A 72089-nucleotide genomic window follows, 5' to 3' on the forward strand; every position below is an offset into this window, starting at 1 on the left:
GACATACTTTTTTTTTTTTTTTTTTTGAGATGCTCCAGACATACTTAGCTGCAGGGCAAGAGAAGAAAAGGTGCAAAATGGTTTAATTTGTAGAACAAAATTGATAAAGAGGATCTTCGGTCCGATTCCTTTTCAACAAGTTATCACCAAAGCCAAATTTTGATTTTCAGAGGAATTTTACTTTTTCACATGTGCTTGAAGGATCTATCCAAACCATTTCTGCAAAGCTGTTTATATAGACTTTTGACAGTAAATTGTCCAGTCTTAGTCCACTTCCATCTTGGTTTATCCATTTCATCAGAAAGTGTCCTTTGATTCAAAATATTCACCAGTCCACACCACTGTATATGTAAGTCATTAGATAGCCACCTCTTGAAAGAAAGTCTCTAACCTATCTGAGCAGCAGCAGCCACCGAAATATTTACAGATATCAAAAGTTTCAGGAAATTTGTCCTTGAGGGGTGAATGCCCACACCAAGCATCACCCCAGAAACTAGTTCTAGAACAATTCCCCACAGCCATCCTCCTGCCACATAGGTATATATCTCTAACATGGAGCATGTCAGACCATAAGGGAGAATCCTCGCTCCTGTGTCTGGCCCACTGGATTCCTGCCTCTCCTAAATATTTTCTCCTCATAAACTACTGCCATGGTCCATCATCATTTTTTAGTTTCCACCACCACTTGCACATCAGGCTTATGTTGAATTTGTACAAGTCTTTGACCCCCAATCCCCCCTTGCACTTAGTGTCATCGTGGTGTAACAACATATGCCATGGGTAGGCTTAAGATAGGGGCCGGATGTATGCTTGAGGATCCTGGAGAGGGGTTAGGATACAGATGGGAAACACACAGCTTTGTATTGAACTCAAGAACTTGGCCAAAGGCTAGAGGTTGAAGACGTACGGCTTATAGGCCAAGTCCTATTCGCTACTCAGAAACTAGTCAAGGATCGATCGTCCCGCACAGGGGTGCCCCTCCTCTCCTTATATAGGGGAGAGGAGGCTTACAAGAGAAGGAACCCTAGGGGTATCTTTGCTGACCTAAGTGATACGTCCAAAACGTATCTACTTTCCCGAACACTTTTGCTATTGTTTTGCCTCTAATTTGTGTATTTTGAATACAACTAACACGGACTAACGCTGTTTTCAGCAGAATTGCTCTGGTGTCTCGTTTTTGTGCGTAAATCCAACTTTCGGAGAAAATCCTCGGAATTTATGCGAAAGGCCCTATTTTCCCGGAATACCGACGGAGCCGAAGGGCAAGCCGGTGGGGGCCCGAGGCCCCACACACTAGGCCGTCGCGGCCTAGGAGGGGGGCGCGCCGCCTTGTTGTGTGGGCGCCTCGGCGGCCCCCCGACGCTCTCCTCTCGGACTACATATGCCTTTCGACCTAAAAACGCCAGGGGGTTCGACCATATTTCCGGAGACCATCCGACACGCCGCCGCCATCGCGAAACTCCGCCTCGGGACCGGAAACTCCGTTTCGGCACTCCGCCGGGACGGGGAATTGGAGGGGATCTTCACCGCCATCACCACCGACGCTCTCCATCGACCAGCCATGTTTCCCCATCCATGTGTGAGTAATTCCCCGCTGTAGGCTGAAGGTGATGGTAGGGATTGGATGAGATTGATCATGTAATAGTCACAAGATTGTTAGGGCATGGTGCCTAGTATCCGTAGATGTTACTTTTATGATATTGTTGCAACTTGTTATGCTTAATGCTTGTCACTAGGGCCCGAGTGCCATGATCTCAGATCTGAACATGTTATTGTTTCATCATGATATGCATTGTTTTATGATCTTACCTGCAAGTTGTATACACACGTTGCTGTCCGGAACCCGAGGCCCCAAAGTGACGAAATTGGGACAACCGGAGGGGAAGGCGGTGATGTGAGGATCACATGTGTTCACGGAGTGTTAATGCTTTGCTCCGGTACTCTATTAAAAGGAGTACCTTAATTTCCAGGAGTTTCCCTAGAGGCCCGGCTGCCACCGGCTGGTAGGACAAAAGATGTTGTGCAAGTTTCTCATTGCGAGCACGTACGACTATATATGGAACACATGCCTATTGATTGATTAGTACTTGGATACCGCTTTATTATTACCCGCAAATGCCCTACCATGATTGTTATATGAATTCTCTCATCCATGCAACGCCCGTTCATCCGTCCCTCGTGCCTACGGTATTTTAATCCTGCTTGTTTACTATAATCACTACCGCTGTCTTTATTTCACCGCTGTCGTTATTTCACTATTCCTACCGCCATAAAACTGTTGCTATCGATAAACTCTTGCGAGCAAGTCCTGTTTCCAGGTGCAGCTGAATTGACAACTCCGCTGTTAAGGCTTACAAGTATTCTTTGGCTCCCCTTGTGTCGAATCAATAAATTGGGTAATACTTCCCTCGAAGACTGTTGCGATCCCCTATACTTGTGGGTCATCAAGACTATTTTCTGGCGCCGTTGTCGGGGAGCATAGCTTTATTTGCAAGTTCACTTGGATTGATATTGTTCGCTGCAAATTCTCCATCATGGGTAAACCTCGCGATACTAAAGTCGCCATATTACCATCCACTACAAGAAAAGGTACAACTCCGAGTACCTCCGCTGCTCTTGATTCACCATCTCGTGATAAGTCAACTTGTTTCACCACCACAAACTTCACGTGTTGGTATTTCCGCCGAATCTGAAAATTCCTCCGATAATTTTGATGATGCTTCTACCGTGCTTGATAATACCGGTTCATTAGGTCCTTTTCTAGATGCTACAATTGCTAGGTCTAGACAAATTGAAAATACTCGAAACTCCTAATGAAAATACTCGTTACACCCGTTAATTCACTCGAGACTGATGATCTTGATGAAGATTATGTGGAACTTGATGATGATTTTATTGATAAATGCAATGCTACTAATAGTACAAGTAACCTTAAAAAGCTTATTGCACAACATGCTGTTAGATATAAACTGTCTCCTGATCCTAAATTTTCCACATCTCCTATAAACATTAAGGATAAAGATTATGACTTTTCTCTTGATTTATCTCATATATCTATTGTTGAGAAAACACCTTTCCGTGGTACTGAAAAAGAGAGTGCTGTAGAACATATGAATGAGCTTTCTACTTTAAGTAGCTTGTTTTCTGATGATGTTAAGATGCGTACTTATTTTGTTGCTAAGATTTTCCCATTCTCATTAAAGGCTGATGCTAAGGTTTGGTATAATAATTTGCCTCCTGATTCTATTGATAGTCCAAGTTGTTTGCTTGATGTTTTCTTTCGGAAATACTTTCCCGCTAGTGCTCAACATATGGCTCTGCAGAGAATTTATAGTTTTGATCAAGAAGATGGAGAGAAATTGCCTGAAGCTTGGGCGAGATTTTGCTCTCTTATTAGAGCTCGGCCTGGACATGATTTGGAAAAGCATGATTTACTTGATATATTTTATAGTGGACTAACCATTGAGTCTAGGGCATACCTGGATAGTTGTGCTGATTGTGTTTTCGTGAAGAGAACTCCGGACGAAGTCAAGAATTATTGGCTAAAATAAGCAAAAATCATGATGATTGGTCTACACCAGAACCAACTCCGACACCAATATTGAAGAAGAGGGGTATGATTGAATTAAATGATGAAGATATGAGGGAAGCCAAGAAATCTCTTATGGAGAAAGGCATTAAATCTGAAGATGTGAAGAATTTGCCTCCAATAGAAGACCTATGTAAGATAATTCCCCCTTCATCCACAATCGAGGTACATTCTCTTCAACGCTTTGATAGAGGAGATATTCCATATTCAAAACCTCCTGATCAATGTTTAGATGAATTTGATAATTATATTGTTAAGCAAAGTAATTTTAATATGAGAGTAGAGAATCATCTAATGGAAAATTCTTAAGCTATTGGTAAATTGCATGATATTGTGGAGAGAACCTCCAATGATGTTAAGATGCTTGTTAAACATTTTAATATGATTCAAACTCAAATTGATCAACTTACTAAAGTGCAAAATGACTTGTTAAAAAATAATCATGAAGAGAAACATGTTTATGAAGTAACAACTAGAGGCGGTGTTTCTACCCGGGATCCTCTATATACCGAAGGGCACCCCAAAAGAATTGAACAAGATTCTCAACGAACTAAAGAAATTAGTAGTCCTTCTAAGAAAAAGAAGAAGAAACATAAAACTCGTTGTAGAATCCTCTCGAACCTCGTTAATGATCCTAATAGTATTTCTATTTCGATGCTGAAACTGAAAGTGGCAATGAACATGATGAAGATAATGATAAGAATGATACTCCTGATAAAGAAGAAATTGAAAAAGAACCTGAAAAGCATGATAAAAATAAAAGTACACTAAAGAAGATTTTATTACAAAGAAACATGGTAATGAAAGAGAACCTTGGGTTCAAAAGCAAATGCCTTTTCCCCGCTAAGAAACCGAAATCAAAGGAGGAGGAACATTATAATAAATTTTGTGATTGGATGAAACCTTTATTTTTGCAAATCCCTTTGATCGATGCTATTAAATTGCCTCCTTATTCAAAGTATATGAAAGATATTGTCTCTAACAAAAGGAAAACTCCCAATGAGGAGATTTCCACTATGCTCGCTAATTACTCCTTCAATGGTAAGGTTCCAAAGAAGCCGGGAGACCCGTGTATACCGACTATTCCTTGTTCCATCAAGAATAATTATGTTAGAATTGCTCTATGTGATTTGGGAGCAGGAGTTAGTGTAATGCCTTTTTCTCTTTACAAGAGACTTGATTTAGATAAGTTGATACTGATACGTCGCAAACGTATCTATAATTTCTTATGTTCCATGCTACTTTTATTACAATACTTGAGTGTTTTACACATACTTTACAGCGTTATTTTACATTTTCCGGCACTAACCTATTAACAAGATGCCGAAGTGCCGCTTGTCGTTTTTCTGCTGTTTTTGGTTTCGAAATCCTAGTAAGGAAATATTCTTGGAATTGGACGAAATCAACGCCCGGGGGCCTATTTTTGCACGAAGCTTCCGTAAGTCCGAAGAGGAGACGAAGTGGGGCCACGAGGTGGCCAGACACCAGGGCGGCGCGGCCCAGGCCCTGGCCGCGCGGCCCTGTGGTGTCGGCACCTCGTGACGCCCTTTGACCTACCCTTCCGCCTACTTAAAGCCTCTGTCGCGAAACCCCCTGTACCGAGAGCCACTGTAACGGCCCCGGGTAGCACCCCTATTAGATTTGCTTGTTCTTTTTCTTTTCTGCATCATCATGGCATATGCATCAGATCATCCACAAGATTTTATCAAATAAAAATTATTTTGAATAAAAATTATTTTGAGTTTTCCCCTCTTATATGGGTTATATAGTAAAACCCTCCTCCTTCTTATCTTTAACAAAACGCTAACCTCTTCCTCGGCGGCCCCTCTTCTCTTCCCTGGCTCTTTTCTTTTCTAGCATATCTCTTTTTCTTTCCAGAGCAGCCCATCAGTTGGCCTAGCCTAGCAATTCTGGTGGCCCATCTCTCCCTTTTCTCTATGGGCCGTACCCCTTTGCTCTCTCTTTTTCCTCTTGTCCTCTTCTCCCTCACGAGAGGTGCGTGCTTGCTAGCCAGACCCGGTGGTCCTCACGTCTCCAACCACCACGCCACCACAAACAACCTTCCCTCCCCTCCTCTTTTAATCCCCACCACCAGCTCCTAGAAACCCTACACCACCTCCCATCCTAGCGCCGCCAGTTCCCCTCTCCCTGTTTCTTCCCCACGAAGAACAACTAGAGAGAAACCCCCTGTACCTTCCCCTCCATGGCGCCGCTGCTCCCGGTCGCCCCTCGCCGAGCTGAGGCCATCATTAGAACCGCCTCGATCTCCTCCATCTCCTGCTGCAAGGAATCGACCTGGGAGTCCTTCAATCACCGCCAAATTCGCGGATTCCCATCTCCAGCTGCCGAGCTCCGGCGATGATTCCGACGGTTTCCGACCTTCCCCGGCCTCCTCGTCTACGCCATGAGCTTCAGGGTGAGAAGACGAATCTCCCCGACCCCTTTCTGCTCCTCCTCCCTCTCTGGTTCGTTCCCCCGACGTTGACCGCCATACTGCCGCAGGAGCTCGTCGCCGGCGGCACTCTGGCGACCCCCTGGACTCCGTACCGCCACCATCGGCCTCCTCACGTTCAGCCGCATCCCCGACGCTAGTTTCCCCATCCTCGTTCACCCTGGGTCGACGGATTGATGTTGGACCTGATCTCCCTCCCGCCATGGCTGCAGCCCTCCAAGTTCGTCCCAGTCTTTGTTGGGGTCAAGTTGCTACACGCCTTTCCCTTGGCATGATCTGAACTGCAGCACAGTGGTTACTTCCTTGATCCCTCACGCTGCAGAGCTTGTGTTCAAATCCTAAGTGAGGCGAATTAATCCCCACTTTTTGTTTGACCACAGATATGTTGATGGGCTCCAAACCCAGATCCATCTGGTCTTCTTCTCTGCAGTGCGGATCAGATCCGGCCCACCAGCACCCTGTCGCTCGTGCGGCCCGAAGCCCACCATCGCTGCTGGCAGCTGGTCTGGTTTCCCCCCCCCCCCCTTCTATGTTTTATTATTTTTTTTGATTTGCAAATCTTGCTAAAATCATATCTTTAAATCTACAACTCAAAATAAAATGTTTTATATATGAAAATTGATCATAAAAACATAAGGAACATGAATATGCCATCCATTCATCTGTTTGCATATTGCATCATGTCGATCCGTGATAGTTTGTGCATTTCACCTCACATATATGCGGAGTATTTCGGACACCGACTAGGGTTTTCCCCGCTCCGTTTAATATTGAAGTAGCTCACCTTTGCCATGTCGTGCCATGCTAACCAACACTTAACTTTGACGGTAGATATGCAACTCCAACCTAACTTGTTTGTCGGGGTTCCGACTCCGATTAAATTGGATAAGTTGCATTGCACCATATCTTCCATGTCATGCATATCATCTTGATCATGCCGATTCTTTATCCGTAGTAGTAAGACTTGCATGCGTTGTTTGTCCAGCATTTGCTTCTTCGCGGATAGGATCACGAAGTGGTGATGTGAGAGACGCCAAGTTCTTCTGCAACTTTTCACAGGCGAGCCCTCTCTCTTCACCTACTCTCCCTCGCATTGCTATCCTTATGTTGCGCTTCTTTATCGAGTCACGTGTCCTATTCCACTTGTTTGCCATAATAATCCTATATATATCATTCCTTACCCATAGCCGTTGATTGATGTTTGAGCCTTGCGAGTCGTAGGCGTGTTTAGGCTCTGTTGTTTATCTCGATCTGTTATCGAGATATGTTGGGTTGTTGGGAGGTTATCACATGCTATATCATTTATTGGAGATATTCACACTTTACTTTATTGTTAACAACTAAAATTGTAAGCAGAGGCATCTGTGAGCCCCTTTGCGAAAGCATCGGAACTTTGACTCGCTAATGTCCTCTAGGACCCGAGTTCTTGTTATCTGTTCCGAGATTGAGCGCTCTACCCGTACGTGGGGACGTTTATTGGGACCCCCTCACCCATTACCTTTTCTCAAGTCAGTTGAAAAGGGGGCCACAACCTTGGTTTTATTTGCCTATGCCATGTATGCCATGCTTTACTTACTGTTGCCTTCGGGTGTTTACTTCATGTTGCCTTCGGGTGTTTACTTCCTGTTGCCTTCGGGTGTTTATATTCTGTATTGTACCGCGCGGGACGTTTAGCGAAGCGTGTGGTTCGCACGCCTAGCCGCCGTCGCAAACCCTGAGTCCGTCTCGGAGTACGGCCGGACTTCGTCACGGGTAGCTTAGTCGGGTGGCCCCCCTAGACTTTCTTGTTGAACTGGGAACGGTCTTGTTGTGAGACATCCACTCGTCGTAAGTGGGTCGAGCATGTGTATGGTTACATTTGGGCAACCCCTGCAGGGTGTACATCTTATCGATAAGCCGTGTACGCGGTTATGGACGACTTGGAATTGTATAGCTTGATCATAGAACAACTTACACCTTATACTTGTTGTTAATAATCTGATAATAACTTGCATAGTAATATAGCATTACTACAACCGATACTTAATAAAACTTGTCCACCGTTGAGTGCCTTTTACATTGCCTCTTCGCTTTGTTGAAGGGGATATGTGTAATCGGCTGGGTTATGTTTGTGTAGTATTTTATCTGTTACCTTGTGCGCTCTCTTATCTTCTCTCGAGTAGACGTATGTTGTAGCGTGTCTCTATTGGTTATAGTTTTGCCGCCGCTAAACCTACCATATAGCCCCGTGCGATATATGTATTCGCCCGGCGAGCATAGCCATTTCTAGTCTCGCTAAGTACGTGCCGGAGTTCGTTCCTTGGTACTTACTCTCGCCTTTCCCCTTTCTCTTTGCTTCCTCCCTTTGTCGGCAACCGATGGCCCGACTTTGGCGTGTACGAGATGACGACGTTAGCAAGGTTACCCTTCGGGCTTGGCCCAGGCGGGGTTATGGACGCCATCGGTTATCTTCAGGACTCTTAGTCCAATTTGTATCTTGTCCGTACTCGGACGTATTTGATCTTCTGTATGATTTGGATCTTTGTATGTATCTATTTGTATCTTGACTCGTTGGAGTCGTTGTTGTAATATATGTTCTTGTGGGCTCTATTGTAATCCTGTTGTAATGTTACCGCTCGTGTTAATTCCTCTGGCATCACGTGTGTGATTCGTCGCGCACGTCGTGTCGGAGGGCGTCTCGAATCGATATCGTGCGGATTTCGGCGGGATCGCTGGAATCCTCATGGTACCGGTTCCGGGCGTCACGGCCACGATACGGAAAACATTACCGAGAGGCCGCCGCCGCCAATCCCATCTCGGGGGATTCAGGAGATCGCCTCCGGCACCTCGCCGGAGAAGGGAATCATCACCGGAGGGGCTCTACATCATCATGCCCGCCTCCGGATTGATGCGTGAGTAGTTCATCCTTGGACTATGGGTCCATAGCAGTAGCTAGATGGTTGTCTTCTCCGCTTGTGCTTTCATTGTTATAGATCTTGTGAGCTGCCTAACATGATCAAGATCATCTATTTGTAATGCTACATGTTGTGTTTGGTGAGATCCGATGAATAGAGAATACTATGTTAAGTTGATTATCAATCTATCATATATGTGTTGTTTATGTTCTTGCATGCTCTCCGTTGCTAGTAGAGGCTCGGCCAAGTTGATACTTGTAACTCCAAGAGGGGGTAATTATGCTCGATAGTGGGTTCATGCCTCCATTAAATCTGGGACAAGTGACAGAAAGTTCTAAGGTTGTGGATGTCTCGTTGCTACTAGGGATAAAACATTGATGCTTTGTCTAAGGATATTTGTGTTGATTACATTACGCACCATACTTAATGCAATTATCTCGTTGTTCGCAACTTAATACCTGGAAGGGGTTCGGATGATAACCCGAAGGTGGATTATTTAGGCATAGATGCATGCCGGATAGCGGTCTATGTACTTTGTCGTAATGCCCCGATTAAATCACATAGTAATCATCGTTGATATGTATTGAATCTCTATTTGTCAATTGCTCGCTTCGTAATTTGTTCACCCAGCATGTTAGTTATCTTATTGGAGAGACACCACTAGTGAACTGTGGACCCCGGTCCATTCTTTTACATCTGAATACATTCTACTGCTTTTACTCGTTCTTTGCAAACAAACACCATCTTCCACTCGATACGCTTAATCCTTTGTTTTCAAGCAAGCCGGTGAGATTGACAACCTCACTCGTTACGTTGGGGCAAAGTACTTTGATTGTGTTGTGCAGGTTCCACGTTGGCGCCGGCTTCACCGGTGTTGCGCCGCACTACATTCCTCCACCAACAACCTTCACGTGCTTCTTGGCTCCTACTCGGTTCGATAACCTTGGTTTCTTTCCGAGGGAAAACTTGTCGCTCGTGCGCATCACACCTTCCTCTTGGGGTTCCCAACGGACGTGTACATCTACGCGCATCAAGCTATTTTTTCCTGCACCGTTGCGGGGAGATCAAGACACGCTGCAAGGGGAGTCTCCACTTCCAATCTCTTTACTTTGTTTTTGTCTTGCTTTATTTTATTTTCTACTTTGTTTGCTGCACTTAAACAAAACACAAAAAAAATTAGTTGCTAGCTTTACTTTATTTACTGTCTTGTTCTCTATATCAAAAACACAAAAAAATTTAGTTACTTGTCTTTACTTTATTTGTCTAGTTTACTTTACTACTGTTATAATGGGTACTCCTGAAAATACTAAGTTGTGTGACTTCACTAGCACAAATAATAATGATTTTATATGTACTCCTATTGCTCCACTCGCTACTACAAGCAGAATTCTATGAAATTAAACCCGCTTTATCGAATCTTGTTATGAGAGAGCAATTTTCTCAGGTGTTAGTACTGATGATGCTGTTGCCCATCTTAATAATTTTGTTGAACTTTGTGAAATGCAAAAGTATAAGGATATACATGGTGATATTATAAAACTGAAATTGTTTCCTTTCTCATTAAGAGGAAGAGCTAAAGATTGGTTGCTATCTTTGCCTAAGAATAGTATTGATTCATGGACTAAATGTAAAGATGATTTTATTAGTAAATATTATCCTCCTGCTAAGATCATATCTTTGAGAAGTAGCATAATGAATTTTAAACAATTTGATAATGAACATGTTGCTCAAGCATGGGAGAGAATGAAATCTTTGGTAAAGAATTGCCCAACCCATGGACTGACTACTTGGATGATCATCCAAACCTTTTATGCATGATTGAATTTTTCCTCAAGGAACCTATTGGATTCAGCTGCTGGAGGTACTTTTATGTTCATCACCCTGGGCGCCGCAACTAAATTACTAGATGATATGATGATCAATTACTCTGAATGGCACACTGAAAGAACTCCTCAAGGTAAGAAGGTAAATTCTGTCGAAGAAACCTCTTCTTTGGGTGATAAGATTGATGCTATTATGTCTATGCTTGCAAATGGTAGATCTCATATTGATCCTAATAATGTTCCTTTAGCTTCATTGGTTGCTCAAGAAGAAAATGTTGATGTGGATTTCATTAAAAGTAATAATTTCAACAACAATGCTTATAGGAATAATTATGGTAACAACAACTTTAGGCCATATCCTTCTAATAGTAATGGTTATGGTAATTCTTACAACAATAATAAGAGTGTACCCTCTGGTCTTGAAGCCATGCTTAAAGAATTTATTAATACACAAACTGCTTTCAATAAAACTGTTGAAGAAAAGCTTGATAAAATTGATATTCTTGCTTCTAAGGTTGATAGTCTTGCTCTCGATGTTGATCTTTTAAAATTGAAAGTTATGCCTGAGAAAGTTGAAGATGCTAGGTTTGCTAAAACAAATGCCATCCAAGTTAGAATTAATGATAATATTAGATTGTTGGCTGAATTGCATGCTAGGTGGGATAGAGAAGAAAAAGAAAAACTTGCTAAAGAAAATAATGTAGCTAAAGTATGGACTATTACCACCACTAGTAATGTTGATTCTTCACATGTTACTGCATCTCCTACTATTAATGGTAAAATAATTGGTGTTGGCAATGTTTCTACTCCTACTGCAAAGCGCACAAAATTGCCTGAAACTGTTGTTTGTGATAAAACTGCTGAAATTTTTCAAAATATTGGTGACAATGATTCCAATGCTGTAGAACATAATGGTTTAGACTTTGATGATTGTCATATTACTGAAGTTATAAAGTTCTTACAAAAACTTGCTAGAAGTCCCAATGCTAGTGCTATAAATTTAGCCTTTACAAAACACATTACAAATGCTCTCATTAAAGCTAGGGAAGAGAAATTAAAACTTGAAGTTTCTATTCCTAGGAAGTTAGAAGATGGTTGGGAGCCCATCATTAAAATGAAATTCAATGATTTTGAGTGTAATGCTTTATGTGATCTTGGTGCAAGTATTTCTGTTATGCCTAAAAAGATTTATGATATGCTTGACTTGCCACCATTGAAGAATTGTTATTTGGGTGTTAATCTTGCCGATAATGTTAAAAAGAAACCTTTGGGGAGGATTGATAATGTGCGCATTACGATTAACAATAACCTTGTCCCCGTTGACTTTGTTGTCTTGGATATCGAATGCAATGCATCTTGTCCTATTGTGTTGGGAAGACCTTTTCTTCGAACCGTTGGTGCTGTTATTGATATGAAGGAAGGTAATATTAAATATCAATTTCTTCTCAAGAAAGGTATGGAACACTTTACTAGAAAGAGAATGAAGTTGCCTTTTGATTCTATTATTAGAACAAGCTATGATGTTGATGCTTCGTCTCTTGATGTTACTTGATTTGCACTTTCTGCGCCTAGCTGAAAGGCGTTAAAGAAAAACACTTCTTGGGAGATAACCCATGTTTCATTTTATTTACTGTATTGTTGAGTCTTGGAAGTTGTTTACTACTGTAGCAACCTCTCCTTATCATGTTTTTGTGCCAAGTAAATTTTCTATGTTAAAGTTGATGTTATATTTGGGATCGCTGCGCAGAAACAACATTGCTGTCTGTCACGAATTCTGGCACAAGTCTCTGTAAAAAATTCGAAAAAATCTGCAAATTTACGAGCGTGATCCTCAGATATGTACGCAACTTTCATTAGTTTTGAGTTTTTCCATTTGAGCAAGTTAAGTGCCCGATCGAGATGCATCTTTACGGACTGTTCGTTTTTGACAGATTCTGTCTTTTATTTCGCATTGCCGCTTTTGCTATGTTGAATGAGTTTCTTTGTTCCATTAACTTTCAGAAGCTTTGTGCAATGTCCAGAAGTGTTATGAATGATTGTGTCACCTCTGAATATGTGAATTTGTGGTTATGCACTAACCCTCTCATGAGTTTGCTTGAAGTTTGTGTGAAGGAAGTTTTCAAGGGTCAAAAGAAGAGGATGATATACTATGATCAAGAAGAGTGAAAGGTCTAAGCTTGGGGATGCCCCGGTGGTTCATCCCTGCATATTTTAAGAAGACTCAAGCATCTAAGCTTGGGGATGCCCAAGGCATCCCCTTCTTCATCGACAACATTATCAGGTCACTTCTAGTGAAACTATATTTTTATTCCGTCACATCCTATGTTCTTTACTTGGAGCGTCGGTTTGTTTTTATTTTTGTTTTGTTTTGAATAAAGTTGGATCTTGCCATTCTTATATTGGAGATATTACGCTCCGCCTTTTCTTATGGAACACTTGTGTTCTTAATTGTGCTTTAATGTTCATGGCGAAAGCTTATTGCTTCGTTAAATTGTTATTTGGTTGGAATTGGAAAATGCTGCATATGGTTTGGAAATTTGGCAATTGTTTGAGCTCTCATAGATCATGTTTAAGCTCTTGCATCATGTAGTTTAATCTATTAATGAAGAACTACTGTAGAGCTTGTTTAATTTGGTTTGCATGATTGATCTCTCTAAGTCTAGATATTTTCGGGTAAAATGTTTGAACAACAAGGAAGACAGATGTAGAGCCTTATAATTCTTGCAATATGTTCTTGTGTGAGTTTTGTCTGTACCTGTTCATACTTGTGTTTGCTTCAAACAACCTTGCTAGCCCAAACCTTGTACCGAGAGGAAATGCTTCTCGTGCATCCAAACACCTTGAGCCAAAAACCATGCCATTTGTGTCCACCATATCTACCTATTATGTGGTATTTTTCTGCCATTCCAAAGTAAATTACTTGAGTGCTACCTTTAAATTTCATTCCTCTACCTTTACAATATATAGCTCATGGGACAAATAGCTTAAAAACTATTGTGGTAATGAATATGTAGTTATGTGTCTTAATTGTTATAAGTTGCTTGTTGAGCGGTAACCATGTTTTCTGGGGACGCCATCAACTTTACCTTTGTTGGATATCATGTGAGATGCTATGCATGTTCGTCTTGTCCGAAGTAGTGGACTTCACGATCAAATGGTTTGAGTATGCATATGTTAGAGAAGAACATTGGGCCGCTAACTAAAGCCATGTATCATGGTGGAAGTTTCGGTTTGGACATACAACCTCAATCTCTTATGAGAATATTAACTATTGTTGAATGCTTAAGCATGAAAAAGAGGAGTCCATTATCCGTTGTCTATGTTGTCCCGGTATGGATGTCTAAGTTGATAATAATCAAAAGCGAGAAATCCAATGCGTGCTTTCTCCTTAGACACTTGTACGAGCGGCATAGAGGTACCCCTTTGTGACACTTGGTTGAAGCATATGTTATGCGATGAGAATCCGTGTTTCCGAGATAGTAGGACAAGGTGCGAGCACTATTGGTACTCTATGCATGAGACATGCAACTTGTAGGAAGTATTATGCATAGCACATATGAATTATTACTACCGTTGACAAAATTGTTTCTATGTTTTCAAAACAAAAAGCTGTAGCACAAAAATAGTAATCAATGCTTCCTCTCGCGAAGGGCCAATCTTTTACTTTATTGTTGAGTCGGTTTACCCATTCCCTTCTATCTTAGAAGCAAACACTTGTGTTAACTCGCGTGCATTAATTCTTACATGTTTACTTATTGCACCTGTTATATTACTCTATGTTGACAAATATCCATGAGATATACATGTTACAAGTTGAAAGCAATTGCTGAAACTTAATCATCCTTTGTGTTGCTTCAATGCATTCTACTACGAATTTATTGCTTATGAGTTAGCTCTTATGCAAGTCTTATTGATACTTGTCTTGAAAGTATTATTCATGAAAAGTTTTGCTATATGATTCATTTGCTTAGTCATTATCTTTGTTAGCAATCTTTTGTTCAGATCACTCCATTCATCTCGTATGCTTTACAATAATGTTGATCAAGATTATGTTGGTAGCATGTCACTTCAGAAATTATTTGTGTTATCGTTTACCTACTCGAGGACGAGTAGGAACTAAGCGTGGGGATGCTTGATACGTCGCAAACGTATCTATAATTTCTTATGTTCCATGCTACTTTTATTACAATACTTGAGTGTTTTACACATACTTTACAGCGTTATTTTACATTTTCCGGCACTAACCTATTAACAAGATGCCGAAGTGCCGCTTGCTCGTTTTTCTCGCTGTTTTTGGTTTCGTAAATCCTAGTAAGGAAATATTCTCGGAATTGGACGAAATCAACGCCCAGGGGCCTATTTTTGCACGAAGCTTCCAGAAGTCCGAAGAGGAGACGAAGTGGGGCCACGAGGTAGCCAGACACCAGGGCGGTGCGGCCCAGGCCCTGGCCGCGCGGCCCTGTGGTGTCGGCACCTCGTGACGCCCTTTGACCTACCCTTCCGCCTACTTAAAGCCTCCGTCGCGAAACCCCCTGTACCGAGAGCCACGATACGGAAAACATTACTGAGAGGCCGCCGCCGCCAATCCCATCTCGGGGGATTCAGGAGATCGCCTCCGGCACCCCGCCGGAGAGGGGAATCATCACCGGAGGGGCTCTACATCATCATGCCCGCCTCCGGATTGATGCGTGAGTAGTTCATCCTTGGACTATGGGTCCATAGCAAGTAGCTAGATGGTTGTCTTCTCCGCTTGTGCTTTCATTGTTATAGATCTTGTGAGCTGCCTAACATGATCAAGATCATCTATTTGTAATGCTACATGTTGTGTTTGGTGAGATCCGATGAATAGAGAATACTATGTTAAGTTGATTATCAATCTATCATATATGTGTTGTTTATGTTCTTGCATGCTCTCCGTTGCTAGTAGAGGCTCTGGCTAAGTTGATACTTGTAACTCCAAGAGGGGGTAATTATGCTCGATAGTGGGTTCATGCCTCCATTAAATGCGGGACAGTGGACGAGAAAGTTCTAAGGTTGTGGATGTGCTTGTTGCTACTAGGGATAAAACATTGATGCTTTGTCTAAGGATATTTGTGTTGATTACATTACGCACCATACTTAATGCAATTATCCGTTGTTCGCAACTTAATACCGGAAGGGGTTCGGATGATAACCTAAAGGTGGATTATTTAGGCATAGATGCATGCTCGAATAGCGGTCTATGTACTTTGTCGTAATGCCCCGATTAAATCACATAGTAATCATCGTTGATATGTATTGAATCTCTATTTGTCAATTGCTCGCCCGTAATTTGTTCACCCAAGCATGTTAGTTATCTTATTGGAGAGACACCACTAGTGAACTCGTGGACCCCGGTCCATTCTTTTACATCTGAATACATTCTACCGCTTTTACTGTTCTTTGCAAACAAACACCATCTTCCACTTGATACGCTTAATCCTTTGTTTTCAAAGCAAGCCGGTGAGATTGACAACCTCACTCGTTACGTTGGGGCAAAGTACTTTGATTGTGTTGTGCGAGTTCCACGTTGGCGCCGGTTTCACCGGTGTTGCGCCGCACTACATTCCTCCACCAACAACCTTCACGTGCTTCTTGGCTCCTACTGGTTCGATAACCTTGGTTTCTTTCTGAGGGAAAACTTGCTGCTGTGCGCATCACACCTTCCTCTTGGGGTTCCCAACGGACATGTACATCTACGCGCATCAGATACCAACTGATATATCATTGCAAATGGCTGATAAATCTACTGCTATTCCTGTTGGTGTATGTGAAAATGTTCCTGTTCAAGTTACTCAACATTGCTTGATATTAACTGATTTTGTTGTGTTGGAAATGCCTGAAGATGATAATATGTCTATTATTCTTGGAAGACCCTTTCTTAATACTGCAGGGGCTGTTATTGATTGCAATAAAGGCAAGGTTACTTTCAATGTTGATGACAAGGAACATACTGTCTATTTTCCCAAGAGGATTGATAAAGTATATGGAGTTAATACAATTTTTAATGTGAAAACTATCAAGGTGGGATCCATTGATTGTCCTATATATGAGCCTAAAGAAGAATATCAAACTCTTGTGATTGGATCTATATCAATTCAATATAAGGTAACATGATTGATTTGAGGTTTATTTCTTCTTATGTCATATAAAATTTATTTGGTAGCAAGACTTGATCAACCTTGTTAACAAGTATATTTTAATGCATAAGAGAGCTAAACAACATTTCTTTCTTTCTTTCTCCCTCCATTTGTTTTACTTGCTGTAGCACTTTTTGTTTTGCAATATGCTTTAGTTGTTTAAGATTTTGGAAATCATTTTCATGCGCAGTAATAATTACTTTAACACCCAGAAATGTGCATTTTTCGAAGTTCTAAAAAATTTACAAAAATTATACTGGCAGTCTTATTTTTCGAAGGGGCACCTGGGAGCACCTGGGGATGACCAGTGGGGCACCCCAGGGTGGCACCCCACGAGCCGGCGCGGCCAGCAAGGGGGCGCGCCACCCGGTGTGTGGGCCCCTCCTTGCCCCACTTCATCATCCCTTTCACTCATTCTCTTCTCTCTCCCGAAAAAACTCGTACTCACTTTCTCTCACTCGCGTTTCTGCTCAAGAACTCGAGATTTCTCGATCTCTTTGCTCAGCCCAGATTTCTGTCTGAAATTTGGCACATTTGCTCTCCGGTATGTGACTCCTTTGATTATCCAATTAGAATTTTGTTTGGTTGAGTATATCTTGAATATTTTGCTGCTGTAGGTAACATGTTTAGTGAGCTTGCATGCTTGTTCTAAGTGGTAGAAACTAGTTTTGATGCATGTTTAGTACTCTAGCAAGTTCCTATAGTAGTTCCCCTCAAGTTAATACCTTGAAATCAAATTTTATAATGATTGTTGAAAAAATTCAGAAAAGGAAAATGAACAACTACAACTTTGGAGAGGTGTTCGAAGGAGAGACGACGAGCACGGGGAGGCCCTCGAGGGCATCCACTCGGATTAGACGATCCTATAATGAGGACGTGATTGCACCAAGCTTCGATGAGGGCAATGGAGACCCTAATGCTTCATCTTTTCCATGTTATGAATTTTTGAGCAATGCAGGGTTGCTGGATGATTTCTTGACTCTCGTCAGAAAGGCGGGTTTAACCGCCTATATGGAGGATGAGAGGAAGCAATACTACATGCTTACTAAAATCTTTGTGGAGAGCTTCAAGTTCAACAACAAGCACTTCCACCCGTCGGTTGCATTCAAGATCTATGGTAATCCTGTCACTATAAAGTTGAAGGATTTTTGTGCTGCATTGGATATTGCCCCTGCAGGTACATCGAGGAAGATTGAGGACAACCCCAGGGTTTTGCTGGAGCTTTATCGAGGAATTACAAATGATGATTGCCGCACCATTCAGCGTAGCAAGATAAGAAACATTCAACTCCCCTCCATTAAGTATTTTGCTTATTACCTTGCTACTAGCATTCTTGGTAGGGAGAACACTAGTAATATTTCTAGTTATCATCTTGCTTTCTTAATTGCTGCACTCACTGGGGAGACACCTTATCATCTTGGTTCTGTTATTGCTAGCCGTTTGTCTAACAAGGGGCCCATTTATGGGGGAATAATTGCATCGCGTATTTTGGCACGTCTAGATCTCCCTCTTGACCCTACTGATGTAGAAATACCACCTGTTAGGTTAGACATTGCTGCTATGAAGAGTCACCAATTTGTTACAGTTGACTCTAGTATGGATAATATTGTTTATAGAATGTTATTTGCTGACGGGGATGAGAGGGAAGTCCTCTTGCCCCAAACAGATTTGTTCAGTATTGGCAGGAAACCATGGTCGCGCTCTAAGAAGGAGGTGGATGAGCAACTGAAGATACAAGGCTTCCACCAGCAACATGACTCCGAGGACGCTGAGCCCTCCTACGACTACACCGTCACGTACCCTGTTGCTTCTTCAAGCACATACCTAGAACCGGGTCGTTCTTCGTCATACTACGGAGACACCACTTCATGGGGACCGTGGGAATGAACTCCACTAAGGCCAAAAGCCTAAGCTTGGGGATAGTTATACCGGCATCACTCATTCTTTGCATATTATGATTGCTGGATACTTGTACATACTTGTTTAGTTTCTTAGAGTGGTTTTCTAATGAGAGGGAGATGATATTTGCGGAAGTGCTGTCCAAAAACAGATTCTGGGCTGTTACCAAAACAAATTCGTACGCACAGCCAGAACGTTATTTTGAGTTGAAAATTTTTGAGCATGTGCCCCAGGTTGTTATCTAACTTTCATTAGTTGAACACTTTTTGAGCTGAGCAATGGAAGATTTTTGTTAATTTCGATTTCTGTACTGCTGTCAGGTTTTGGCAGATTTCTGCCATCCTGCTTTTCTGTGTTTCTGTTAGTTTGCATTCTATTGTTTTCGCTTTGTTTCTTTCCTAAAACACAAAAAGACCAAAAATATTTCCGTTGTTTCTCTTCACCATTTATTTATTTGGTTCTTTGCTCTTATTTCGCTTTATTTGCTATCGTTGGTTTGCTATGAGAAAACCCAAAAAGATTTTGCTTTGTTTTCTTGTTTCCTTTTGTTCTTGTTTCTAACCCGAAAACACCAAAAATATTTGTTGTTCTTCTTTGGTTTTGTAAAGTTCATTAGGGAGTTCAGAGGTCCCCGATGGTTTGAGCTTGGTTTCATTTCATATTATTATTCAAGCTGCACAAGTGAAAGGCAATAATGACGATCTACGGCAATTTGACTGCGGTGAGAGGCTGGTATGATATCTATTTGTTTTCATTTTTGTACATATACTCATCCATGTGAGCATGCTTAGTTGGTTCATGTGAGGTATATGTCATTTAATGAAAGTCTAGTAGTTTATGATCTCTCATGATTAGTTCCAATTTATTAATAATGAGTAGCATGTCATGGATATTTGCTTGCATTGTTTTATTCATAAATCGGTATGACATTGTGGTATCCTCCTCTGAATAATTCACTTGAATCGACTTGGCACATCCTCACGCATGCATATGACTAAACAAAAGTCAATTAAGCCTCGATGATTTACTTTGCTTCAGAGTTCTTGTATCACTTTTATGCCTCCGTTAATTTTATTTTGTCGCAAGCATGATTATGACAGTTATTGCTCTCTTGATTGTCGCTTCCCAGTCTATTGCTAGCCTCCACTTGTACTGAGCGGGAACGCTGCTCGTGCTTCCAAACACCTGAAAACCAAGTTATTCCAAAGTGTCCACCATAAATACCTATGCATGGCATTTCAAACCATTCCAAGTAAATTCTCATGTGCTACCTTTAAACCTTCAAACTACTTCTCAATTTGTGTTAATGTTTTATAGCTCATGAGGAAATATGTGGTGTTTTATCTTTCAACCTTGTCATTTACTCCGGACAGACTTTCATCAATGGACTAGTGGCACATCCGCTTATCCAATAAATTTGCAAAAAGAGCTGGCAACGGGGTTCCCAGCCCCAATTAATCAACCTTCATTAATAATTCTCTTCACGTGTTTTGCTCTGATTCATCAGTAAGCAACTTAACCTGCAAATAGACACTTCCCCATGGTATGTGAATGTTGGAAGGCACCCGAGGATTCGGTTAGCCATGGCTTGTGTAAGCAAAGGTTGGGGGAGTGTCATCCATAATGAAACTAAAATACATGTGTAAACAAAAGAGAAGAGGGATGATCTACCTTGCTGGTAGAGATAACGTCCTTCATGGGATCCGCTCTTGAGAGTCTGGTTGGCGAGGTGGTTAGAGTACCCACTATCATTCGTTGACAACAACAAACACCTCTCAAAATAATTTTATTTCTGTTTTTGAAAAATGAAAAGCTCTAGCACATGTTAATCCCTGCTTTCCTCTGCGAAGGGTCAATCTTTTACTTTTATGTTGAGTCACCATCCTTTCTTTGAGCACTTTCTTGAGAGCATGACTATCATTCTTAGTATAATATGCTTGTCCCAAAATATGATCAGCTGTGGTATAACTTTGATGCTTTTATCTTTGATAAATTTACTTCTAGTCTTTCTATGAACTTCGAGAGGTGCTCGGGCATTTATGTTTTGCTACAAATACGAGGCAAGCGAGATACCACTTTATCATATCCTTCTATGAACATTGCAATCCTGCTTATTGAAGTGTTTCATGATGCTTGTTATTAGTTTGTTGGTATCTCTTTTATGATTGACACAGTTATTAGATGACTTTATTTGCATGTACCTTATTATGAATTGCTTAAGAACTTGCCATATCATGAGAATATTTACATCATATGAACAAATGTGTTCGTGAAAGTTCTTTTATCGCACTCAGTTGTTAATCGAATTGCTTGAGGACAAGCAATAAGCTAAGCTTGGGGGAGTTGATACGTCCAAAACGTATCTACTTTCCCGAACACTTTTGCTATTGTTTTGCCTCTAATTTGTGTATTTTGAATACAACTAACACGGACTAACGCTGTTTTCGACGGAATTGCTCGGTGTCTCGTTTTTGTGCAGAAATCCAACTTTCGGGAAAATCCTCGGAATTTATGCGAAAGGCCCTATTTTCCCGAATGCCGATGGAGCCGGAAGGGCAAGCCGGTGGGGGCCCGAGGCCCCACACACTAGGCCGGCGCGGCCCGGGAGGGCGCGCCGCCTTGTTGTGTGGGCGCCTCGGCGGCCCCCCGACGCTCTCCTGCGGACTACATATGCCTTTCGACCTAAAAACGCCGGGGGGTTCGACCATATTTCCAGAGACCATCCAGTACGCCGCCGCCATCGCGAAACTCCGCCTCGGGACCAGAAACTCCGTTCTGGCACTCCGCCGGGACGGGGAATTGGAGGGGATCTTCACCGCCATCACCACCGACGCCTCTCCATCGACCAGCCATGTTTCCCCATCCATGTGTGAGTAATTCCCCCGCTGTAGGCTGAAGGGGATGGTAGGGATTGGATGAGATTGATCATGTAATAGTCACAAGATTGTTAGGGCATGGTGCCTAGTATCCGTAGATGTTACTTTTATGATATTGTTGCAACTTGTTATGCTTAATGCTTGTCACTAGGGCCCGAGTGCCATGATCTCAGATCTGAACATGTTATTGTTTCATCATGATATGCATTGTTTTATGATCTTACCTGCAGGTTGTATACACACGTTGCTGTCCGGAACCCGAGGCCCCAAAGTGACAGAAATTGGGACAACCGGAGGGGAAGCCGGTGATGTGAGGATCACATGTGTTCACGGAGTGTTAATGCTTTGCTCCGGTACTCTATTAAAAGAAGTACCTTAATTTCCAGTAGTTTCCCTAGAGGCCCGGCTGCCACCGGCTGGTAGGACAAAAGATGTTGTGCAAGTTTCTCATTGCGAGCACGTACGACTATATATGGAACACATGCCTATTGATTGATTAGTACTTGGATACCGCTTTATTATTACTCGCAAATGCCCTACCATGATTGTTATATGAATTCTCTCATCCATGCAACGCCCGTTCATCCGTCCCTGTGCCTACGAGTATTTTAATCCTGCTGTTTACTATAATCACTACTGCTGTCTTTATTTCACCGCTGCTGTTATTTCACTATTCCTACTCGCTATAAAACTGTTGCTACCTGATAAACTCTTGCGAGCAAGTCTCGTTTCCAGTGCAGCTGAATTGAAAACTCCGCTGTTAAGGCTTACAAGTATTCTTTGTCTCCCCTTGTGTCGAATCAATAAATTGGATAATACTTCCCTCGAAGACTGTTGCGATCCCCTATACTTGTGGGTCATCACTAAGCTACTTTATAAAGTCTCTTTGGCTCCAGGAATGACGCTTCTGTCTTTAATCATAGTCTTGATGACCTCGCCCGATCTCTTTTACGTCATCCTCCTCTTTGGCCTCAGGGCTTCAATTAAAGCTGAACTGCTTCGCTCATCTTGTCCTTTTGTCCTTGAAGAAATCTTTGACCGGGGTGCCGACATGCTACAATTGAGCGTATGCCGGATCCCCAGTATCTTCACTTGTGAGTACCGGATTCTTACCCTTTGTATCTCAATTTCTCATGTTGGGCATATCTCCGGCTTAGATATCACCGGTTACCCGTACTCTGGCATACCCCTCCTGGTATACCGGGTTGTACCAACTTAGCACTGCTAAACTGAGCTTTCAGCATCCGGGTTAATCTTTAAACCGGTATACAAATAGTTTATCATGGCATATTTGCCATAGTCTTGACTTACCGGGGTCAACCCCTGACACTTAGGTTTACAAATCCATCTTCATTTAACAAAGTGATATTTTCTTTTATTAGCATCACCCGCCCAAAAAAAAAGCCCTAATGGGTTTTGATATCGCTTCAACAGTTGTCTTATGCAGCAGTCTCATGGACATTTGGTACACAACAATGTTGGACATGCAAGCATCAATTTTGATAAATCTTCCACCAATGGACATGGCACCACCCATCCATCCACCCATGCTTTTTTTTTTACTTTCTCCTCTATAAAATGCATTTCAGCCACTGACAATCTCCTAGCACAGACAGGAGTACCCAGATAGTTAATAGGCCATGTCCGTTTTTGACAATTAAACAACTCCACATACTCATTCAGTTTTTCTGGATCATCCAACACCAACATTGTCTCACTCTTCTCAAAATTAATTTTCAACCCAGACATAGTTTCAAATATGTACAGGAGTAATTTCAAATTCCTTACAAAGGTAGAATTAATGACGTATAGAAATAACATGATGTGATTATCTTTCAAAACCATAAGTATTAATGGTACATTATAAAGATAATATGAAACACCTCATGTACAATTTATTAGACTGTTAAAATTGAAACATGCCGAATGATTCATTATTCAATACATTTTTTAAATATTTTGTTTCCCGGAGGACACACGTGACAATGGGACAGGGTAAATGAGGAACACGTGGATCCACTTCTTAGGATTGTGGGGTAGAAAAGAGACATAAGGAAAAGCCGAATACATCAGTATACATCCATAACGACGCACATGCATTGAGCTAGTCATTAATTACTTTTCACCCTTGAGTTCTGCATCGGACAACATGCCTTGGATGGCGTCCTTCCAGACCTCGCAGTGCGTCTGATCCTCCAGCAGCAGCTGCACCGTCGTCCCTGCCGACGTGCTCAGCGCCAGCGCGAAGCACCTCCTGCCGTCGATCACCGCCTCGCCACCGGGAGACAGCGCGAGGACCTCGTCTGTACGGCCGACAAAACCGCGATTCAGTACACAGCCAAATCAGATGCATACCGTGTGCACACGGTCAATCGCAATATCTTACGGTCTTCGTAGGTGGCGAAGACACCGCGCAGCCGTTTCTTCCCCAGCCTCAGCGCCACCGTGCCGCCACCGCTCCCGCGCCGGGGGAACACGGCCACCGTCCTCACCCGCACTCTACCTGCGGAGTAATCAATGGCGGATGATTCTTTGCGGTTCGCACTGGGACAAAACAATGGCGCACGCGGGGCCATGTCGTTGGTCTCTCACCGCAAGGCAGGCAGACCCTGAGGGACGTGCCTTTCTGGATGCTGGCGGCCATGGGAATGCCGTCGCCATGGCCACTGGCGGCGGTGCCGATTCCTCTAACGTCCGCGGCCCTGAGCTTCAGCGCGGCGGCTCCCCTCAGGCATGTCGCTGCAGCCGCGGTCAGCGTGAGGAGCTCGGCATGGGAGCGGCTCTCGAAGCCGGTGTTCACGGCAGAAGTCACGCGGGGCCGGTGGGCTCCGGCGGACTCCGCAGCCTCCGCGCAGACGGTGGCAACCAGCGCGGCGGCGGAGGCCAGCTCCCCGCCCAGCTTGCCATTGTCTCCCTGGCTCGTCCGTGGATCGAACGCCGACACAACGCCGGCGATGGCCGCGGCGAGCTGAGCCACCGATACGGCTGCTTGAGCCTGCGCCGAGTGCAGCCGGAGGTCGTCGCGCCTCTGCCGTCTCCGGCTACCCGTGAAGGAGACGGTGTCCAGGAAGTAGTCTCTGAGGATCGTCCTCATCTGTCCAACGTTCAGCTGGGAAAACACCAGCGTTGCCAACGTACAATATAGCATGGAGCATTTCATCGAAAGGAAATTAATCAATTCCTTGTGTTGGCGTCCTTACCCAGAAAGGCCGATGATGCTTGGAGCTTGAGCTCCCACAACTTGCCAGAACTCCCTGTCAGATAGACCAAGAAAATTAAGCTGCTCATCGTTCATAAGGAAGACCACAAGATGCTGTGCAATTGCTTTGAAAGCTCAACAACCCTAACTTACACATGTCTGAATCTGATTGAACAATTGGCTTTTACCGCCATGAAATCGTACCGCGTCGATGTCTTCGTCTTCTTTTATCTCGCCACCTTCATGATGCTCTTCTGCTGATGCTCCTAGGCACTATTTTGTGGTAGGAAATCATCCGTCACAAGTTGGTCTATACTCTTGAGAAATGCACAAGAAAGTACATGCAAGCTAAAAATATATTACTACCGCTTGTGCTCTTAGACAAACTTATTATTAGTCTTAGAGCACACCGGGTAACACAGATGCAGTGTGTCGGAATGAGAGTTGCATATAATGGAGTAGCTCCAAAGATGATTAGTGTTCACATACTCCGTTGTTCAATGAAATGGGAGGTTTTGTCCATCTATGCAGAATTGAACCGAAACGTAAACGTACCCTAGGGGAGAGTATTTCTAAGATATCCGAGGAGGAGGGGTTCCATGTCCGAGAGAGGAACTCCATCGCCTGCTCAGGGATCGCCGGCATCTCTTCGTACTTCGAATGCGGCCGCAACGGCAACTTCCCCTTGAGACGGCTTCCCGCTTTTTGCGCGTCGATCTGCATGCTCTCTGCCTGCTTGGACATTTAGGAAATGATCAACTGCCGCTATCTAGCTAGGAATTAAGAACATCATACTGGTAGAGATGCAGTAGCAGTGTTTCTGAAACATGTAGGGTACCATGCTGAGCTGCTGACTACGAAAGGGAAAAACAGATGATCATTTTTCTGAATCATGTCATAAAATGTAGTTGTGCCGAATTAAAGATACAAACAAAAAATTATTAAAATTTATAAGAGTTTTATTTTGATACATCAATGGACATTATATTCTGTATAGCGTACTCTTCCGGCCCTAAATAATTGTCGCAGATTTAGCTTATGAGGAGAAGCAGCGGAAAATTTTCATTACCATTTGACGGGACAAGGAGTCGCATCGCTGGAAGGACACCTTCCCAAACTCCATTGCTTTCCCCAAGTGCTCCATTTATCGTGGCGCAAGCCAGAGTTTTGCCTGAATATTTAACAAAGAATCTCTTTTGATGAATGAGAGTGGAGTAACAGAGCTATAATGCTGCCTTATTTATAGTCAGGGCCAAGTTTTATCGTCCACTACATTTGATATCAAGATCCTACCAACAGTAAAACTCATTCATTGTATCGCGATTGGTTCCTACGAACAATTTGCTAGAGATCAGCTTTAGTAAACAAAAAGCATTGCCTAATCGACTGAGGATAGAGATTTATTGTAGAGCCATGTTTCAGGTGAGAAAACCCATTATACATGGGTATCTGATTAACAATTGCAATATTTCCATGAGCAGTTCCTTATCACTGGAACTAGCCTATTAGTCTACAATAATTTCAAAACAGCATATGCATATATACATGGAACACAACAAAATAAGATTTGCATAAACTATCTTTTTTGTCTGATGAATACCTAGCTAGGAGGATTAAGATATTAATATACGTAAGAAGATCATGAACTAGTTTTTACAAGAAGTGATATAGAGATGGGAAGAAGTACAATAATAATTAACATGAATATTAGCATGAAGATATGCACTTGAAAGAAGACAGACTTGCCTTACTTGGATGACTTGGCTGCACTGGTATGTTGACACTTGCACTGGTTCAAGTATTTATATCACATGCTCATACAAGAAAGTTCGTCGCAAACGGCGATTGCACTGCAATAGCAGCCAGTAAGAGTATGCTAGTACTATAATCGCCATCCCAAGACCAAAAGAGCCATCTAGCTCTTACTCCATCCATACGGACTATTTGCTAGAGATCAGCTGAAATTATTATTGGATAAACAAAAAACATTGCCTAATCGACTGGGGATAGAGATTTATTGTAGACCATGTTTCAGGTGAGACAACCCATGCAACATGGGTATCTGATTAACAATTGCAATATTTCCATGAGCAGTACCTTATCACTGGAACTACCATATTAGTCTACAATAAGTTCAAAACATATACATGGGAAACAACAAAATAAGATTAGCACAAACTATTTTTTTCGGATGGAGGATAAAGATATTACAATAATATATTTAAGAAGAGCACGCACTAGTTTTTTACAAGAAGTGAAATAAGGATAGGAAGAAGTACACTAGTAGTATAAGCAATTAATATGAATATTAGCCTGAAGATATATACGCACATGAGAGAAAGAGAGACCTGCCTTACTTGGAAGCCTTCGCTGCACTGATGTGTTGACACTTGCACTGGTTCAAGTATTTATATCACAGGCTCATACTAGTAAAAGGTTCGTCGCAAACGGCGATTGCACTGCAATAGCAGCCATTAAGAGTGTGCTAGTACTATAATCGCCCCCAAGCCCAAAAGACCCATCTTGCACTTACAATATAGCTGAAACTGTCTTCGTTTCGACATCTGGTTGGACGAATCTCGAGTACATAATCTCTGCTGCTCGATTAGAGTAGTAAACTCTGAAAAAAGGACAGATTTAACAGTGCTTCTTCTGGAATGGATCTCTGAAGAGCAATCAACTAGGCCTGAATTGGTGTAGATCATGCCGAGGAGATAAGACTCATGGCAATTTGGCAAGGTGTCACGCCCAAGGATTGGAGGGTAGTAGTCATGGTGGGATTTTCAGAGGCATAGGCATGTGCGGTACATGGTTTAGGATTGCGTTTAAAAAAAATCCATTGGCACTCATGGTATATGAGAATGGTATAAACTGGTGGTGCTGCTGGTGCCGCACCGCGTGTCTCAGTAAAAGATGTATGAGTGGCATGGTCAGTTTGATCTTCGGTTCTTCCACTCAGTTGGGACTGTGCTGGCATCTAAAACAACAAATATTTTGTCTCAAACTTTGCCTCCACTAACTTTCTAAATTCTTCTTGTGGAATATCGCAGGCATACTTCGTCGTGGATAGACGGAAAATCGGTGGAGGAACTAGCGCCGGATCTCTTCGCACTGGTTAGGAGCCGACCACGAAAGCGCCACACAGTGCAGCAGGCGCTGGCTGATCGTACGTGGATTACCGATTTTTCGGGGGCGTTGAGCCCACTTGCCCTATGACAATACGTCTTGCTCTGGTTTCGCCTGCGTGGAGTTCAGCTCACTGAGGAGCAAGACAACCTATGACATAATTATATTTTTTTCGATAAGGGGCGCTTTATTACTTAAAATGTTTTTAAGCATTACACCCAGCCTCTGCATAATTAGGATGCACACAACCGTTTAGTAGTCCAGTATCAAATAAAAGGAGATAAAAAGAACGATGTAACAAGCCAACTACTATAAAACTCCATTGGCTTCAATCCTCCGACTATGCAGCCACCCATGTTAAGAAATAAACTCCCTGTCCGTGTTCTTCAACCGTGTAGACACCTCCGTAAAGAGGTCTTGATCTTCCAAACGCTAAAATGGCGACCATGAACGGAGCAAAGCCGTACACCGGTAAATAACCTACATGATAGAGGAATTTTTGTCATTAAAATTTTTGTCATTTCTACATAGCCAAAGCGACCATGCTACGGCAATCACTCTCACTCGGATAATAGTTTTATACCTAGAATCAACCCCATTTAGCCAATTGCCATATGTGTTTGCAATGCTACGAGGTGGATATAAGGTAGACCCTATCTGAATGATTTACCATATAGATCTAGCAACCTGACAAGTGAAACAAGGTGTTTTATTATGACACAATTATATAAGTGCGTGGCAGAAAGTGGAAGCCCATGGATCAACGTAAATATCTCAGTTTACTCAGTATAGAGGTTCTATGTAAATACCTATGTGCCAGAAATTCAATTCGGCTCCCGGGTGCGTATGATCCCTGTACCATAAACACATATTTTCAAGTGTTAAAAAATTTTGACAAAAAAATTTACATGTACATGTTCATAATATATGTCTGTTCATCAAGTTTCACGAAAAAATAATAATTTTTGTAGTCTACATGAAAAAGAGAAAATTTATCTTGTGACAAGTTTTTATTTTAGCACCGAATTTGTCTTTTTTACACACGCCACACAACAAGTCGTTTTGTCATGAAACGACTTTGTGAGCGTGTAGCACATGAAGATGTACGTGCGAAATTTTTGTTTCAATTTTTTTGACATTTCAAAATGTGTCTAACATGCATTTCAAAATAAATGGAGCGTCAAAACATTTCTATGTGCTATGCAAAGTTAATCTATCTAAATTTCATTGTGTCAAGGCATATATAATTCGTTGACTCCTCTTTGCAGGCAGCTGTGGGTATGTCACAGAATGATAATTATCGATCATTCTCCCCAACATTCTGTTACTTTCTGCTGGTCCATTTTCATAAATGCAGTGGAGGTATTTGGAGTTCTGGCTTGGGAACACAGCTTCGTAGTTTTAGCACACACTTAGAACTCAACCGTGATCGTGATGTAGCACGCATGGAAGCATAGATCCTTTTGAGGCAATCAAGAGACTGAAAACAATTAAGTAGTAATACATCAGTCCTACTAGTCCTTAATTCCAAATACTTTGGGTCTTGGGATGTTGTAGCATAAAAGAAAGTGTCGTTGCAACAATAGTAAGATAATTTTCTCCATACAACAAGATGACACTTAGCCTGACTTCTTATAGTCTTAATGCTCTCGCTGCCTTATCGGACAAACACACACAACTCAGGGGTGAACCACAACAGTGTTATGGTTTCAAAATCTTTGCTTCTAACTTCGAGTTCAGGAGCTATCCTAAAAAAAGATCTTTCCACAAATAGAAAGAGTGATAAGATTAATCACAGATACTCTATCAAAGAATTGAGGATGAAACAGAAGAGTTGTCTTCCATTTGAGAACGTCCAGAACAACTGGATGCTCTGTTGATCTGACGCTTTGAGTTCCTGCTGTCTCCAGGTAACCTGAAGACAGTCATGTCATCCGATGGATATCAGCACCTCAAAAGCAGCTGGCATCTGTTCTAGAGGATCTGGTCGCCAAGCTTGAGCCTTGAACCCCGTCTGTTTAAACACACAATATCTGGATATCATCTAAATTATCATGCTACTTCTGTTTTGAGTAGTGATCATATCCTACTAAGGTTGATTGCCTTGATGCATATATTTGAGTCCAGTCACCTTTTCTAGATATTTGGACACATTTAATTAAAACTTTATCACAGATAAAAAAATCAAATCTGTGAGAAGCTTTTGTTTGATCTGAAGTACTACGATAGACATCTAAGATTTGTCTAAATCTGGATGTATCTAGGCGCTATTTAGTGTCTAGATACATCTAGATTTAGACAAACCTCATACATCTATTTATAGATGAAGGGAGTAATTGTTTCTGATTTCTAAATATTTGTTTTTTTAGATAACATAAAAATAGTTGGGGATAAACTACTATTATTTAGAAACAGGGAGGTAAAAATAACTGAATATCCTCTTACTTCTATTCTCAGAATTGAAGATATCCTACTAGTGGTAGTCTTCTGTTAAGAAAGTGTCAAGTCTATTAAAGAAAAAGGTTGCATGTGTGGTCTTTTGTAGGTCTATGAAACCTAGTCTCGTAGATTGAAAATTTGAAAAACAGTGATAACCTTATGTTTTAATCATTTTCGAGTTCTGAATAAAACAGCGAAGGTTTAGAAAGTGAAAATCCTCACTTTTCAAGGTTAGAAGATTAATTGGGATTTCCAAGTTACACGGTAGTTGCAACATGGCGGTATAATGTTTAATTCAAATTTGAAGTAATAAGCTATTGGCATTGCAATGGTGTATTCAGAATGGTTCAGAATAACCGATGGACAAGACTTGACTTACTTGCTGCTAGAACAAATAGAAAATAATCGTAGATTAATTACAGTTACTCTTAGCAGAAGAGCTTAGGATGACTCAGAAGATTTTACCTTCACCTGGTTGATCCACTTGGTCCAGGACCTTTGCATTTGAGAACGGTCGGTAGTAATTGTGATGCTCTGTTTCGCCCAAGTAAAGCTATACAGGTTAATGCTTTCTTTTTGAGGTGTGAGCGATATGCTGAGCAATCATTAATTGTACTTGGCTCGACGATGCAGATAGTTTTCTGGGTACTGGCTGAACTGCAATTTGCAGTCTATTTTCAAATTATTCAGTACAAAGTTCTAGAATACTGCAAGTCATTTGCTCTCTTAGAACATTCTTAGTGATGAAAAATGGCATCGCCAGTGTACTGCTCCTATTTTTCATATAGAAGGTTGTCCCAAAAATAAATTATCTATTAAGCAAACCAAAATCCTATTTTTCATATAAGGAAGCTCCTGAACTCAGAGTTAAACCCAAAGAAAATAATTGTCTATCAAGCAAAAATAATTGTCTATCAAGCAAGAATATTAGAGTACTAACATAGGTAGTATCGTAGCGCAAACAACAAAAAATTAATGCTAAATAAATGTTGTACGGAGTGCACAACTCTGCATTGAGATTTAAAAAATAATAAATATATTATAAGTATGATACTATTTCATAATACTATCAATTATAGAGATAGTATCATATAATAATATCACATCATCTATTATATGATACTACTTACCAATATGATCAGCCTTAGACATCTATAAATAAATAGTACTTGGCTCGACCTGGCTGAACTACAATGTTGCGGTCTACTTCGAAATTATTCAGTACAAAGTTCTAGAATATTGCAGGTCATTTGCTCTCTCAGAACATCCTTAGTGATTTATTCATTTATTTTGAACCCCTTTAGTGATGAAAAATGGCATTGCCAGTGACTTTTTTTTTCATATAAAGCAGCTCCTGAACTCAGAGTTAAAAGCAAAGAAAATAATTGTCTATCAAGCAAAAATAATTGTCTATTAAGGAAACCAAACGTCGAGTACACCAAAAAAAAATCATCTGTCGAGGAAACCCAGCCAAGATTATGTCACCTCTCTGCATTCTGCACAAACTGATCCTCATTTTTTCTCAACTTTGACCTACTATCTCGACTTGTTCCCGAGCTCATGAAGCTCCCGGCCAGCTCCTCCACCTCCCTCCACGAGCTCCCACCTTCCCTTAATGGCTACCGCGGCCTCCTCAGCCAGCTTCTTCGCCCTTGCCTCCACGCCGCTCCACTCTATTATCCTCTTCGTCTGGAAGGAAAGGAACCGCGGGATCTTCACTGGGCAAAGAATCACGTTTGTCGAAGTGGCATTGACTGCCAGAGACGACATTCTAAAGAGAGAACGGGCTTTCAGTGGCTATGCACCGGTCATCCCCGCTGAACCAGATTGGCACGCTTTCACCATAGATTTGGGGTGGTTTTAGCATGTCCCACCTAAATATAAACATGCCCTCCCGTGTTATTTCCCTCTTCTTAATGAAGAGGCACCAGTTGCAAAAAAAAAAAAAACAATTTGCAGTCTATTTTCAAATTATTCGGTAAAAAGTTCTAGAATATTGCAAGTTATTTGCTCTCTAAGAACATTCTTAGTGATGAAAAATGGTGTACTATATACTCCTATTTTTCATATAAGGAAGCTCCTGAACTCAGAGTTAAACCCAAAGAAAATAATTGTCTATCAAGCAAAAATAATTGTCTATCAAGCAAGAATATTAGAGTACTAACATAGGTAGTATCGTAGCGCAAACAACAAAAAATTAATGCTAAATAAATGTTGTACGGAGTGCACAACTCTGCATTGAGATTTAAAAAATAATAAATATATTATAAGTATGATACTATTTCATAATACTATCAATTATAGAGATAGTATCATATAATAGTATCACATCATCTATTATATGATACTACTTACCAATATGATCAGCCTTAGACATCTATAAATAAATAGTACTTGGCTCGACCTGGCTGAACTACAATGTTGCGGTCTACTTCGAAATTATTCAGTACAAAGTTCTAGAATATTGCAGGTCATTTGCTCTCTCAGAACATCCTTAGTGATTTATTCATTTATTTTGAACCCCTTTAGTGATGAAAAATGGCATTGCCAGTGACTTTTTTTTTTTCATATAAAGCAGCTCCTGAACTCAGAGTTAAAAGCAAAGAAAATAATTGTCTATCAAGCAAAAATAATTGTCTATTAAGGAAACCAAACGTCGAGTACACCAAAAAAAAAATCTATCAAATCAAAGAAACCAAACCGAGATTATGTCACCTCCCTGCTACATTCTGCAGAAACTGATTCTCAGTTTTTCCCAACTTTGACCTGCTATCTCGACTGGTTCCCGAGCTCACGAAGCTCCCGGGCCAACTCCTCCACCTCCTTCCACGAGCTCCCGCCTTCCCTTACGGCCGCCGCCGCCTGCTCGGCCAGCTCCCTCGCCCTTGCCTCCACGCCGCCCCACTTCTTTTTCCCAACGATCATGGTGTCTTCCAGCACGCGCACCAGCTCGTCGGCGCTCGGTGCCACCGCGAGGCCACCCCAGCACACCGGCACAGCCACACTGAGGTCATCCACCAGCAGCCGCGCGTTGACGAACTGGTCGGCCGTCATCGGCCACGCCAGGATGGTCACCCCGGCCGCGGACGCCTCCAGCACCGAGTTCCACCCGCAGTGCGTCACGAACCGCCCCACGGCACGGTGCCGCAGCGCCACCATCTGCGGCGCCCACCCGCGGATCACCTTGCCCTTGCCGCTCGCCGCGGCGCGCTCCTCGAACCCCTCCGGGAGCACCACCGCCGGCCCGACCGCCCACACGAACGCTGCACCGGTGCGCTCCAGCGCAGCCGCTAGAGCTGCGGCGTGGGCCGGCTGCAGCACAGCCATGCTCCCGAAGCTGATGTAGAGGACGGACTCGAACCGGTCCAGCCAGGCGCACAGGTCGGCCACCGCCGTCTCCCCTCCGCGGCTGCCCCCGGCATCGGCCTCCGGCGCCAACGGCCCGACCGCGCGCACGGGGCGGAAGCCCAGGTCGGCGAGCGGCGCCTCCAGGTACGGCGCCTCGAGCCGCAGGAAGGTGTTGGTCACGAACGCCGAGCAGTCGAGGTTCAAGAGGAAGTTGCTCCTGACGCCGTCGGAGACCTCGTCGCCCTCCTCGTACGTCCGGTACAGCATCGAGAGCTGCCTCCACGGGAACGCCGGGGCGCCCGGGAGGTCCGGGAAGGCGATGGGGCACTCCTCGTCTCCCTCGTCCTCGCGCTGGGGCAGGCGGCGCAGGAGGGAGTAGAGCACGGCGGTGCCGTAGACCGCGGAGGAGGAGAAGGCGATGCGCGGGACGCCGAGCTCGGCGGCGAGCGGCTGCGTCCAGCCGCAGAAGAAGTCGGAGAGGACGGCGACGACGCGGTCGGGGGTGTCGGAGCGCTCGCGGGCCCAGGAGAGGAGCGGGCCGCGGAGGCCGGAGAAGGCCACGATGAGCGCGCCGAAGAGGGCCGGCGGGCAGCCCTTGGCAGACTCGACGCCGGCGGGGAAAGCTGGGTGGGAGGGAAACGGGAGGGTGAGCGCGCGGACGGCGCCTTCCGGGTGGGCGGCGAGGAGAAGGGAGAGAAGCGGGGCGGTCGCCGGCGTGACGACGATGGTGAGGCGGAGGCCGCGGGCTGCGAGGAGGGCGGCGAGGTCCAGGAGCGGGATGGTGTGGCCCTGCGCCGGGTACGGTACCACCAGGACGTGTGGCGCTGGGGCAGTGAGGATAGCGGCGGTGCCGGCGGCTGGGGCCATCGGCGTTCGGCGTTCCGGCAGGCGGAGCAGTCCGTGAGCGGCGACAGCAAGATGTCGATCTGTGTGCGTTTTTTTCAGAAGCAGTTGATTGCGCTGAAGCGGGAGAACGTGCTGACGTTAACTAGGCCAAGCAATGGCACGTTGCTCTTTTTTTATTTTTGACACGCCAACACTTTTATATTAATCTACTCATCCTAGTCTACTTCTTCTCCATGGCAATGGCGTTGTGGCTGGCTTGCTCGTCAGTCGTCACACTGTCTCGCCGGAGAAGACCAAGGCGGAGAGGACCGCGTTCTGGCCAAGGAGGTCATCGACGATGTTCGCCAAGTTGCACTCAACGGGAGGCCATGGTTGCCGGCGACTTCGACGACGAAGCATAAGAACTGCCGCCGACATGGGCGCCCAGCAATAAAATCCTCTGATAACGAGCCTTTTGATCCTATTAGTTATTTACATTTTTCATGAATAAAATATGATCTTCTTCGCGATGAACGCTAATTATATCTTCTTCTTGTTCAAACTTGTTTCAAAACCACCTTCTTTAGTGTCCGTGACCCGACCAAAATGATGGTGTTCAATTTATGTCGGGCCGCTGGAGATGTCCCAAGACCGAGTCTACTAATGAAAATATGATGTACAACTTCCGGAAAAACATACCCGCTGCAATTTGTAATAAGTGTCGTCGTTTCAGTTTAAATTCATTCAAATTTAAACTGATTATGGCAGTGACTTTGACCACCAACCAGATGCCAGCGGTAAAGGATTGTGGCCTAAAAATTGCTGTTGCCCCCCTCTTTAGCCACCGTTGAGTTTTGGTGTGCTCTTCTTCTTTCACGTGTTGACTTTTCCTTCTTCCGTCACACGCGAGTGAGGGTGTTGTGAAGTGTATAAGTAGATTGGCTAGCCCTTTCCATCAGTTCGAACTTTTGATTCAAGTGGTTAGTGCATGAATCTTAACAGATGGAACCACTTCTGATCCGAGTGATGGCAAGATACATGCATAACTGGCCAAGCTTGAGCATGGATGATAATCTCCAGATTACTGCAAAGATGGCTGCACTGTGCAATGAAGCAAGTATTGCAGACGCTGAGCATTAGTATGTTGCTACTGGGATGCCCACACAGGCTGCACCGAAGGTATAATTTGTTAATGCACTGAGATATACATATATGCAAATGCTGCTGAAGTGAGCACAACCTGAAGAATCAGGGAAGACCCATATCACCGTCACTTCAGCGGACTGCCAAAATTTATATATGATCTTCTGCTGTCTTCCCACGCCTCTCCAAATAATCAACTAAGCAAGCCACACGACAGAAGATAGTTAAATCCATTGCATTGTTCATTTTTCGAAAAAGGGTGCTTTATTACTTCATAGTTTGACGTAATACACCCGGACTCTGCATAACCAAGATGCACACAGCCGTTCGCACACGAGTACACAATCATAATGTTCAACACATAAAGAGTGAATAAGCGAAAAACACATCATGGTGAAGAAGCTGCAATCCTCCGACTATGCAGCCACCCATGTTGGGTAATAAACTCCTTGGCCGAATTCTCCAACCGTGTAGACACCTCCGTAAAGAGGTCGCGGTCCTCCAAGCGCTGAAGCGATGACCATGAATGGAGCAAGGCGTACACCGGTAGATTACCTGCATAAGAGAAGAATTTTTGTCATTAAAAACCTTGTCGTTTCTACATAGCCATAGCGACCATAAAATGGCAATCGCTCCCACCCTGATAAGGCTCTTATACCTAACCTCAACCCCATTTAGCCAATTGCCAAAAATGTTAGCCATGCTTCGGGGTGGGTATAAGCTAGATCCTCTCTGAATGATTGACCATATAGCTCTTGCGAAATGACAATGAAAGAAGAGATGTTTTATAGTCTCATCTTGATGACAGAAGACATATTTCTTACAGCCATGCCAGTTTCGCTTTGCAAGGTTATCTTTGGTGAGGATGACACCACGACGTAGATACCAAGCGAATACCTTCGTTTTTAGTGGTATCCTCAGCTTCCAGATATTTTTATTATTCATAACCGGTTGGACGGGTTCAATTAACGCTTCATACATGGATCTTACCGAGAATTTACCATTCTTAGTGAGATGCCAGCGGAAAATATCTTTCCCCTGAACTAGTTGGATTGAAGCTAATCTTTGTAGCAATTCATTCCAAGAGGTTAACCGGGGACCGATTATATCGCGCCTAAATGTCATATTTGGAGGAGAGGTTTCCATCACACTCTGGAGGGTAACATCCTTATGACGTACGATCCTATATACAGCTGGATATTGTTCCCGGAGCGTGGTTGCCCCCAACCACCTATCCTCCCAGAACCGTATCTCTGACCCATCTCTAATGGTAAAGGACCCATGTGGGAAGAAGTGCTTCTTAGTTTCCATAATGCCAGCCCAAAAGTGAGAATCCCCAGGTTTCCAAATAACCTCGGACATCGCTTTTGAGCCTACATACTTCCTTCGCAACAAGGTCTGCCATACACCATCCTCGGTTAATAACCTGGCCAACCATTTTCCTAGTAGGGCCCTGTTCTTAACCTCTAAATCGTGGATACCAAGTCCACCTTGATCTTTAGGACGGCATACCACACTCCATTTTATTAATCGGTATTTCTTCTTCTCACTATCTCCTTGCCAAAAGAATCTTGATCGGAAATAATCCAATCTATGAAGAATTCCTTGAGGTAACTGGAAAAAAAGAGATCATATACAGTACCATATTCGTGAGTACTGAGTTTATGAGGACTAATCTTCCACCCAGAGATAGCAATTTTCCTTTCCAACTACTAAGTCGTTTCTGCAGCCTTTCCTCGACTATTTTCCATTCTGCCAAGGTAAGTCTCCGATGGTGAATCGGAATATCCAAGTAGCTTATTGGAAAACTGCCTAAACCGCAACCGAATAGCTCGGCATATTGGTTAGCATCGTTTTGGGCCTCACCGAAACAAAACAATTCACTCTTATGGAAATTAATCTTTAGGCCGGAAAGTAACTCAAACGCTGATAAAATTAGTTTCAGGTTTCGTGCCTTTTCCAAATCATGATCCATAAAAATAATCGTGTCGTCGGCGTACTGCAGAATAGACAGCCCCCCATCCACTAGATGAGGAACCACTCCATCGATCTGACCATCTCCCTTAGCACGCTCAATTAATATGGCAAGCATATCCGCCACAATGTTAAATAACATTGGAGATAGGGGATCGCCTTGTCGTAAACCTTTCTTTGTTTGAAAGTAATTGCCCACATCATCATTAACTTTGATAGCAACACTTTCACCAAAGACAAAGTTATTAATTAAAGCGCACCATTCGGGAGAAAAGCCTTTCATCCGAAGAGTTTGTTGTAGGAAGGACCATTTGACCTTATCATAAGCTTTTTCAAAGTCGATCTTGAGGATGACCCCATTCAAATTTTTGCGATGCATCTCATGTACTGTTTCATGCAAAGTAACCACACCGTCTAGGATGTATCGGCCTTGCATGAACGCAGTCTGAGTTGGTCGCACCACATGATCAGCCACCGAATTTAGTCTAATAGTAGCCACTTTAGTGAAGATTTTAAAACAGACATTAAGGAGACATATAGGTCTGAATTGTTGAATACGTTCAACATCGTTAACCTTAGGGAGCAAGATGATCTCCCCAAAATTAATACGGAACAAATCTAATTTCCCTGCGTGTAGTTCTTCAAACAACTCCAGGAGGTCATTTTTAATTGTATCCCAGAATATTTGAAAGAATTCGGCAGGAAAGCCATCAGGGCCTGGTGCCTTATTGTGTTCCATCTGAAAGACTGCTTTTCTTATTTCGTCCTCCGTATATGGGGCAGTAAGTACATCATTCTCTTGAGGGAACACTTGAGGAATGTCATTGATGTCTACGGGTGCTTCTATTCTTGTAGACAGTGTTGGGCCTCCAAGAGCAGAGGTTTGTAGAACAGCAGCAAGTTTCCCTTAAGTGGATTACCCAAGGTTTATCGAACTCAGGGAGGAAGAGGTCAAAGATATCCCTCTCATGCAACCCTGCAACCACAAAGCAAGAAGTCTCTTGTGTCCCCAACACACCTAATAGGTGCACTAGTTCGGCGAAGAGATAGTGAAATACAGGTGGTATGAATAAGTATGAGCGAGTAGTACGGCGCCGTGAAAAGTGCTTGCTGGCGTGCGATTGATGGTAGTAATATTGCGGGAAGTAAACATGCGATAGAACAGTAAACAAGCAGCGATTTCAGTATTTAGGAACAAGGCCTAGGGATCATACTTTCACTAGTGGACACTCTCAACATTGATCGCATAATAAATAACTCTTTCTCATATGTGCTACATACACTCTTTTGTTGGATGATGAACACATTGCGTAGGATTACACGAACCCTCAATGCCGGAGTTAACAAGCTCCACAATAATGTTCATATTTAAATAACCTTAGAGCATAATAGATCATTGCAAAATAAACCAAGAACTAACATAGTGCACACACTCGTCCACATTACACTATGAAGGAGGAATAGATCACATCAATACTATCATAATGACAATTAACTCCACAATCTACGAGAGATCATGATCATAATCTACGACAAGAACCACACGGTGCACACACTAATCACCTTTACACCATGCAGGAGGAATAAACTACTTTAATAACATCATATGAGTAGCACATAACTAGTAGCGATACAAAGCTCATCATATGGATCTCAATCATGTAAAGCAGCTCATGAGATCATTGTATTGAAGTACATAGGAGAGAGATTAACCACATAGCTACCGGTACAGCCCCGAGCCTCGATGGAGAACTACTCCCTCCTCATGGGAGCAGCAGCGGTGATGAAGATGGCGGTGGAGATGGCAGCGGTGTCGATGGAGAAGCCTTCGGGGGCACTTCCCCGTCCGGCGGAGTGCCGGAACGGAGACTCCTGTCCCCCGGATCTTGGCTTCGCGATGGCGGCGGCTCCGGGAAGGTTTCGCGTACCGTGGCTTCCTCCGTAAGGGTTTTCGATGCGGGGGCTTTATATAGGCGAAAGGGCGGCCTCGGAGGGTCGAAGGGCGCCGACACCATAGGGGGCGCGGCCCGGCCCCGGCCGCGCCACCCGTGTCATCTGGGGCCCACGGGGCCCCCTCTCGCGGCTCTCGGGTGTTCCGGATGCTTCCGGGCAAAATAGGAACACGGGCGTTGATTTCGTCCAATTCCGAGAATATTTCGTTACTAGGATTTCGAAACCAAAAACAGCGAGAAACAGAGAACGGCACTTCGGCATCTTGTTAATAGGTTAGTTCCGGAAAATGCGTAAATACGACATATAATGTGCATAAAACATGTAGGTATCATCAATAAAGTAGCATGGAACATAAGAAATTATCGATACGTTGGAGACGTATCAGCATCCCCAAGCTTAGTTACTGCTCGTCCCGAGCGAGGTAAAACGATAACAAAGATAATTTCTTAAGTGACATGCCATCATAAACTTGATCATATTGTAAACATATGTAATGAATGCAGCGATCAAAACAATGGTAATGACATGAGTAAACAACTGAATCATAAAGCAATGACTTTTCATGAATAGTACTTCAAGACAAGCATAAATAAGTCTTGCATAAGAGTTAACTCATAAAGCAATAAATCAAAGTAAAGGCATTGAAGCAACACAATGGAAGATTAAGTTTCAGCGGTTGCTTTCAACTTGTAACATGTATATCTCATGGATAGTTGTCAACATAGAGTAATATAACAAATGCAATAAGCAAGTATGTAAGAATCAATGCACAGTTCACACAAGTGTTTGCTTCTTAGGATGGAGAGAAATAGGTGAACTGACTCAACATAAAGGTAAAAGAATGGTCCTTCAAAGAGGAAAGCATCGATTGCTGTATTTGTGCTAGAGCTTTTATTTTGAAAACATATAGAGAGCATAAAAGTAAAGTTTTGAGAGGTGTTTGTTGTTGTCAACGAATGGTAGTGGGTACTCTAACCCCCTTGCCAAACAAACCTTCAAAGAGCGGCTCCCATTTTATTTTATTTTTGGGTGGCACTCCTTCCAACCTTTCTTTCACAAACCATGGCTAACCGAATCCTCGGGTGCCTGCCAACAATCTCATACCACGAAGGAGTGCCTTTTAATTTTAGTTTTATTATGATGACACTCCTCCCCACCTTTGCTTTCTCAAGCCATGGCTAACCGAATCCCTCGGGTGCCGTCCAACAATCACATACCATGGAGGAGTGTCTATTTTTGTTAATTAATTTGGGACTGGGAATCCCATTGCCAGCTCTTTTTGCAAAATTATTGGATAAGCGGATGAAGCCACTAGTCCATTGGTGAAAGTTGCCCAACAAGATTGAAAGATAAACACCACATACTTCCTCATGAGCTATAAAACATTGACACAAATCAGAGGTGATAAATTTTGAATGGTTTAAAGGTAGCACTCAAGCAATTTACTTTGGAATGGCGGAGAAATACCATGTAGTAGGTAGGTATGGTGGACACAAATGGCATGAATATTGGCTCAAGTATTTGGATGCATGAGAAGTATTCCCTCTCGATACAAGGTTTAGGCTAGCAAGGTTATTTGAAGCAAACTCAAGTATGAAATGGTGCAGCAAGACTCACATATAAACATATTGTAAGCATTATAAGACTTTACATCGTCTCCTTGTTGTTCAAACACCTCAACCAGAAAATATCTAGACTTAGAGAGACCAATCATGCAAACCAAATTTTAACAAGCTCTATGTAATTATTCATTAATAGGTACATGATGCAAGAGCTTAAACAAGATCTATATGAGCACAACAATTGCCAAGTTTCACATTATTCAAGACATTATACCAATTACTACATGTAGCATTTCCCGTTTCCAACCATATAACAATTAACGAAGCAGGTTCAACCTTCGCCATGAAAATTAAAAGCTAAGAACACATGTGTTCATACGAACCAGCGGAGCGTGTCTCTCTCCCAAACAATCATTTATTCAAACAAAAACAAAAACAAAAGCATACAGACGCTCCAAGTAAAGTACATAAGATGTGACCGAATAAAAATATAGTTTCAAGAGAAGGAACCTGATACTTTGTCGATGAAGAAGGGGATGCCTTGGGCATCCCCAAGCTTAGACGCTTGAGTCTTCTTAAAATATGCAGGGATGAACCACCGGGGCATCCCCAAGCTTAGACTTTTCATTCTTCTTGATCGTAGTATATCATCCTCCTCTCTTGACCCTTGAAAACTTCCTTCACACCAAACTCAAAGCAACTCATTAGAGGGTTAGTGCATAATCAAAAATTCACATGTTCAGAGGTGACACAAACATTCTTTTCACTTCTGGACATTGCATAAAGCTACTGGACATTAATGGATCAAAGGAATGAATCCAACATAGCAAAAGAGGCAATGCGAAATAAAAGGCAGAATCTGTCAAAAACAGAACAGTCCATAAAGACGAATTTAAAGATGGCACCAGACTTGCTCAAATGGAAAAACTCAAAACTAATGAAAGTTGCGTACATATCTGAGGATCACGCTCGTAAATTGGCAGATTTTTCCGAATTTTCTACAGAGGCCTGTGCCCAGATTCGTGACAGACAGCAATGCTGTTTCTGCGCAGCGATCCCAAATATAACATCAACTTTAACATAGAAACTGTACTTAGCACAAAAACATGATAAGGAGAGGTTGCTACAGTAGTAAACAACTTCCAAGACACAAATATAAAACAAAGTAATGTAGCAAAATAACACATGGGTTATCTCCCAAGAAGTTCTTTCTTTATAGCCATTAAGATGGGCTCAGCAATTTTAATGATGCACTCGCAAGAAATAGTATTTGAAGCAAAAGAGAGCATCAAGAAGCAAATTCAAAAAAACATTTAAGCCTAACATGCTTCCTATGCATAGGAGTCTTGTAAATAAACAAGTTCATGAAGAGCAAAGTAACAAGCATAGGAAGATAAAACAAGTGTAGCTTCAAAAATTTCAGCACATAGAGAGGCATTTTAGTAACATGAAAATTCTTACAACCATATTTTCCTCTCTCATAATAACTTTCAGTAGCATCATGAGCAAACTCAACAATATAACTATCACATAAAGCATTCTTATCATGAGTCTCATGCATAAAATAATTACTACTCCCAACATAAGCATAGTCATTCTTATTAATTGTAGTGGGAGCAAATTCAACAAAGTAGCTATCAAATATAGGAGGTGTATTGTAATCATAATCAAATTTATCCTCCATAACAGGTGGTAACAAAAGACTACTATCATTATAATCATCATAAATGGGAGGCAAAGTATCATCAAAGTAAATTTTCTCCTCAATGCTTGGGGGGCTAAAGAGATCATTTTCATCAAAACCGACCTCCCCAAGCTTAGAATTTTCCATGGCATTAGCAACAATGGTGTTCAAAGCATTCATATTAATAACATTCCCATTAGCATGCATATAAAGTTCCATGGGTTTCTTAATTCTTTCTTCAAACACATCATGTCCTAATTCAAGATAAAGTTCATAAAGATCTCTCATATTTTTGTTGTTTTCCATTATGCCTAACTAGTGTAAACAAGAAACCAAATGTCGCAATTGCAGAGTCTAAAGGAAATAGCTTCGAGCACACACACAATGGCGCCGAGAAAAGTACGTTACACGGAACCGAAGTATGAGAGCCTTTTACCTTTCCTCCCGGCAACGGCGCCAGAAAAGTGCTTGGCGCGTAGTTGACGAGGGAGGAAAAGTGTTTAGTTGCCGGGCTTGCCAATGTGTGAGTGCCGTTTACCTTCCCTCCCCGGCAACGGCGCCAGAAAAGTGCTTGATGTCTACGGGTGCTTCTATTCTTGTAGACAGTGTTGGGCCTCCAAGAGCAGAGGTTTGTAGAACAGCAGCAAGTTTCCCTTAAGTGGATTACCCAAGGTTTATCGAACTCGGGGAGGAAGAGGTCAAAGATATCCCTCTCATGCAACCCTGCAACCACAAAGCAAGAAGTCTCTTGTGTCCCCAACACACCTAATAGGTGCACTAGTTCGGCGAAGAGATAGTGAAATACGAGGTGGTATGAATAAGTATGAGCAGTAGTACGGCGCCGGAAAAGTGCTTGTTGGCGTGCGGTTGATGGTAGTAATATTGCGGGAAGTAAACATGCGGTAGAACGAGTAAACAAGCAGCGATTTCAGTATTTAGGAACAAGGCCTAGGGATCATACTTTCACTAGTGGACACTCTCAACATTGATCGCATAATAAATAACTCTTTCTCATATGTGCTACATACACTCTTTTGTTGGATGATGAACACATTGCGTAGGATTACACGAACCCTCAATGCCGGAGTTAACAAGCTCCACAATAATGTTCATATTTAAATAACCTTAGAGCATAATAGATCATTGCAAAATAAACCAAGAACTAACATAGTGCACACACTCGTCCACATTACACTATGAAGGAGGAATAGATCACATCAATACTATCATAATGACAATTAACTCCACAATCTACGAGAGATCATGATCATAATCTACGACAAGAACCACACGGTGCACACACTAATCACCTTTACACCATGCAGGAGGAATAAACTACTTTAATAACATCACATGAGTAGCACATAACTAGTAGCGATACAAAGCTCATCATATGGATCTCAATCATGTAAAGCAGCTCATGAGATCATTGTATTGAAGTACATAGGAGAGAGATTAACCACATAGCTACCGGTACAGCCCCGAGCCTCGATGGAGAACTACTCCCTCCTCATGGGAGCGGCAGCGGTGATGAAGATGGCGGTGGAGATGGCAGCGGTGTCGATGGAGAAGCCTTCCGGGGGCACTTCCCCGTCCCGGCGGAGTGCCGGAACAGAGACTCCTGTCCCCCAGATCTTGGCTTCGCGATGGCGGCGGCTCTGGAAGGTTTCGCGTACCGTGGCTTCCTCCCTAAGGGTTTTCGATGCAGGGGCTTTATATAGGCGGAAGGGCAGCCTCGGAGGGTCGAAGGGGCGCCGACACCATAGGGGGGCGCGGCCCAGGCCCTGGCCGCGCCACCCTATCATCTGGGGCCCACAGGGCCCCCCTCTGGCGGCTCTCGGGTGTTCTGGATGCTTCCGGGCAAAATAGGAACCCGGGCGTTGATTTCGTCCAATTCCGAGAATATTTCGTTACTAGGATTTCGAAACCAAAAACAGCGAGAAAACGAGAGCTGGCACTTCGGCATCTTGTTAATAGGTTAGTTCCAGAAAATGCGTAAATACGACATATAATGTGCATAAAACATGTAGGTATCATCAATAAAGTAGCATGGAACATAAGAAATTATCGATACGTTGGAGACGTATCAGTCATCAATCCTGGATTCATCCAGAGTAATTTCTGATTCCTCGGGTGCACCAAATAAACCTTTATAATAAGAAGTGATGTACGACTTTAATTGCTCTTGACCCTCAATCGTGTCATCGTCGTGGAGAAGAGAATGAATACGTTTCTTTCTGTGTCTACTATTAGCCACACTATGAAAGTATCTCGTATACGAATCTCCTTCCAACAGAAATTGCACTTTAGATCGTTGGTACCATTTGAGTTCCTCCTCACGTAATAAGCCAGCCAACTTCGCATTAAGTTGATTCTTCAAATCAATCTCATGCGTTGTTAGCTGTCTAGTTTCCGCGATTGCCTCTAAATCGTCAATTGACGATGATAGAATGAGTTTCTCTTTTTTGAGCAGACCAGTCGTATGGCGCGCCCAGCCTCCAAGGTATTTTCGCACAGCCCGAAGCTTGCTATTCCACCTTTGGATCGGAGTGCCCGCGACAAACTGTTGCTCCCAAATATTTTTAACCATATCTGTGGATCCTTCCCTCTGTAACCACCCAAGTTCAAATTTGAAGGGGCGTTTTCGTGGAGGAGAGGGAATCCCAGTGGTTAGCAATATTGGGGCATGATCCGACAATGACTCAATCCGAGGTAGAGTACGTACTCGAGACTAGTGGGTATTTTTGTTCCCAATCCGAGTCCATTAGTACTCTATCAAGTTTCTCATATGTTGGATCAGGGAGGCTGTTTGCCCGGGTGAATTGCCTACCGATCATTGATATTTCTTTCAGGTCCAAACTGTCTATGACAGCATTGAAAAGAAACGACCAGTGATTGTCAAACCTACCCTTACTCTTCTCACGTGGAAATCTGAGCAAATTAAAATCCCCTCCTATAATAATAGGGTGAGGGTTATATTTTGCTAGATTAACCAATTCACGAAGGAAGGCGGGTTTGAAGGCATCCTGAGTTGCCCCATAAACCGATACTAAACTCCAAATGAAATTATCAGATTTATTCCGAATGTGAATCTTTATATGAAAGTCACCTCCAGAGTGATCTAAAATTTCCATAGTCGAAGTCCGAACTCCTACAAGAAGGCCTCCGGAACGACCTCTAGGCGGGCGCGATACCCAAGCAAAATCTTCACCGCCAGAAAGGCGGTTTAGGAAGTTTGTTGAGCAGTGACGCTTACACTAGTGGAAAAAGCCTTAACTGTGGCGCACCATTTTGCCTTTCTGTGGCGCACGAGGCCGTCGCCACAGTTGCCACGCGACTAGTATTAGAATTCTGTGGCGCAGCAGCGGGTGCGCCACAGAAGTTTGGAATTCTGTGGCGCACGCTGTTCAGTGCGCCACAGAATCTTAGACTTACGTGGCGCACCATTGATCGTGCGCCACGGAATTTGGCGCCAGATTTTGTGGCGCACTACATCTCCATGCGCCACGAGAATATTTATAAGTTTTTGTGGCGCACTACCAGTTCATGCGCCACGAGAATGTTAATTTTTGGATTTTCGAATTTTTTCCATTTCTGCAGTATATAGTGGTATTTCACAGGAAATATACAGATATATACAAGAAATACATAGCACATTCCAGAAATAACAGAATTACTCACAAATGACACACAAATGACATGATACACACAAGTCTTCATCATTACATCATTTAGATCCAAATTACACAATCAGAAATGTGTTTGATCGTCGCATACACATACATGTGTTCATCTCGTCTCATATGCACATGCATCGTCACCGGCCACCTAGACTAAAGTAAAGTAGAGTACAACCGCGGTGGCGGTGAGTAAGAGGGGGACCAAGAACTTCAGCCGGTTCTTCTTCTTGCCCACGTGTGCCCTCCATCGTGCTACCGCCTCCTCTCTAGTCGCGTATCCCTTGTAGCTGTTCCCGCTGAACTTGTGCACCTGTTCGAGACGAGTCCTGCCACTCCTCGTAGACACCGGAACCCGACCCTTGTACACAACGTACGTCGGCATCTCTATTGACAAGGGCATATTAGTATATCATATTAGTACATCATGCATATATATATATGTTGATAAATATTAGACCAAAGTATATAGTAAAGTTGAGCACGGCAACAATAAGTTTGCGACACGCACACACAAGACGACGTCCACCGATACACATAAACCGATGAACATAGTACTTAGAGTTTAATTACGACCCACACAAAAGACCACGTCCATCGATATATATACAAACTAACCGATGAAGATAGCTAGTTTATCACACACTAAGTCAAGGCTCGCAGGGCTCCGGGAACGGCTTGTACGGATCTTTTGTAATCCACGTCCTCGTGTCACCCTGCGCTTTGAGGCGGTGCTCGATGTCCCTCTTGCATAACGCTCTACCCTGGTGCAAGGGCCCTCCCCTGTGGTGACGTCTTGAGTGATGATATGTGATAACTTGACCCTGGTATCCTGGAAGTCTTCTCCGAGGTCATCATCGTTGATCCGCGCCAACTTTTCGGCCCATCCTCGGAGAGCAGATGGTAAACGCAAGTTCCGGCTATCCCGGACAAACCCTTTTAGGTGATGCATGACATAGAAGGCGTCCGGAGTGCTGTTTTCCGGCTGCTTGACACGGGGAACTCGAACACGTGCTTGAACTTATGTTTACCATCATCCTCGAAACATTCCGCCTTTTCTTTGAAGGCGCCTCCCTTTTGAAGTAGCCCTCGAGAGCATCATCTAGCACACCCCTTATTCGGCGTAGTTCTTCTTTTCGCACTCCCCGAGTCGAAATAGGTGGCAAGAGAAAACTTCGGGGCAATGGAGATGAGTACGCAGTGCGTGTCTCTGCGCAACACAAATTTGGAACAAGATCGAGGTTGGAAATGAGCGATGGAAAAGAAATTTATTACGGGGCTAGCGGATGTGTACTTACTCGGGAAAGTAAGCCAAGAGGATGTTGTCCTTCCTCTTGTTGTCCAAGAAGCACTTCTGTAGGTACAACGAAGCCCGTGCCCGCACCGCTGATAAGTTCAACTGGCTTTCACGCATGTAGTAGGGATCCGCTATCGCGACGTCCGGGGTACTCTCTCTCTTGATCTTCATCGCCAGATTGAGCGCGAATAGGCGGACCAAGTTATAGTCCAGCCTTCTCGCGTGGAATAGCTTGAAGATGTCCTAGTACGCTATAAAGAATATATCCGCGGGGGCATCAGTGACGAAGCCCACATCTCTTGGCACCTTGATCGTGAAGACCGGGTAATTTGGATCTTTGTCCTTAAGAAGGATACTCTCTAGGACCAGGATACTGTCTCGGAGAGGCAGCATAGCTCCGGAAGCAAGGTGTTGCAGCTCCGGACCCAGTATTGGTTTGCCAGCTTCATGCATTCTGGTCAAGCCATCCTTGCTGGGAGGTACCATGAAGTCCCGATGACGGATCGTCGGAGGTGGCTGGCTCGCGAGACTTCTCCTTGTTCTTACTAGGTCTTTTACGGGGCTTCTTCGAGCAACGGCCCCGACGCTTCAAACTGCTCGTTGACCTTGTTGATCAGCGTATTGGGGCTGAAGATGTTTGCGGCGGTTGGCTCTTGTGTATCGGCTGCCGGAGGCGTCTCTTGAGAGAAGCCGCGGAACACCAGGCGCTGTTTGGTTGCCTTGGGTGGGCCAGCTGGTTCATCGCGAGCGCGGTATGCTTCTTCATCCGCGCCCGCCATGTACAAATCATCTATGTCGGCGCCGGTGTTGAGGTAGGCATCGACGTCTACCGGCCCATCATCATCGATGTCATCTTCGTTGGGTGATGGGATGGGCGATAGCGGTGCAGCGGCCTTGCCTTTAGGCTCCGCCGGTGGCGGTTGAGGCAGAGACTCTCCCAGCTGTTTCTTGTGGCGGCTTGTTGTGGCGGTGACGACGGGAGGAGCTGCCCTCCGAGCAGGCGGCCGGACGATCGGCTGCCGGATGATCGAGGAGGCGCCGGTGGAGCGACCCCCAAGACGGATCTGGGTCTTTGGCCATACCATGGTATAGCCATGGCGGTTCTCAAGCGTCGGGTGCTCGTCGGCTCCCTCGGGCTGTATTGGGGGGTCCATGTCTTCGCACCCCGGCAACACCCGACCCAAAGTGACCTTCGGGACGTTGGCGTCCATAGCCACGGTGTGCAACGTGGTGCTCTTCGGTTGTATGATCATTCCCGTGGCAACATCCTTCAACTCGCCGCCGGGCGCGCGGTGAAGGAGCACGCAAGGAGTGTCCTGAGTAATGTTGGGCATCATTAATTAGATAGCCGGGTATCAAAACGCATGAAGGAGATGGCATGGAATAACTAATTAGTTAAGTACCTTGGTGATGGCGTTGAGCTGTGTTAATGTGGAGACAGTGGCGGCCGGCCTATCAATCTTCGGGGGCTCGGGTGCATTATGAAGCACCGCCGCCGCCGGCTGCGCCTTGGTAGCCTCGGCAGGATCAGCGGGGGCACCGGTTCATCCAACTCCATCGGCTGCCCCGCGGCGATGGTGGGCGGCGGGGTAACCAGATCCGGAGATGGCGACGCGTTGAAGATCGAGTTGCTGGCCCCGGCGCTAGGCACTTTTATCGACCCCACCTGACCGGCCGCATTCCACGCAGCTATCCCCTCGATGACCGGAGGGGGCAGGAAATCGCGGAGCTTCTTCTCGAAAAGCTTGTCCACCTCATCTTTGTCCATCGAGTTTGCCTGTTTTTCCTCGAGCATGGAGACCTTCTTCCTCAGCTCTTCCACCTCGGCTTTATCCTCTTCTGACATCGCGCTCCTCCTTCTCTTCTTGCTGTTTTCCTCTTTGTAGTACTCGCGAAACTTCATGCTTGTACCAAAGCCGCGAGACACGTCCAGCCGACGTCGGCGGCTTGGATACTGGCCTCTCCTTGAGGATATTCAACGCCCTGTTGAAAGGCGTGTCCCACGGCTCCGTCGAGCCCTGGGACGACGATTCGGCCTCGGGGAGATCGGCCTTCGCCAACTGCTCGTTCTGCAGACAAGGATAGGGTGAACACATTTAGGGCATTGCATTCACGTCATATATGTAATATGTGCAGCAATGGACCGCGCGAGTAAATTCCCTTACCAGCTTTTCCTCGAACTTCCTCACGTCGTCATGCTCGGTAACGAATTCCATTGTATTCCTGTCCGAGTGTAGCGGGCCCGGACAAAGTACCTCACCTGCAGGTCCGTAATTTTCAACCATGGGTTCGGTTTCCCAGCACGTGCAAGTTCTTCGTCCTCCTTTTCCCAAATGGGAATCTTTCCTCTATAACCGCCGCTTCCAAGGTGATGTGCTAGGGTTGGCGGCGGTTTGAATTGGGAAGAATGGTGCGAGGAAGAAAGGGGGCGAGGAAGAAATGGCTAAGTGTTGGAATTCTGTGGCGCACGAAGCCCCATGTGCGCCACAGAATTTCAACTTTCTGTGGCGCACTAAGCCGCACATGCGCCACAGAAGTTTTTTCCACGGAACTTGGGGCTTCCCAGAAATATGGCTAAGTGCCAAACTTCTGTGGCGCACCAAAGGCAACATGCGCCACAGAATTTCAACTTTCTGTGGCGCATGTTGGCTTTGGTGCGCCACAGAAGTTTGGCACTTAGCCATATTTCTTAATCTCTGCATCATATGTTCCTAATATAAAATGTTATGCAAGTATTTCATTTAATAGATTCCTAGTGTTTTATTCAATAGATTCCTAGTGTTTTATTCAAGAAATAAATGTTATGCAAGTTAATTAATATAGATAATTCAAAAAAATCACTTACCACACATCACACACACACATATGCATGCATGGATGTTTTGTGTCATACACACACATATACACACATGTGTTTTTGCCAAAGTACATATATGTGTGCATTATAGAGTACACAAAAAAAGCCACAATTGAACTTCTCGGTTCCGATCGGTGACTAGCTAGCGTTTCTTGACAATGTTCTTGCCCTTCTTCATCGCGGTTGTTGAATACTTTAGCCCGGCCACCTTGAGATTTCTTCTCGTGTACGGGCAACCTTTAGCCGGTAGGGTGGTCTTCCTTCTTACTTTTGAATAAGTAGTAGGCTTGTCGAAGTACTTGTCAAATTCCTCTTCGATCTTCGGATCGCCGTTCTTGTCGATGTCTTGCTTGTCGGCTTCTCCTTCCATTCCGATGATGCTCCTCTTGCCCCTCCTCACGACCACACGGCTGGGCTTTGACGGGTCGGTAATGAAGAAGCATTGCTCAACTTGGCTAGCGAGCACCCACGGCTCATTTTTCGCGGAGGGGGTCTTCGATTTGGCATCGGGTATAACCATGGTGGTGAAATATAGTCCATCTTTTTCGACGCTCTTGGCCCATCTCACACGGAACATCGGTATCGTCACTCCAACGTAGTCGAGTTCCCAAATCTCCTTGATCCTTCCGTAGAATCTTTCCTTGACATCAGTCTTGTCATCGGTGTAGGATAGCATAGTTACTCCTGAGTTTTGATATTCGCTATTCTTGTCCTTTTCCTCGGTGTAGAATCTATAGCCGTTGATGTCGTACGACCGATAGGTCCTTACGTTGTGCCCGGGTCCCCGTGACGGGGAGAATATGAGTTTCTGCTCTTCGGTAGAAGGCATCGGTGCGGGACTTTCCGGTAGCCTTTTCTTGAACCACCCCGTGAAGTTGGAGTTGTGCTCTTTCGTAACGTCCCCTGTTTTCCTCGGCCGTCCTAGGTCGATGAACTTCTGCTCGATTAAGCTTTTGTGCTTATCCACCCAAGGGCTGACCAATTCTATGTGTTGTAGCGCGACTCGGTGTGCCTCCGTAAAAGTCGGCGTGTCGACCAGCGATGCCGACATGCATTGCGCGGTAGCCCTCACGGTGACCAAACCCCGCTAGCCTCGCCGACGTGCTTCCTGGTGGGCGGACCGACATCCTCGTTCTCGGTGCTTAGGTAGTTCCGGCAGAAGGAGATGCACTCGTAGGTGAGAAAGCCCTTGGCTATGCTTCCATCCGGACGGGCCCCGTTGCGAACGAATCCTTTGATGACACCGTTCAACCTTTCGAATGGCATCATGTTGTGCGGGAATGTCGGCCCGAGGTGGATGATGTCATCCACTACATGGACAAGCGGATGCACCATGATGTCGAAGAACGCCGGCGGGAAGTAAATCTCGAGCTCGCATAGTATCTCGACGATCTCTTCTTGTAGCCTCGTTGAGCTGCTTAACGCCGATGGACTTCCTAGAGATGACGTCGAAGAAGTTGCGGAGGCCAAACAACGTCTCGCGGACGTGGTCGTCCATTATCCCTCGCATCGCAACGGGAAGTATCCGTGTCATCAGCACGTGACGGTCGTGAGACTTCATCCCGCTAAACCTCTTCTTCGCTACGTCCGGATATCTGCTTATCTTCCCCGAGTAACCGTGTGGAACTTTTACACCTAGGAGGCACTCGAAAAACCTCTCGAGCTCCTCCTCGCTCAGAGTGAAGCAGGCAGGTTTAAGCACCACCACCTCATTCTTCTTAGCCCTTTTGTGGTGACCCTGAGTCGTTTCCGTCTGTTCATCATCATCATCATCACTATCGGTGGGGTACTGAAGTTCTTTCTTGAGGCCAAGCAATTTCAGGTCGGTTCTTGCTTTCGGGCCATCCTTGGTCCTCTCCGGCATGTTCATCGCAGTGCCAAGTAGGCTCTCGGTAACGTTTTTCGTGATGTGCATGACATCGAGGCTATGGGGCGTGTGGAGGACCTTCCAGTACGGCAGGTCCCGGAAAACAGACCTCGCTTTCCATACTCCCAGCAGCGGCGATTCCCGCGGTCGCTTCTTTCCCGGCGCGGGGCACTCTTCCCAATTTTCCAAAAGCTCGGATATTTCTTCGCCGCTCCTCGGTCGTGGGGCTCTTCCGAGCTCCTCTTCGCCGTTGAACGGATCCTTGCGTTTTCTCCACGGGTGATCGAAGCGAAGCCACATTCGAGTCCCTTGGAACACGGTTTTACAAGACCCGGGAGGCTTCGGCAGCTGCGGATGCGGGGTCTTATCCATGCACTTGACACATCCCTTGAATCCGTGGTTCACCCGGCACGATACATATGCGTAACCAGGATAGTCCTGCACCGTCGTTAGCAATGCGGCTCCGAGAGGGAAATAATCTCTTTTGTACGCGTCCCAAGTACGGGCCGGCGTCGCCACGGCGTGGCTAACTCCTCTTTCAACGGACCGAGATACGGATGCATGTCCACGCCCGGTTGTTTTGGCCCCTGAATAAGAATACTCATGTGTACGTACCGCTGCTTTGTGCACAGCCAGGGGGGGAGGTTGTATGGCCATACAAACACGGGCTAGGTGCTATGCGTGCTACTCTGGTTTCCAAAGGGATTGAGTCCGTCGGTGCTCATGCCAGGATTTCATGTTATCGCTGAAGCTGCTGTCGGTCCATTTGTGTTCCGCCTTCATCTCCAGACACTCGAGCGTTACACTCAAGCGTGTATCCTCGGGCCGGCACCCTGGATACAATGGAGTCATCCCGTCTACCTCCATTTGCGCCGGTTTGGCTTCGGGTTTGGCGTTGCCCGTGTCCTTCGGGAGAAGCTCTTGAACATGAGGGTCCCGCAGGGCCGACGTTAGCGGCGTCCGCTTGCTCTCGGCATCTCCACCACCATCTCCTCCGGCATCATCATCTCCTTCATCGCCCTCTCCTTCCTCATGATGAACACCATGTTCGGGAGACTCTTCGTCTTCTCGCCCGATGTCGGCCTCTTCTTCATGACCAACATTTGCCGCCGGCTCCTCGTTGAAGCCGAGCATGAAACCGCGCCTGAGCAGGTGTTCCTCCAGTTGTCCAGAATCAGGGTCAATCCACTGCCGGAGTCCGCATTTTCGACACGGACATCTTATCAGGGTCATGTTGTTCCTAACCATGTCGGCCTTCGCGTTCACCTTGTATCTAACCACTTGTCCTTCCCTCATATGGACGACCATGGTTGACTGCATCATACATATATAGAGCAAAAGAGAGTTAATTAGAACCACACACAGAACCACACACACCATGCACAAACACACATGCATGCATGATCGCCGGAAAATTTTGGCATGACCTATCCTAAAAGTAGGACATATGGCTAGTGCAAAAATTTGCCGAAATGGAAATGAATCAACATTTCGGCAAACATCCATGCACCACACGCCGGCACAAACCAACAACACAAATAAGCTTCTTCGCAAGCAAACATTCAACCACAACACAAAGCTCAACACATATAAACATCATCGTCTCGCCACCGCAAACCGTCCGGGAGCGCGATAATAATCTTCACCTACAAAACATCCATACACACAAAACATGCATCCAATTGTACTCAACCTCTCATAAATCTACCAATCATGGTGGAGCAAGAGGATGGGGTGGTGGAGAGAAAACAATGGACCATGCAAGAGGGAAAGTGGAGGAGGGGAAGAGAATTGTGGTTTTTAGTACCCCTCTACAAGTTGGAGTGGCTTCCCCTCACAAATATGCCCACAAAATAGGCTTAGAGCTATCAACAATGGAGCAAAGTATGACCAAAATGGAGTGGGAGAGAGGAGCAACACGAGCTGGTTGGAGGAGACAAGAATGGAAAGAGTGGTGGTTGGAAGAGAAGAGGGGGAAAGCAGTCCTAAAAGCCAGATCTACTGTGCACATTCTGTGGCGCATATGCTGATATGCGCCACAGAAACATGAACTTCTGTGGCGCATATCAGCACATGCGCCACAGAATCATGGTGGCGTGAGCCGGGGGGTGGTCCCCGCAGGAAGATTCGTGGCGCATGGACCAACATGCGCCACGGAAGTTAACTTTCCGTGGCGCACGCTGGACCATGCGCCACGAGAATATCCTTCGGCCATGTGCGGTGGTGGACCCAGCGTGGGTCCCACAAACTTTACGTGGCGCACCGCCCACGGTGCGCCACAGAATCTCCATCTTCCGTGGCGCATATGCTTGCTCATGCGCCTACGAAACAGCCATTTGTTTATGGCGCATTAAAGTGGTGCGCCACAGAAATATTTTTGTGGCGCATGGGTGGTTTGGTGCGCCACAGAGGTGGTTTCCACCTATAATGGTTTTCCTACTAGTGTTACCCGTCTCAGAAATAGCAATAAAGTCTAAAGAATGATCCCGAATGGTATCAGAAATGTGTAAGTGTTTAGCCAAGTCACTAAGACCTCTGCTATTCTTAAACATGCCATTCATTTGGAATCATTGTTAGATTTAGACACTCTCGCCTTTTTATTAGGCCAAGCGCTTCTTTTAAAGACGAGGCCCTAGATTTGCGTTCGGTTGCTTTAAGTTCATAGCATGAACCCAACATCGCATCATCTAGACCAACCTCCGACACCTCCCCAACAATATGTGTGAGAAGCTGGCCATCCGAAATGGCGTACGCTTCGTCATCATCATCACTTGTTAGGGAGGTATCCGACTTACTCTTAGACACGAGGGTACATTTTAATCTGTCGTACTCCATGTGTTTTAGAGCCTTAGTCGAAACAGAAATTAACTCAAAAGAATTACCCAAAGAAACACCAACATTATTCAGCCTAGCCGAAATTTGAGGCGTAGAATAAGCGAGAAACGAATTAACACTGGAAATATTACCCGATGTGTCGAGGTTGGACGCCGCCTTGCGTCTCATCGCCTTAGTAAGCGAATCATCATCCGTGGCCGCAGAACCGTCCGCACCCACCCCATGACGCGTGCTCCTACGCGAGGGGGTGAGCGGTGTCGATCGACACGAAGAAGGTGTCACCTTGGGGGGAGGAGTTGATGGAGCAGGCCCCTCCCCCCCAAGATGCCGCTGCAGCCTGCGTGGAAGAAGCACCGAAGCCAGGGGCAGCAACGTCTGGGCCAGGGGCGTGAAAGTCAACAGCCCCATGGTGCTGCTGCACAACGTGTGAGCAAGCAACCACGTTTTGCATGGCCAGCATGTTGGTCCCAACAACTGCATGTGTAGCATCTTTGGAGCCTGGTGCGTGGCCTTGATGATCGGCAGCCGCATGGTGCAGCTGCACCGCGTGCGAGCTAGCATCCACGCGCTGCCCGTCCAGCTCCGTCACCTCCACAGCAGCAAGCCTCGTGGCAGTAGGTGCTGGCTGAGGGGACAGCGCAGCGTCCGACCGCGATGGCCCCTCACAAGCACCAGAGCCCGGCGCCGCCGCGCCGGTGAAGATGGTGTCAGTCCACCCGATGCCCGGCACCCTCTCAGGTTCCGCCGCAGTGGGATGCGCCGGAGAAGAAGAAACGCGAGCAGCAGCCGGAGAAGCTGACCATCGTGCAGCCGCAGGGGAGGTACGGGAAAGCATGTGCACCCTCCCCCTAGCCGGCATGACGACTCTTTCTAGCCCCGAAGCTGAAGAAGCTGATTGCGAGGCCACCAAAGCCGCGGAAAGCTCCTCCGAAGAGACCTTTGGTGTGGGCGGAGATCGCCTCTCGCAGTCGGACTCACCGTCCGTAGCCTTGCAACCACCTCCACCGCAGCATGAGTTTGTGGATTGTTGTTGAAAGGAGTTACAGCGAAGATCGTGCTAGCCACTCGAGTCCCACCCGATGGCGCTCCACCAGAACCACTGGGCTGCTGAGACGTGTTGTTATCTGGAGGTCCAACACGGCCATCCGAGCTATCCATAGCATCATCATCCTCCGTACCTGCTGCGCCACCATCATCATTGCCATCGTTCCTCTTCTCCCAAAGAAAGGGAATAAAATCGGGGTCAGGGACAAAGTCCGTCGGCTCCCTACGAAAACTGATCTCGAAAGACTTCAGCTTCACAACCACATCCGAAATAGCATAAGACCCGGGCTCAGATACAGTCTTGTCAAGAACGGAAGGATTAAGCATAGCCACCAGCACACGAACAACACCACGACGCCGTAGACTCAAAAGGTCAACATCCAAAGTCTTGCCCAAGAGCGAGCCAACAGCCCATAACCCCAAGAAGTGCCCGAGAGTGTGGGGAACACCTTCAACATGAAGCCAAACTTTCTCTAATTCAGCCTTGTGAGGAACCTCAGAGGACTGCCAAGCGGTGATACTAAGAGTCGAAGAAGAGTCTGGAACTCCCACCTGGATACCGTCCATCCTGTTCAGATCATCGAAGGACGGAACACTGATTAGGAACTCCTTCTCACCATAGGCTATAGCCTCCCACTTCCACCCAGGAGAATCCGAACAACGCCTAGCCACCTGTCGAGCCACAATATCAGCCGACACCACATCTCCCGAAACTACCACCCGAGCCACAGGAGAGCTGCTCGGTGCCAACTCCTCACGGACCACTGAATCAGGAATAGCTGTAAAAAAAGGTCTCTAACAACCCGGAACCCGGTAACATAAGCAGAAGGCCTCGACGCCTTAAGAACCGGACAACGGACAGTCGGGTGAGCAATCTTATCACAGATGTAACAATAGTGCTGAACTCTGCAGTCCCTAGTCATATGTGAATGGTCCGCACACTTCCAACACCATGCCTTCTTCGCCTTGGCTGCTGGCAAAGCCTGATCCCCCACTGAAGCCGCAACAGCCCCTTGCCCCTCCGATGGCCCCAAAAATGCGCCCTGAGCAAGAACCACGGGGGCTGTGACTAGAGGTCGCGGAGTGAACTGAGGCTGCTTCTGAGGTAAAAGAGACGCCTGAGGCTGGTACTGACTAAACGGAACATTCCCATACTGAAAAGGCTGCTGCTTGATACGTCTCCAACGTATCGATAATTTCTTATGTTCCATGCTACATTATTGATGATATCTACATGTTTTACACACATTATATGTCGTATTTACGCATTTTTCAGGAACTAACCTATTAACAAGATGCCGAAGAGCCAGTTGTTGTTTTCTGCTGTTTTTGGTTTCAGAAATCCTAGTAAGGAAATATTCTCGGAATTGGACGAAATCAACGCCCAGGTTCCTATTTTGCCCGGAAGCATCCAGAACACCCGAGAGCCGCCAGAGAGGGGCCACGTGGGGCCCACACATGGTGGCGGCGCGGCCCAAGCCCTGGCCGCGCCGCCCTAGTGTCTGGCCCCACCAGACCCCCTCCGAGGCTGCCCTTTCGCCTACTTAAAGCCTCCGTCGCGAAACCCCCAGTACCGAGAGCCACGATACGGAAAAACTTCCAGAGACGCCGCCGCCGTGAATCCCATCTCGGGGGATTCAGGAGATCGCCTCCGGCACCCTGCCGGAGAGGGGATTCATCTCCCGGAGGACTCTTCATCGCCATGATCGCCTCCGGAGTGATGAGTGAGTAGTTCACCCCTGGACTATGGGTCCATAGCAGTAGCTAGATGGTCGTCTTCTCCTAATTGTGCTTCATTGTTGGATCTTGTGAGCTGCCTAACATGATCAAGATCATCTATCCGTAATTCTATATGTTGTGTTTGTCGGGATCCGATGGATAGAGAATACTATGTTATGGTGATTATCAATCTATTACTTATGTGTTGTTTATGATCTTGCATGCTCTCCGTTATTAGTAGAGGCTCTGGCCAAGTTTTTACTCTTAACTCCAAGAGGGAGTATTTATGCTCGATAGTGGGTTCATGCCTTCATTGATACCGGGACGATGACGAGAAAGTTCTAAGGTTGTGATGTGCTTGTTGCCGTAGGGATAAAACATTGATTCTATGTCTAAGGATGTAGTTGTCGATTACATTACGCACCATACTTAATGCAATTGTCTGTTGCTTTGCAACTTAATACTGAATGGGGTTCGGATGATAACCTGAAGGTGGACTTTTTAGGCATAGATGCATGCTGGATGGCGGTCTATGTACTTTGTCGTAATGCCCAATTAAATCTCACTATATTTATCATATCATGTATATGCATTGTTATTCCCTTTTCTATTTGTCAATTGCCCGACTGTAATTTGTTCACCCAACATGCTTTTATCTTATGGGAGAGACACCTCTAGTGAACTGTGGACCCCGGTCCTATTCTTTACATCGCATACAATCTACTGCAATTGTTCTTTACTGTTTTTTTGCAAACAATCATCTTCCACACAATACGGTTAATCCTTTGTTACAGCAAGCCGGTGAGATTGACAACCTCACTGTTTCGTTGGGGCAAAGTACTTTGGTTGTGTTGTGCAGGTTCCACGTTGGCGCCGGAATCGCTGGTGTTGCGCCGCATCACATTTCGCCACCATCAACCTTCAACGTGCTTCTTGGCTCCTCCTGGTTCGATGAACCTTGGTTTCTTTCTCGAGGGAAAACTTGCCACTCGTGCGCATCATACCTTCCTCTTGGGGTTCCCAACGGACGTGTACATCTACGCGCATCAAGCTCGTTTTCCGGCGCCGTTGCCGGGGAGATCAAGACACGCTGCAAGGGGAGTCTCCACTTCCCAATCTCTTTACTTTGTTTTTGTCTTGCTTTATTTTATTTACTACTTTGTTTGCTGCACTTAAACAAAACACACAAAAATTAGTTGCTAGTTTTACTTTATTTACTGTCTTGCTCTCTATATCAAAAACACAAAAAAATTAGTTACTTGCATTTACTTTACTTAATTCATCATGTTTCCTTTTAATTTTACCACAAAAGACATACCAGTAGGACGTGGGTCTATAGTTGGGAGAAATAATATAGAAGAATTTTTCAATCATGTTAGTATTACTGAAGATTTTGAAGATAGACATTTGGTAGAACTTGCACATACCTATGAAATTGCTGCTGCTGCTTTAGTTCGCATGTTAGAAACTAAATTTGTTAATCTCAATCCTATAATCCAACACATGTTTCTTACACTTGGTGATATGGAAGAAGGGGAAAAAAAGATTTTGTTTTAGAAACTCTTCTTAGAGAATTTGGTGGTCTAGCAAGAGAGGCTAGAAAGGTCTTTGCTAAATTTAATATGCTAGGTTCTCATACTAATTTTGTTGGTCTCCTTGAAAAAATGGACATGGATAGAATAAGGTACACTAATAATATTGATGATGGTGGGGAGATCAAAGCACCAATACCATGTAAACTTCTAGCTATGAATGATGCACTAGAAAATAACTATGCTTGGCTTGTTCCTGAAAATTTGTTCGATGAGAATAGCAAGCCCAAGACTAATGAAAAGGGAGACGCTGAAACTTATGTATCCAATATACTATGCTTGGTTGAGAAAACTCCAAACCCCGCTGAAGATGTTTCATCTCTTGATAATACTTGATTTGCACTTTCTGCGCCTAGCTGAAAGGCGTTAAAGAAAAGCGCTTATGGGAGACAACCCATGTTTTTACTACAGTACTTTGTTTTATATTTGAGTCTTGGAAGTTGTTTACTACTGTAGCAACCTCTCCTTATCATGTTTTTGTGCCAAGTAAAGTTTCTATGTTAAAGTTGATGTTATATTTGGGATCGCTGCGCAGAAACAAGCATTGCTGTCCGTCACGAATCTGGGCCTAAGTCTCCGTAGAAAATTCGAAAAAATCTGCCAATTTACGAGCGTGATCCTCAGATATGTACGCAACTTTCATTAGTTTTGAGTTTTTCCATTTGAGCAAGTCTGGTGCCATTTTAAAATTCGTCTTTACGAACTGTTCTGTTTTTCACAGATTCTGCCTTTTATTTCGCATTGCCATATTTGCTATGTCGGATGAATTTCTTTGATCCATTAATGTCCAGTAGCTTTGTGCAATGTCTAGAAGTGTAAAGAATGATTGTGTCACCTCTGAATATGTGAATTATTAATTGTGCACTAACCCTCTAATGAGTTTGCTTGAAGTTTGGTGTGAAGGAAGTTTTCAAGGGTCAAGAGAGGAGTATGATATACTATGATCAAGAGGAGTGAAAGCTCTAAGCTTGGGGATGCCCCGTGGTTCACCCCTGCATATTTTAAGAAGACTCAAGCGTCTAAGCTTGGGGATGCCCAAGGCATCCCCTTCTTCATCGACAACATCATCAGGTTCCTCCCCTGAAACTATATTTTTATTCAGTCACATCTTGTGTTCTTTGCTTGGAGCGTTGGTTTGTTTTTGTTTTTGTTTTTGTTTGAATAAAATGGATCCTAGCATTCACTTTGTGGGAGAGAGACACGCTCCGCTGTTGCATATGGACAAATATGTCCTTAGGCTTTACTCATAATGTTCAAGGCGAAGGTTGAAACTTCTTCGTTAAATTGTTATATGGTTGGAATTGGAAAATGCTACATGTAGTAATTCTAAAATGTCTTGGATAATGTGATACTTTGCAATTGTTGTGCTCATGTTTAAGCTCTTGCATCATATATTTTGTACCCATTAATGAAGAAATACATAGAGCTTGCTAAAATTTGGTTTGCATATTTGGTCTCTCTAAGGTCTAGATAATTCTAGTATTGAGTTTTGAACAACAATGAAGACGGTGTAGAGTCTTATAATGTTTACAATATGTCTTTTATGTGAGTTTTGCTGCACCGGTTCATCCTTGAGTTTGCTTCAAATAACCTTGCTAGCCTAAACCTTGTATCGAGAGGGAATACTTCTCATGTATCCAAAATCCTTGAGCCAAACACTATGCCATTTGTGTCCACCATACCTACCTACTACATGGTATTTCTCCGCCATTCCAAAGTAAATTGCTTGAGTGCTACCTTTAAAATTCCATCATTCACCTTTGCAATATATAGCTCATGGGACAAAATAGCCTTAAAAACTATTGTAGTATTGAATATGTACTTATGCACTTTATCTCTTATTAAGTTGCTTGTTGTGCGATAACCATGCTTCTGGGGACGCCATCAACTATTCTTTGTTGAATATCATGTGAGTTGCTATGCATGTCCGTCTTGTCCGAAGTAAGAGAGATCTACCACCTTAATGGTTGGAGCATGCATATTGTTAGAGAAGAACATTGGGCCGCTAACTAAAGCCATGAATCATGGTGGAAGTTTCAGTTTTGGACATATATCCTCAATCTCATATGAGAATAATAATTGTTGTTACATGCTTATGCATTAAAGAGGAGTCCATTATCTCGTTGTCCATGTTGTCCCGGTATGGATGTCTAAGTTGAGAATAATCAAAAGCGAGAAATCCAAAATGCGAGCTTTCTCCTTAGACCTTTGTACGAGACGGCATGGAGGTACCCCTTTGTGACACTTGGTTGAAACATGTGCATTGCGAAGATCCGGTAGTCCAAGCTAAGTAGGACAAGTTGCGGGCACTATTAGTATACTATGCATGAGGCTTGCAACTTGTAAGATATAATTTACATAACTCATATGCTTTATTACTACCGTTGACAAAATTGTTTCATGTTTTCAAAATAAAAGCTCTAGCACAAATACAAGCAATCGATGCTTTTCTCTTTGAAGGACCTTTCTTTTACTTTTATTGTTGAGTCAGTTTACCTATCTCTCTCCACCTTAAGAAGCAAACACTTGTGTGAACTCGTGCATTGATTCCTACATACTTGCATATTGCACTTGTTATATTACTCTATGTTGACACTATCCATGAGATATACATGTTATAAGTTGAAAGCAACCGCTGAAACTTAATCTTCCTTTGTGTTGCTTCAACACCTTTACTTTGATTTATTGCTTTATGAGTTAACTCTTATGCAAGACTTATTGATGCTTGTCTTGAAGTACTATTCATGAAAAGTCTTTGCTTTATGATTCAGTTGTTTACTCATGTCATTACCATTGTTTTGATCGCTGCATTCATTACATATGTTTACAAATAGTATGATCAAGATTATGAAGGCATGTCACTTCAGAAATTATCTTTGTTATCGTTTTACCTGCTCGGGACGAGCAGAACTAAGCTTGGGGATGCTGATACGTCTCCAACGTATCGATAATTTCTTATGTTCCATGCTACATTATTGATGATATCTACATGTTTTACACACATTATATGTCGTATTTACGCATTTTCTGGAACTAACCTATTAACAAGATGCCGAAGAGCCAGTTGCTGTTTTCTGCTGTTTTTGGTTTCAGAAATCCTAGTAAGGAAATATTCTCGGAATTGAACGAAATCAACGCCCAGGTTCCTATTTTGCCCGGAAGCATCCAGAACACCCGAGAGCCGCCAGAGAGGGGCCACGTGGGGCCCACACATGGTGGCGGCACGGCCCAAGCCCTGGCCGCGCCGCCCTAGTGTCTGGCCCCACCGGACCCCTCCGAGGCTGCCCTTTCGCCTACTTAAAGCCTCCGTCGCGAAACCCCCGGTACCGAGAGCCACGATACGGAAAACCTTCCGGAGACGCCGCCGCCGCGAATCCCATCTCGGGGGATTCGGGAGATCGCCTCCGGCACCCTGCCGGAGAGGGGATTCATCTCCCGGAGGACTCTTCATCGCCATGATCGCCTCCGGAGTGATGAGTGAGTAGTTCACCCCTGGACTATGGGTCCATAGCAGTAGCTAGATGGTCGTCTTCTCCTAATTGTGCTTCATTGTTGGATCTTGTGAGCTGCCTAACATGATCAAGATCATCTATCCGTAATTCTATATGTTGTGTTTGTCGGGATCCGATGGATAGAGAATACTATGTTATGGTGATTATCAATCTATTACTTATGTGTTGTTTATGATCTTGCATGCTCTCCGTTATTAGTAGAGGCTCGGCCAAGTTTTTACTCTTAACTCCAAGAGGGAGTATTTATGCTCGATAGTGGGTTCATGCCTTCATTGATACCTGGGACGAGTGACGAGAAAGTTCTAAGGTTGTGATGTGCTGTTGCCACTAGGGATAAAACATTGATTCTATGTCTAAGGATGTAGTTGTCGATTACATTACGCACCATACTTAATGCAATTGTCTGTTGCTTTGCAACTTAATACTGAATGGGGTTCGGATGATAACTCGAAGGTGGACTTTTTAGGCATAGATGCATGCTGGATGGCGGTCTATGTACTTTGTCGTAATGCCCAATTAAATCTCACTATATTTATCATATCATGTATATGCATTGTTATTCCCTTTTCTATTTGTCAATTGCCCGACTGTAATTTGTTCACCCAACATGCTTTTATCTTATGGGAGAGACACCTCTAGTGAACTGTGGACCCCGGTCCTATTCTTTACATCGCATACAATCTACTGCAATTGTTCTTTACTGTTTTCTTGCAAACAATCATCTTCCACACAATACGGTTAATCCTTTGTTACAGCAAGCCGGTGAGATTGACAACCTCACTGTTTCGTTGGGGCAAAGTACTTTGGTTGTGTTGTGCAGGTTCCACGTTGGCGCCGGAATCCCTGGTGTTGCGCCGCATCACATTTCGCCACCATCAACCTTCAACGTGCTTCTTGGCTCCTCCTGGTTCGATAAACCTTGATTTCTTTCTGAGGGAAAACTTGCCACTGTGCGCATCATACCTTCCTCTTGGGGTTCCCAACGGACGTGTACATCTACGCGCATCACTGCTGCCCCTGCCCAAACGGAACCTGTCCTTGTCCAACCGATGATTGACCTTGCACAAAAGGAGTCCCGGAAGCGAAATCAACATGTTGCTGCTCCACAACCCCAACGTCATAACCAGACCCCTGCACCATCGGCAGCACGGCTCGTTTCTTCTTATTCTTCTTTGGCTTAGTAGAAGTGCCCGGAGGAAACGCCGCGTGCTGCGGTTGCGTGGCACCAGCGGCTGGAGGCAGCTGTTGCATAGCGCCTGCCACTCCAAGATGCTGCTGCGTCGGGGCCGATTGCATGGCAAACGGAGAAGCCGGTGCAGCAGGCGGGCGCTGCTGTAAGAAGTGGTAACCGGACACAACGAAGCCCGGCGGAGGTGGCTGCGGACAGAACATCGCAGGCGGCGGGCGGAGCGGTGCCTGCTGCTGCCTTGGAGCGCCGGTGGGGAAACCGGGGCGAGGACCCGGCGGCGTGAACGGCGGCCTGCTACCAACAGGCGGGGGAGCAGCCCCGGCTCCATTCCCTGGAAACGCGCCCCTCGGATGCGGACGAGCACCCGCCATGGGGGAGGGTCGCCTCGCCGCGACTTCTGCGAAGGATGGACGGCGGCTTGAGGAAGCCCCACAGCCGGAACGGGCCGGGACCGGCCACACCGGCGCACCATAGAGAGCCCCAATCCTAATTCTTCCCGCATGATGATGTTATAACGATGACAATAGGCATGCAGCCAACTTAGGAAGCGGCAACTTCGCCAACGCAGTTTTTCTCCATACACGTGGGTGTCCCTGGCTTATCCTAAGGCTACAGTTGCTTCAAGATTCGTGTTTGCACATTTACATCTACATCCTAGACATTGTACATCTTCTCACCCTTATAGGAACCGAACTGGACATGTACACTTCATTTTCCATCTCGTGACTATCTGATAATGTCTCCCTCTGCCTCTCCTCATCCATCTGACATGCGCCGCCTCCATTGCCCCGAGCTCGAGCCAATGACCCCTTGATGGCTCCGGTCTAGATCAGGTGGAGCAGTTCTCCTCCGGCCGGACGACTAGCTCGCCGTCCATGGCCACCGTCGGCTACCTCGGCCAGGATCTGTCAATGTAGAGCTATTTTGGTTTTATTTTTTGTTTCGATTCGAATCCTATTGGATCTCAGATGTTCCAGATTTGTTTCCAATTCCTAAGTATGGAATTTTGTGTGATTCTTCCAAATATGTACGGATCTAGTCATGCGATTTGATCCAGATTTTTTTCCAATTCCTATTCATAGTTGATTTGGTGTGGTTCTCGATGGGATTTGCTCCAAATTTGTTACCTGATGGAAACAAAGTGGGATTCTGTGTATTCATAGTTGATTTGGTGTGGTTATGGATGGGATTTGCTCCAAATTTGTTCCCTGATGGAAACAAAGTGGGATTTTGTGTATTCATACTACGTGATTTGTTGCCTCATTTGTGGTCTGAATAAAAACTGGAAAGAATGAAGTCTAATTAGGAACGGAAGAACATAACATTATCCTTAATCTCCGAACATAATTAACTTCCCACCATAATGACTTGATCTGTAGATCAGGAATAGAAGGAATAGATGCCTTGTTCTGTACAGAAAAAGAAGCACTGACAGATTCAAGCAGGGTGTTATTTACAATGTGCCAAACCGCCTGCACGAATCACAAAGCTAAAGGGGACGTCCAGGATAAGCCCGGGACGCCCACATATATGTAGAGTTTGATTTCCGCAACTTCGCACATTCTATCGGTGGGGGTTCAAGGTATTGTTGAGAAGGACAGGTACAGGTTGAGGATGGAGGTGAAAATCAAATAACAATCAAATTCAGCAGAGTTTTTTTAAAGACATTCAGCAGAGTTTAATTTCTCACATTCGCAGTCTGCTTTGCGTCTTTTTTTTTGAACAAGCTTCATGTTCCAGAACGGAACCGCGGCCTCCTTCGCCCATGGATGGAGCTCGCCGTTGCCGACACCACCTCTGAAGCTTCCGGTGCAGCCATGACCAGTCACCTCTCGAAGCCAATGCCGATTGGCCTGCGTTGAAGACATGGCCCACCACCCCTCTGCCGCACCTGAAAGGGTACTGTGCCTCTATGTTTGTTTTTACAATACTATGGACTAATGTTTTCAATATTGAGTTTTTCCTCTTTTCCGTCTCTCCAATGGTGGCTCGATTTTTTTGCTCGGCGTTTGCCATTTCGTTTGTATCAATTTTTGTTCGTCACAAAAATATTCCACCTATTGCATCTATCTTTTTCTCTTGAATATTTTGCTCCCGATGACGATCAAAGTTTGCTCAGATTTTACCTAAAAGAGACTCAAAAGTTTGCTCCGCTTTTTGCCAAAAGAGACTAAAGAAAAAAGGAGTCAAACCGGATGGCCCATCTCTTCTCACGCTGTACTTTTTCCACGCAGAGCAGCCAGACATTTTGCTCGATCCCTTGCCGCTGGTAGCCGCACGTGCTGTGATTCCTCGCCTCGCGCGCCCCTGGCCCCACGCGCCTGCTGCCTGCACGCGCCCCTGGCCCCACGCCGCGATTCCCCGCCTGGTTCGCGCGCTGCTCGCTCGCCTCGTCTCCGTTCCATCCAGCCGCTCGACCACAGGCCGATTATATACCGGCCAGTATTCCTGATTTTCTGCTTGTACTTGTTTTTCAGGAGGTTAGGCCGGTACAACCGGGTCCATAGCCGGTTATACCGGCCGTAACTCTTTCCTGCGCGAAAATTCTACTTTTTTCCTTTATAAGGCAACCCCAATTTTGGGATTATTACCTTTGCCATTCTAATTGATCCAGATCTGATTTGCAAAGATCTCAAGAACTTCATCACTTTGCCCCACCTCCAATCCTTGATCCTGAGAGATTCGTCCAACAAATTTGAGAGTTGATCCGTATATCTCGAACATCTCTTCATCCTCTCTCTCTATCAACCATGTTTTGAAGTTGGATACATGTGAGATACCAAAACAAAAGGCAAGATATTCTTAAAAGTCTCATGCCCCTGACGCATGTATTCTAATTGGGGATATCAACAAATCGACCAGGAGCGGCTAAAGCGCCACTTGTCGGATGTGAAAAGGTGCCCTAGCTCCAGTACCGGCGGATGAAGAAGATGATCCTTGGATACCAGATCCTCCAAGGTATGCTTTTTAACCCCTTTTTGTTTGGGAAATTTGGTGAATCCCAGGAAATGAACAAGACGTTTGTTCGTTCAAATTCATAGCAAGAAGAAGAGACAAGGAAAATCGAATGAGGAGGTTTGAGGAAGATGATGACTAGTGGGGGAGGTTTGAGGAAGATGATGACCAGTGCTATCAGTTTGTATTTGAAAACTACTAATTTGTTAGGATTAGATGATGCTATCAATTTGTGCCACTTTATATGGATTATGAATCATCTTATGTTATGTTGTCATGTACGGAGTATGAATGTGCTCAAAATTTCAAATTATGTAAAAATAAGTTTACTCCTCTAAATTTGTGTACTTCGGTTACATACGCTCTTAGGGGTATTGGCAAAAGTGTCATGTGCAGGTCAAAAAACACTAATTTGCTTATACGTGTTGCGACCGGAGACTGCACAACATGAAGTTACTAAATTTTGAAGTTTTGAGTGTATCGTTGAGCTACATGATCGATTATGGATTCCCCTTGTTTCTAGTCTCGGGCCTTTCTGAATTTACCTAGATTTGGAACCACTTTAGGTTGCGGCCGTAGCCAGACACACGCCTTGTCGGAATCCCATCCAGGAAACAGCCAATCCACGGGTCTGGCTTCACCGTCGAAGAAGGTGTACCTGAACATGCGACGCCTGAAGGTAAAGTAGGCGCACCCTCCATCCAGACCTAGCTGTGTGGCATCCATGGCAAAGCTCGCCGGCGATCCAAGGAACATGACACGATCATCCATGCTCGAGTCATCCCTCTCCACCCACCGCATCTTGCCGCCGGCTCCTCCTTCGAGGGCGTGGACAGTCAGCGCTAACGTAGGAGCCGGGTAATCCCTGCCGTAATCATGGCCCCTCTGCTGCTGCCGCTGGATCAGGACGGACACCCGCAGCAACTCGCCGCGGGAGGCGAAGATGTAGCTGCGATCACGAATGTAGAGCTCGTCCTCGAGCCTATCCCAGGTCGTCTCGAGCCTGATGTTGGTGGTGGTGTTGCCGGGTTTGGAGAAGTCCGGCCGCAGGACGCACCAGAAGTAGGCGCCCACCCAGACCAGTACCTTGCCGGCGTGATAGGCGGCGCAGGAGTGGTGGCTCGCCGGCAAATCGAGCAGCTTGTGCACGAGCGTCCATTTCGCATCGCCCGGACGAAGGATGGCGGCCGTGAAGACGGGAGGGTACGAGCCGTACCTCCGGTTGGTCGTCCCTGCAACGAAGCTGTAGAGGAAGACGGTGCCGTCGCAGTAGAGGATGCCGCGCGGGCTCCTCATCCGGTGCCTGATTACCCAATCGTCGTTGTCGTCGTTCCGGAAGCGAGGCAGGTAGGTGACGGCTCGGGTGACGACGTCTTGGATGGTCGGCTCGAAGCCCGCGAAGAAGAGCCAGGCCGCCCCGCCGTCTTCCCTGGCCACCCAGTTCCTGTCGCCGTCGGCGCCCGGCTCCACGAGAACGATGCTGTTGTAGCTGCGATGGCGGTCGCTCTGCGTCGGCTCGGACGAGACGCGCCCGAAGTAGACCACGGGGGAGTGCGTGATGCGGCCGTTGTACCGTGAGAGGAGCCATGGCAGGAACATGTGGCTGCGGCGTCGGGGCGTCGCCCCTGCGCGAGCCGCCGTGTCGCGCCATGGCTGGCAGACGGCGTGGAAGCGGACGAAGTCTGTGGCGTCGTGCAGGCGGCCGGCAATGTCGAGGAGCAGGTCCGGCGAGAGGGAGGCCCATGGCCGGGCGTTCCTCAAGACCGACTGCGACTCCATCAATCAGAGGAGGGAGCGCACGCGAGGCAACTATGGATCGTAATGACGCGAGCCACGCGACTATATATGGGATAGTACTAATACCTTAATCTCCTTAAAATAATTTCCTAGTTTGTACCCCGGATAATTTTGCATCAAGAAAACTTTCCTTTCCTTGTTCCAGATGCCATGGTTACGGTACGGAGGGTACTCGGCGAGGCATGTAGAATAGCGTGGATGTAGCCCGGCGAGATCAACGGGCGAGATCAATGTGGGGCGCGAGAAAACACACGAGCGCTTGGTAAAATAAAATAATTTCAGCACATTAATATCTAAGGCGAAATATTTTCACGTAAAAAAATGGCTCCTTTATGAGGACTAACCTTCCACCCAAAGATATTAACTTTCTTTTTCAATTACTGAGGCATTTCTACAACTTTTTCCTCGATGAGTTTCTATTCAGCAAGCGTCGAATGGTGAATCGGAATACCCAGATAACTGATTGGAAAGTTTCCCAACCCATATCCGAAAAAGTTTTGCATATAGGTGATGTCTACGGGTGCTTCTATTCTTGTAGACAGTGTTGGGCCTCCAAGAGCAGAGGTTTGTAGAACAGCAGCAAGTTTCCCTTAAGTGGATCACCCAAGGTTTATCGAACTCAGGGAGGAAGAGGTCAAAGATATCCCTCTCAAGCAACCCTGCGATCACAAAGCAAGAAGTCTCTTGTGTCCCCAACACACCAAATACACTTGTCAGATGTATAGGTGCACTAGTTCGGCGAAGAGATAGTGAAATACAAGTAATATGGATGTATATGAGTGGTAATAGCAATCTGAATAAAATATGGCAGCGAGTAAACATGCAACAAAACAGTAAATAAACGGTGTTTGCGGTATTGGAAACAAGGCCTAGGGATCATACTTTCACTAGTGGACACTCTCAACATTGATCGCATAATAAATACTTCTTCTCATATGTGCTACATACACTCTTGTTTGATAATGAACATCATTCGTTGCGTAGGATTACACGAACCCTCAATGCCGGAGTTAACAAGCTCCACAACATTCGATATTCATGTTTAAGTAACCTTAGAGCATAATAGATCTTTGCAAGATAAACCAAGAACTAACATAGTGCACGCACTGTCCACATTACACTATGAAGGAGGAATAGATCACATCAATACTATCATAATGATAATTAACTCCACAATCTACAAGAGATCATGATCATAGCCTACGACAAGAACCACACGGTGCACGCACTAATCACCTTTACACACGTGGAGGAGGAATAGACTACTTTAATAACATCACATGAGTAGCACACAACTAGTAGCGATACAAAGCTCATCATATGGATCTCAATCATGTAAAGCAGCTCATGAGATCATTGTATTGAAGTACAGAGAGAGAGATTAACCACATAGCTACGGTAGAGCCCTCAGCCCCAGGGGAGAACTACTCCCTCCTCATCATGGGAACAGCGATGGCGGTGAAGATGGCGGTGGAGACGGCTTCCGGGGGCAATTCCCCGTCCCGGCGGCGTGCCGGAACAGAGACTTCTGTCCCCCGAATCTTGATTTCGCGATGGCGGCGGCTCTGGAAGGTTTTCTCCGTATCGTGGCTCTCCGTCGGTGTTTTTAGGTCAGAGAGGCTTAAATAGGCGAAGAGAGGGAGTCGGAGGGGCCACGGGGTGCCCAGACCACAGGGGGGCGCGCCCCCCCTGGCCCGCGCCGGGGTGTGGTGTGGGCCCCCTGGCTCCCCTCTCATCCTTCTCCGGTGCTCTGGAAGCTTCCGGGAATTATAAGGTCTTCGGTCTTTATTTCGTCCGATTCCGAAAATATTTCTTTACTAGGATTTCTGAAACCAAAAACAGCAGAAAACAGCAACTGGCCTTTCGGCATCTCGTCAATAGGTTAGTTCCGGAAAACGCACGAATATGACATATAATGTGTATAAAACATGTAGATATCATCAATAAAGTGGCATGGAACATAAGAAATTATCGATACGACGGAGACGTATCAATAGGTTAGTATCGTCTTGGGCCTCACCAAAAAAGAACAATTCACTTTTATGAAAATTTATCTTAAAACCTGATAACTGCTCGAATGCTGGTAATATTAGTTAATTTTAGATTTTTCATATTTTCCAAGCCATGTTCGATAAAGAGGATTGTGTCGTCGGTGTATTGAAGAATAGAATCGCCACCATCAACTAAGTGAGGGATCACTTCTTCAATTTAACCATCAGCTTCCGCACACTCAACAATAACTGCTAGCATATCCGCCACAATGTTAAATAAAATTGTAGATAGAATCACCTTGCATCAACCTTTTTTTATCTACTAGTATAAATGCCCGTGCGTTGCCACGGGTCCTCAAATTTCATTTCTCAAGGCACATATATAATTCATAACTGACAATGAAAATTTAAAACAAATCAAGGATAGCATAATATACCACAACATGATAATACCAAACACAATAGTAAGACATCATTGTGATGCATCTGCGTGGTTCCAAGTTCTAGATCACTTTATTACTCTTCTGTGGTCAAGTCGCACACATGTGTTCAGGGTCGTCATAACTGTCACTGAACAACCTATCCTTCTGGATGTATTATTGTCTCAACAAATGTGCGTGCTATAAACACAGGTATAACTGAAGAAATACTTTATTTCTGATTAGTCCAAACAATACTTTGATATTCATAAATATCCCGAGACAACCCTAAATTGTAGCCTTCTATGTTAAACATACAAAAGGGGCTTAGCAAATCTTCAATAATGGGATAAAAAACTTGGTCGGAAGGCCGGTGGTGCAAATGCTATTTTTT

General features: G+C 44.9%; 2 protein-coding genes across 2 annotated transcripts; both read right to left on the minus strand.

The window, feature by feature from the left end:
- Positions 1-23806: 23806 nt before the first annotated feature.
- Positions 23807-25634, minus strand: LOC124647291 (VAN3-binding protein-like). The gene is made up of 5 exons (XM_047187257.1): positions 25446-25634; positions 24892-24945; positions 24284-24800; positions 24078-24194; positions 23807-23994 (listed from the first exon to the last, which is right to left on the minus strand). The coding sequence occupies exons 1-5, from the start codon at positions 25632-25634 to the stop codon at positions 23807-23809; spliced, it is 1065 nt and encodes a 354-aa protein (XP_047043213.1).
- Positions 25635-33204: 7570 nt separating this feature from the next.
- On the minus strand, positions 33205-34670 carry LOC124647302 (UDP-glycosyltransferase 89B2-like). The gene has a single exon (XM_047187269.1). It carries the CDS (start codon positions 34668-34670, stop codon positions 33225-33227), a length of 1446 nt encoding a protein of 481 aa, XP_047043225.1. The 3' UTR covers positions 33205-33224.
- Positions 34671-72089: the final 37419 nt, after the last annotated feature.

This window comes from Lolium rigidum, chromosome 1 (genome assembly GCF_022539505.1).
Source record: "Lolium rigidum isolate FL_2022 chromosome 1, APGP_CSIRO_Lrig_0.1, whole genome shotgun sequence".
Taxonomy (NCBI): domain Eukaryota; kingdom Viridiplantae; phylum Streptophyta; class Magnoliopsida; order Poales; family Poaceae; genus Lolium; species Lolium rigidum.

Bases quoted from the DNA above. Each gene is read 5' to 3' on its own strand.
- LOC124647291 (XM_047187257.1), bottom strand. From the start codon at position 25,634: ATGTCCAAGCAGGCAGAGAGCATGCAGATCGACGCGCAAAAAGCGGGA. The intron at 24,946-25,445 runs GTACGTTTACGT...TCTATCTGACAG, and splicing joins TAGAAATACTCTCCCCTAGG to GGAGTTCTGGCAAGTTGTGG. The intron at 24,801-24,891 runs GTAAGGACGCCA...GTGTTTTCCCAG, and splicing joins AGCATCATCGGCCTTTCTGG to CTGAACGTTGGACAGATGAG.
- LOC124647302 (XM_047187269.1), bottom strand. From the start codon at position 34,670: ATGGCCCCAGCCGCCGGCACCGCCGCTATCCTCACTGCCCCAGCGCCA.